The 72,089-nt window shown below is 36.6% G+C and overlaps 1 long non-coding RNA gene across 1 annotated transcript; it reads right to left on the bottom strand.

Moving 5' to 3' along the window:
• Positions 1-42,459: 42,459 nt before the first annotated feature.
• On the bottom strand, positions 42,460-61,516 carry LOC134739755 (uncharacterized). Its single transcript, XR_010126791.1, has 3 exons — positions 61,434-61,516; positions 47,618-47,765; positions 42,460-44,642 (listed from the first exon to the last, which is right to left on the bottom strand). It is a non-coding gene; the product is annotated as an uncharacterized LOC134739755 (long non-coding RNA).
• Between the last annotated feature and the right edge of the window lie 10,573 nt (positions 61,517-72,089).

The raw sequence follows: 72,089 nt of genomic DNA, 5'->3' as shown, positions 1-72,089 counted from the left end.
GCTCTCCAGCAATGGTCCCTAATGAAAATGGAAACTCAGAAATGACAGAAAAAGAATTCGAAGTATCAATTGCAAGGAAGCTCAATGAGATCCAAGATGGACTGAAAGTCAATACAAAGAAACTACTAAAGCAATCCAGGAAATGAAGGGAGAGATAAACATTTTATTTAAAAAATCAATCAAAGCTTCCAGAATTGAACACTTAAGAAATTTCAAAATACAATGGAAACTTTTATCAATAGACTGGAATAAGCAGAAGAAAGAATTTCAGAGACTGAGTACTGGTTTTTCAAAGTAACACAGTCAGACAAAATTTTTTTTAAAAAGAATTTTTAAAATGAACAAAGTTTTCAAGAAATATGGGATTATGCAAATTACCAAACCCATGAATTATTGGTATACCTGAGAGAGAACAAAAAATAAACAATCTGGAAAACATATTTGAGGGAATAATTCAAGAAAAATTTCCTAATCTTGCTGGACAGGTAGACATCCAGACACAAGAAATCCAGAAAATACCTGTGAGATAATATACAAAATGAACATCACCAAGGCATAAAGTCACCAGATTGTCCAAGGTCAATGCTAAAGAAAAAATCTTAAAGGATGCTAGAGAAAAAGATTAGATCACATATGAAGGGAACCCCATCAGGCTAACAGCTGACTTCTCAGCAGAAACCTTACAAGCCAGGAGAGATTGGGGGGCTATCTTCAGCATTCTAAAAGAAAAGAAATTTCAACAAATAATTTCATATCTCACCAGACTAAGCTACATAAGGAGTTTTTCCAGAAAATCAAGAGCTAAGAACTCATTACCACTAGACCGACATTACAAGAAATACTTAAGGGAGTTCTAAACACGGAAATGAAAGAACAATACCTGCTACAACAAAAACACATTTAAGTACATAGCACTCAGACTTTGTAAAGCAACCACACAATAGAAACTCCAAAGCAACCAGCTAACAATGTTATGATAGCATGAAAACCTCACATAACAATATTAACCTTGAATTTAACTGGTTTAAACTCTACAGTTGAAAGGCACACAGAGGCAATTTGGATTAAAATACAAGACCCACCCGTCTGCTGTCTTCAAGAGACCCATCTCGCATGTAATGACACGCATAGGCTCAAAGTAAAGGATTAGAGAAAGATCTATCACGCACATGGGAAACAAAAAAGAGCAGGGGTCACTATTTTTTATATCTGATGAAACAGACTTTAAACCAACAACAGTAAAACAACAACAACAACAACAACAAGAACCAAAGAAGGGCATTACATAATAATAAAGGATTGAATTCAACAAGACTTAACTATACTAAATATATATGTACCCAACATTGGAGCAGTCAGATTCATAAAACAAGTATTTATAGACCTATGAAAAAACTTAGACAGCCACACAATAATAGTGGGAAACTTTAACACCCCACTGACAGCATTAGATCATCAAAGAAGAAAAATAGCAGACAGATTCTGGACTTAAACTTGATGCTTTACCAATTGGACCTAATAGACATCTACATAATACTCCACCTAACAACCACAGAATATATATTCTTCTCATCTGCACACAGAACATATTCCAAGATTGATTACATGCTCAGCCATAATGTACATCTCAATAAATTAAAAGAAAATAGAAATCATACCAATCACACTTTTGGACCACAATGGAATAAAAATAGAAATCAATACTAAGAAGATCTCTAAAAACCACACAATTACATGGAAATTAAACAACTTGCTTCTGAATGACTTCTGGGTAAACAATGATATTAAGGCAGAAGTAAAAAAATTATTTGAAGTAATTGAAAACAGAGATACAACATACCAAAATCTCTGGGATGCAGCAAAAGCAGTGTAAAGAGGAAAGTTTATAGTGCTAAATGCCTAACTTAATAAGCTAGAAAGATCTCAAAATAAAGATCTAACATCACACCTGCAGGAACTAGGAAAACAAGAACAAACTAACTCCAAAGCTAGCATATGAAAAGAAATAACTAAAATTAAATCAGAAATAAATGAATTTGAGACCCAGAAATCCATACAGAAAAGATCAACGAATCCAAAAGCTGGTTCTTTCAAAGGGTAAATAAGATTGATAGACCACTAAATAGATTAACAAAGAAAAAGAAAGAGAGAAAATCCAAATAAGCACAATCAGAAATGACAAAGGTGATATTACAGTTGATCCCCACAGAAACACAAAGATCCTCAGAGACTATCTGAACACCTCTATTACACAAACTAGAAAATCTAGAGGAAATGGGTAAATTCCTAAAAACTCACATTCTCCCAAGATTGAATCAGGAAGAAATTGAAACACTGAAAAGATGAATATCAAGTTCCAAAATTGAATCAGTAATAATACACCTACCAACCAAAAAAAAAGACCCAGACCAGAGAGATTTTACAGCAGAATTCTACCAGACATACAAAGAAGAGTTGGTACCCACTCTATTGAAACTATCCCCCAAAAAATGAGGAGGAAGGACTCCTTTCTAACTCATTTTATAAAGCCAGCATCACCCTGATACCAACACCTGGCAAAGATGCAATGAATAAAGAAACTGCAGGCCAACATCCCTGATAAACATAGATGTAAAAATTCTCAACAAAATACTAGCAAAGTGAATTCAACAACATATCAAAAAGTTAATTCACCATGATCAAGTAGGCTTTATTCCTGGGATGCAAGTTTCATTCAGCATACACAAATCAGTAAATACAATTCACTACATAAATAGAATTAAAAACAAAAACTAAAAGATCATCTCAATAGATGTGGAAAAAGCTTTCAATAAAATGCAACATCCCTTCATGATAAAAATCCCTAAGAAACTAGGTATCAAAGGAACATACCTCAAAATAACAAGAGCCATTTATGAGAAACCCACAGCTGACATCATGCTGAACAGGCAAAAAGTGGAAGCATTCCCTTTGTGAAATGGAACGAGACAAAGATGCCTATTTTCACCACTCCCATTCAATGTAGTACTGGAATGCTAACCAGAGCAATCAGGCAAGAGAAAGAAATAAAAGGCACCCAAATAGGGAAAGAAGTCAAGCTATCTCTCTTCATGGATGACCTGATTCTACAACTAGTAAGCCCTAGGGATTCCACCAAAATGTTCCTGGAACTGATACACAACTTCAGTAAAGTTTCAGGACACAAAATCAATGTATGAAATTCAGTAGCATTTGTACATATCAATAATATGCAAGCTGAAAGCCAAATCAAAAATACAATCCCATTTACAGTAGCCAAAAAAAAAAAAAAATACCTAGGACTACATCTCACCAAGGAGGTGAAATATATTTACACCAAGAAGAACAAAGCACTGCTAAAAGAAATAACTTACGTCAAATAAATGGAAAAATATTCCATGCTCATGAATTGAAAGAATCAACATAATGTAAATGGTTATTCTGCCCAAAGCAATCTATAGATTCAACACTATTCCTATCAACCTACCAAAATTTTTCATAAAACTAGAAAAAAACTATTCTATGTGTCAGTAACAGACACATAGATCAATGGAACAGAAAAGAGAACCTAGAAATAAAGCCACACACCTGCAGCCATCCAATCTTTGACAAAATAAACAAAAACAAAAACAATGTGGAAAGGACTCCCTATCCAATCAATGGTGCTGGGATAACTGACTAGTCATATGCTGAAGAATGAAACTGGACTCCTACCTTTCACCATATACAAAAAGCTGCTCAAAATGAATTAAACATGTCATTGTAAGACCTCAAACTGTAAGAATCCTAGAAGAAAACCTAAGAAACATCAGTCTGGGCATTGGCCTTGGGAAAGAATGTATGATTAAGTCCTCCACAGCAATTACACAAAAATGAAAATTGACAAGTGGAACCTAATTAGGCTAAAGAGCTTCTGCACAGGAAAAGTAACCATCAACAGAGTAAACAAACAACTTACAGAATGGGAGAAAATATTCGCAAACTATGCTTCCTGTGAAGATCTAGTGTCCAGAATCTGTAAGAAACTTGAACAGTTGAATAAGCAAAAAATAAATAACCCCATAAAAATGTTTAAAAGACATAGAGATTTCTCAAAAGAAGACATACAAGCAGCCAAAAAACATATGAAAAACATGTTTCATATCATTAATCATCAGAAAAATACAAATCAAAACCACAATGGATACTATCTCACACCAGTCAAAATGGCTGTTAATAAAAAGCCTAAAAAAACAACAGATGCTGGCAAGGCTGCAGAGAAAGGGAACACTTATACACTGTTGTTGGGAATGTAAATTAGTTCAGCAACTGTGTAAAGCAGTTTAGAGATTTCTCAAAGAAATTAAAACAGAACTACCATATGACCAAGCAATCGCATTACTGGATATATGTGTCCACAAGAAAATAAATCATCCTACCAAAAAGACAGATGCACTCATATGTTGATTGCAACACTATTCACAATAGCAAAGACATGGAATTAATCTGGGATAAAGAAAATGTGGTACATATACACCATAGAATACTATGCAGCCATAAAAAAAGAACAAAATCATGTCCTTTGTGGCAGCATGGATGCAGCTGGAGGTCATTATCCCAAGTGAATTGATGCAGGAACAGAATACCAAATACTGCCTCTTCTCAGTTACAAGTGGGAGCTAAATACTGGGTACTCATGAACATAAAGATAGGAACAATAGAAACTGGGGACTACTGGGGTGGGGGACAAGCAGTGAAAAACTAACTATTGGGTATTATGCTGAGCACCTGGGTGATGGGATCATTTGTACCTCAAACCTCAGCATCACACAATATATCAGGTTGCTAACCCGCACATACCCTCCCTGAATTTAAAATAAAAGTTGAAAAGAAAATTTAATTAAATCTCAATTACAATATTAAGAAAATACATTACCAAAAAATACATACAATATGATACCATTTATGTAAAATATGAAAACATGCCAAGCAGTGTTGGACATTGTGCTATAATAATGTTATAATAATGTAAACATGCATGAGAAAAATAAATAATCAGATTCAGGTTGGTGATTATCTTGTGGAAGTTAGAGAGGGAGGAAGGAAAACATAAGACATGAGAGAGGTAGAGAGGGAACCCCAATCATATTTGTAATAAGTATTGCTTTAAAGAAAACCCTAAAAGTTGAAGCAAGTATGGCAAACTGGTAGAACTTGATAGAGCTGGGTAGCTGGGTCTTGGTTCCAGATACTTAATTGTCACATATTTGAAACATTTCTTTTCTTTTCTTTTCTTTTCTTTTAATTGAGCCCAAGTTTCACTCTTGACGCCCAGGCTGGAGTGCAGTGGCGTGATTTCGGCTCACTGCAACCTCCGCTTCCCAGCTTCAAGTGATTCTCCTGCCTCAGCCTCCTGAGTAGCTGGCATTACAGGCATGCACCACCACAGCCGGCTAATTTTTGTATTTTTAGTAGAGATGGGGTTTCACCACATTGGCCAGCCTGGTCTCAAACTCCTAACCTCAGGTGATCTGCCTACCTCAGCCTCCAGAAGCGCTGGCATGAGGCACTGCACCCAGCCTGAAATATTTCTGATAACCAAAGTAAGGGCATTAAAAACACAAGAAATCAGAAACCATCTTTTTAAAAATGGGTTTGGGAAAGTGTTTTATATAGGGTGGAGTTGGATTAAAAGATACAATTTGCTGCTCCAAACGCTGGGACCCTCATTTAAGGAAATGATGTCCTTTTCTTAACATCAGTCTTCTGGCTAGTTCAGGCCCATTTTCCCTGACCATATGAATTTTTCCAAATGGGATCTTTCAGCAGTATGCTTTTCAGCAATAAGGATACAGGGGTTTTATGGGATCAGAATCTTTAGACAGTATGATCATTAAGAGAACGTTAAACTGAAAAGTCAGAAGAAGAGAAAAAATTCACGGAATTCAAATGTAAGATTAGACATTTGTTAAGGAACAAACATGCCACATATATACATCTTATGTGATTGGGGGGGAATGTTTGTACTGCTTTTTTAGCTGTTTCTGGAAGACTCTTAAAAGTCCTCTTTATAGTCTCATCTGAGCATTTTGTTTTCTTCTTTTCTGGGCATGGTTAACAAATTAAAGAGCCTATTTCCTTTCCACAGCTGTGCGTCATTGCCTTAGGAACTATTATGGGAACGGATTCTAAAGGAGTTACTTCTGCTGTCCAGCAGCAAGAGCTCTTAATATAAACAAGCCTGTAAGCTACCCACATATTGAACAGATGTCTGCGAGCATTCCTGCTGGCTACTCTGTCCTGTGGGACGTCCGCTGTGTATTCCCTGATAGCAGACCCCTGACCTATGAAGTAATGTTGCCCTGAAGACACTGGATGCAAAGACAGGTCTGAAGTAAATTCAGTGAATTTGCTTCCTTATGCAGCCCTTAGAAAGTGATGGCTGCAACATCTGGGAGTTGTGGGAGACTGGATTGTGTTTTATATCTATAGATATTTGTTAATTTTTACTATTTTCATGAAAATGAGAAACTCTAAAACTAAGGCATTTTGGAAAGCTAATATTTTCCAGTAGGGATAAATACATATTTTAAAGTTCCAAATTATTAAATGGCTTAAATGGGTGCATTTTACCAAAGGCCTATTCATAAAATGAGAATTGGATTCAGATTATTTAAAATTAATGCAATAATGAAGCTGATGCTGACTTTCTAATGTACTAAAATAACTAGTCTGACTTCAAATATCTGTATTTATTTTATTTGCTAGACATCCTCACCTTATTAAAATGGAATTTCTTAGCAAGACTAATTTGGAGAATTGAGCAAGTGAGATTTTAGGAAATGGGACAAGAGCTAGAGCAAGATAATGTTCTAGAATATGCAAAGACAAAGGGAACTATGCAGGTGCTTCGATTATCTGAGATGTTTCCAGCCTGCTGAGAATGGACCTGATTGTATATCAAAGTCAGGCTTTCATTCTAACTGACTTTGGGCAATTAAAGTATGTTAGTAAATGGCTTTGGCATATGGTCATCTCAGACTGAGATCACTGATTTCACAGTCCTGAACTTTTAGAGTTGGAGGAGTTTTTAATATTGATAAAGAACTGTGGCCCAGGCAGGACCACACATCATGATGGTATAAGTATCATTTAACCTTATCTTTACCTTTAATTTTTGAGTTCTAAAGGTACTTGTTATAAAAATCTAAAAATATTATTTAAATATATACATACACATATATATATATAAATGTATATATTTAAACAATATATAAATGTATGTATTTATATATTTAAACATATGTATATAAACACTACTCATGAACAGATTTTGACAAAAAAGAAGAAAAAAAATCAAACTCGAATCCGACCAAGACTCTAGATCTTATTAATAATTTATGATAAATTTAAGGGAAAGAAAAATATGTCAGATTACATCATGAGGTTGCAATCAGCAAAATTCAGACAGTGCAAACTCTACTGGATAAGGAGTTGTGTTTCTTCCACACACATAGTTAAGAAAAGAGAAGCTTTAAATGAAAAGAAATGTAACAGACCTACCAATCTAATGTCAATCTTAGTATAAAACTGTGTAGAGGGGTGTGTGTGTATGAAACAAACAGGTAAGTATAAACAATAATTCATTTTTTATACTATTAAGTAACTATTGTTAAAATTATTGTCCTTTTTAAAAAAATTATTTCAGTTTTTTGAGATATAATTGGCAAGTAAATGCTAAATGACGAGTTAACGGGTGCAGCACACCAACATGGCACATGTATACATATGTAACAAACCTGCACGTTGTGCACATGTACCCTAAAACTTAAAGTATAATAATAATAAAATTAAAAAAAGATATACAACATGATGATTTGATATACGTATATATTGTCAAATGATTACCACAATCAACACATCTATCACCTCACTTAGTTACCATTGTGTGTGTGTTTGTGTGTGTGTGTGTGTATGTGTGTGTGGTGAGAACATTGAAAATCTATTTGCTTAGCAAATTTCAAGTATACAATATGGAATTTTCAACTATAGTAATATTAAAAGTTTTTTGGTACAATAATGATATTATAGCTTTTTAAGGGAGTTCTTATCTTTAAGAGATACAAACTATAATATTTACACATAAAATGATAGATGGCTGAGATCTACTTGAAAATAACCTGGCTGGCATGGGGTAGAGTGGATAGGGGTATAGATAAAACAAAACTGTCAACATTCTGATAATTATTGAGAGTGAGTAAGAGACTCGCTGGGCTCCTTAAACTAGTCTTCCAATATGTGTGTTATATTTGAAAATGTCCATAATAAAAAGTTAGAAAAATTTACTGAACACTAAGCTAAAATTTCCATGAAGGCCAGAATTGTGTCTATCTTATTTACCCTTTCATCCCTAGAACATGGCATAGTAGATATATATAATAGCATCTCAATGAGGTCAGAATTTATTAACCAACAATATTTGATATTTTATACTTGAATCTAAAGAGTTTCATTTGCCTTCATGAGGCCTCTGAGAAGTAGGATTCACTATACCTTAAGAAGTAGTGGAAGAACAGGGCTCAAAGAATAAACTCAGTCTATGTGCTGTATGAATTTATTTATGTCCCAACCATTTCTTGATTTAAGTGATCTTTTCAATCTGAGTCTGTCATATACCCTATTACAGAGGTCTTCCAAAAATTCTTCTAGAGTTATTTTAAGGTCTAAGGTCTACTTTATCCTAACTTCCAAAATTCTCAGCAAGTTAATTGATATGTTTTGGCTCTGTGTCCCCACCCAAATCTCATCTCGAATTACAATCCCCACGTGTTGGCGGAGGAGCCTGATGGGAGGCGATTGAATCATGGGAGTGGACACTGCCCCTTGCTGATCTAGTGTTAGTGAGTTCTCACAAGATCTGGTTGTTTGAAAGTGTGTGGCACATGCCCCCTCACTCTCTCTTTCCTGCTCTGCCATGGTAAGACATGCTTGCTTCCCTTTCACCTTCCAACATGATTGTTAACTTTCCTGAGGCCTCCCAGTCATGCGTCCTGTTGAACCTGTGGAACTGAGCCAATTAAACCACTTTCCTTCCTAACTTACCCAGTCTCAGGTAGTTCTTTACAGGAGTGTGAGAACAGACTAATACATTAATTGAATAAATTTTGTTTAGAAATTCAGTATAAAAGATATTCTGCCCTGTGATTGGGGTAAAGTAAAGGAAATATTTAGTCCTCGAGAAGCTAACTTCTATGGTGTGGATTAGGAGCCTACTCTCTGTATAGAAACTGACCCTAACATGTTTAGGAGTTGCTTTGCTCATGAGATATGAGGGACGTCATTTTTTTTCTTCTTCATCTTACTGTCTTGAAACAGTGTCAGAGCAGCTGAACTATAGTGGGGTTATTGGTTATTTGAGTCAGCTGCTGCACTCACATGATATTACTGTAAGCTATGAGCCCTGATATGATTGAAGGAAGAGTTTTTATCACTGATGTCATCCTGGCTTTGGTTGTGGAGCTTTCTTTAAAGTTTCTCTTTGTGTGATAGACATACTTAATCCTATGCAAAGATAAATCTAAATAGTGCTGGACAGTGAACATACATTATCATTTTTTGGTGTCTTTTTGTTGGTGGTGGTTATTGTTTTGTTTTGACCACTGTCTAAGGCAGAAATCTAGTCCAAATTATGACAGACTTCTGACTCATCATTTGGAAAATGGCCTTCCATTTGCCAAAGGTTTATTCAGATGTTTTTATTGTATTATGATTACTATTTCTACTTTTTTCCCTAGAATCTAAAGTTTTTAAGATTAAACTTACAAAATAGAAGGTTATCCTTTAACTATTAAAAAGGGAAAAAACAAAAACCCCAAGATGTGATTATAACTTAGACTAGCCATGAGAATTAATGACTCCAACCCACACTCAACACAAAATTTTATTAGTGTACAGTTTGTACTGTATGCTCTTACATTTCAGTCCGTCATGCCCTAAAAATGTGCTTTTCCACTTGGATAAATAATTGAAAATCACCCAATGTCTAAGGCTAGTTTGCTTCTAATTTCCACTGTGAGGCTATACAACTTTTGGGAACATGTGATCAGTGCCAAACAAGGGCAAAAGTTTACCAACTATAGCTCATTTAGTGTGAGTGTTGGTGTTTGGGCTGTTTCCCACAGAGGATTTTATCCTTAAATGGAGTGTGTCTATTTTTTATTTTACAAGTCCAAGTAACAATTTCATTTTAGTCAACAGCACAATTTTTTATATATATTTTACTGGTTTTGAGTGTTACTTTTGAGCAGACTTTTACATGAATTCACAAAAGTTAATATATTAAAAATAAAACACATATAATAAAAAATAGGCAAAGATGTTCAGAATCATGATATAGGGATGTTCCAGTTGGTTCTATCACTGGGTACCCTAGCTATTTAACAATTCACTACCAGATATCAGTTCTTCTTCTCCTTGTTCCCATACAATTCACCAAAATCAAAGAGTTCTACACACACACAAACACACACACACACACACACACACACGCAGAAAACAAACCTTCTTTTAAAGCCATATCCATTAGAAAGCCCAAATGTGTCATGATCAGCCAATTTCATTGATCAAGTCCAGCCCATTAGGAGGAAACAGGCAATATCTTTGCATGTCTATTTTAAACTTAATAAAAATACAAATTTCATTGAAAGCACTAAAGTGCAATATCTTGGGGTATGTAAAGAACAGGCAGGGCATGGGCCCTATAAACACTACCTGCTCTTCTCCAGAGCTGCTGTGATAAGGGGATCCTAGCTACAGGGTTTCAGTCTGGAAACTTTTTTTCAGTGAACACTTTGGTGTGCCAGTGCCTGGCCAGCAAATGTCAGTTGCTGAGTCAAACCTGAGGCATGCAGAGAAGGCCATCTTCTTAAGTGCCGGTACTGGGCACCTCTGACAAGAATGGCTTGGGCATCTTAGCATCTCAGGGTCTTCCTTCAATTCTACTGATGATGGAAATATATTTTGATCCCTTCGTAGGTTTAGTTTATTTGCTTTTCAAGATCAATATTTTTCCCCCAGCAAACTGATAGACATGATCTTTTAACATAAAAGTAAATTTCACTTTTTAAAGATGCTATTGATAAATTACTAGATTTTTTGAGACAGATGTAAATGGAGATTTTCCAGCTCCAGCAGCAGGCTTAAAGAAAAGTAAAACTATGGTACATACAGGAATATACAATTGTGAACAAAAATTGAAGTATACCTAAGGATGATAAAAAAGTTTACTAGTATATATTACAAAGTTGATAATGTCTCATTAACAAATGCAGTATTCAAAATTCAAAGACAGAAAGTAATAAACTATGACACAAATGAAGCATTGTAGTAAAAACTAGCAAGTTTAAAACTGAGATTAGCTTAGCTGATACAGGACGGTCTTTGACCAATCCTGCTGATACGCAGGAAAGGACATAACCTCAGCAGCCCCATAGCCTGGACTTTCGTTCATTGCCATTAAGAATAACATGAATGTTTTAGTGATCTGTGGCCACTGAAAACCTAACAGTTCCCTCTGGCTCTCAGGGTAGATAATCTGGATCTGCTAATACTTCCACTGATAACTGACTGTATGTCTCTTCCCAAAAGAAAAAAAGTGGATTTGAGTATTTCAATGGGCAGAGTTTCAGTATCTGGCCATCTCTTTAGATGCAGGCTATGATGGGGAAAGATAATAATATTTTTGGGTTATAGACAGGCATTTAACTGTAACCTGTGTAATCTTGCAGGGTGGGGGCTACCTGCAGATAATTACATATAGGCCAAAACCACCTAGAACTGAGTATAAAGGAGAAATAAGTGCAGAATGATGTCCAAGTTTCTCTTTCTGCCTTGAGGGACCAGATGAATGATGGCACTATTCACTGAGGGAAAATAAATCCAGGAGGAAAAGTGAGATTGAGAGGAAGATCAGGCCAGGTGCAGTGGCTGATGTCTACAATCCCAACACTTCAAAGATGAGAGGATCACTTGAGGCCAGGAATTCAAGACCAGCCTGGGAAACATAGCAAGACCTCCCTCTCTCCAAAAAATTTAAAAAACTGAAGAAGGTCCTGCATTCAGTTTTGAAGATGTTCTTGAAGTATTTGAGAAAACTTCAAGTGGATTGGAACAATAGGTAGAGAGAGATACAGTTCTGGATCTGAAGAGATAGATCTATGCTGGAGATAAAGCTGTGGGATTCATCAGCCTATAAAAGATACTTGAAGTCATGGGAGTGAATCAGCTCACCCAGGGATAGTGAGTAGAATCAGAAAAGGCTTAAAAGGCAAAACCCAGGCCGGGTGCGGTGGCTCACACCTGTAATCCCAGCACTTTGGGAGGCCGAGGCGGGCGAATCACGAGGTCAGGAGACCGAGACCATCCTGGCTAACACGGTGAAACCCCGTCTCTACTAAAAATACAAAAAATTAGCCAGGTGTAGTGGTGGGTGCCTGTAGTCCCAGCTACTCGGGAGGCTGAGACAGGAGAATGGCATGAACTTGGGAGGTGGAGCTTGCAGTGAGCCAAGATCGCGCCACTGCACTCCAGCCTGGACGACAGAGCGAGACTCCATCTCAAAAAAAAAAAAAACAAAACAAGGCAAAACCCTGAGAAACATCATTATGTGCAGGTAAATGGAGGAAGGGAAACACAAAGAGACAGAAAAAGATTGGTCAGAGATAAGAAAGGATGGGAAAACCAAGGAGGTAACAAGGGAAGTTGAACAATGGAAGTAGAAGGCATATGACAGTGAATTGAGATTTTATTAGACAATAAGCAAGTGTCAGAATTATGAACTTAATTTTTAAAAAACTATTTGTCTGTCAAAAGGGAGGAAAGAGATAAGGTAATAACTAGAGATTGAGAAAAATCTTAAAAATGGAAGAGGCTTGTACACAATTAAAATGGTAATGGAAAAACTCCCATATAAGGTGAGGAACTTTAGATACAGCACACAGGCAAACAATCAATACAGCAAAATTCCTGAAGGCAGGGAGGAGCTGGAATTCAGACAATAAATGGAGAAATGAGCTTCAGATGGATGAGAAGCATCTCTTTCATTGTAAAGCAGAAAGAATGTTTAAAAAGACAATAGACTGGTTTGTGAATAGCTGCATATGTGATTTTGGTAGTGGGAAGTTCCTATTTTTCTAATGATATGGACAGGAGACAGGGAAATACTGGGTAGAAGAGGGTGATTCCCCAGCAAAGGCCCCACCCTCAAGCCTGGATTCCCATAGCCCTAACGGAGAACAGGCATTCCTGTTTTCATGCCCAAAACGTTGCCTTTTGGCCCACCACACCCCCTATCCTGTAACCATATAAACCCTGAACCCCAGGCTCCAGAATCAGAAGATGAGGAGACAAGCAGACAAATGGCAGCACAGCCTGGCAGAGAAAGAGAGAAGAGAAGGAGCAACTGAGCACTGAGAGGAGTCTGACCACTGGCCAAACTCCAGGGGAAGATCATCTTCCCACTCCATCTCCCTTCCAGCTCCCCATCCATCCCATTGAGAGCCTCTTCAACTATTCACTAAAAGCCCTGCATTCATCCTCCAAGTCTGTGTGACACCTGATTCTTCCAGGATGCTGGACAAGAGCTCAGGATACAGAAAGCTGTCACACTGGCCGTCTGTCCTTGCTGAAAGGCAGAGGGTCCACTGAGCTGGCTAATACTTAAGCCATCCACAGATGGCAAGGCTAAATGGGCACACTGTAACACATGTCCACTTGGGCTCCTGCACCCGTCCAGTTGCATGCTCCCCCTCCTGTAAGAGGTTTGAGCAGCGGCAGCCACCGAACAGAGAAGCGACACCTCCATCTCATACCCTGCAAGTGGGGGGTCAGGGAACTCTCTTGTTTCAGTAACAGTTTTTGTTTTATATCATGATTGTCACTTATAGATCTTACTATACGCTATTGTTTTTATTCAACACAATTCATATAACTAAACGATTTTTCTTTTTCTACATAGTTTTTTTTTTTAGAATTTAGCATATTTAAAACATTGCTTTGAAATATAAAGTACCCAGGTATACAAATATTTTGCATCACATCAACAGTTTCATTTTTATTTCTAACTTGCATAGTTTCTGGCTTCACAGTGAACCATTAATTGGGCACCAGAATTTCCATTTATGTATAGGCCTTTAGGCTAATATCAAATGTATAGAAAATCATTCTAAATTTTAAATATTAGCTCTATTTTTCAGATGTAGTTGGTAATCTATATAAATAGCTTCAGGAATGCAGCTTAAGCTGTATTAGTAGTTTAAGAAATAAGATAACCAGACATACAGGCAAAATGTTTGCAAAAGAATATTTTTGTTTGCATCATTTTTCATACTGACAAAATTTGGATACAAAATAAAATTCAAACAAGGAGAAAATGCATGAATGTATTATGATTAATAAAATACATACAATTTAAAATATTATTCACAAAGGACTTAAACAAATATTTATGACAATCATTGATAAAAACAGTGTAACATTAATAAATACAATGACTTTTGTTATGTTAATGTAAACATGCATTGAAAAAATGGATTATTTGACACATTGTTACTATTGTGGTTTGTATTTTATTGTTCCATTTATCTGTGCTTTCTGTTTTTGTTTGTTTTTGTTTGTTTGTTTGTTTGTTGAGACAGAGTCTTGCTCTGTCACCAGGCTGGAGTGCAGTGGCATGATCTTGGCTCACTGCAACCTCTACCTCCCAGATTCAAGTGATCCTCCTGCCTCAGCCTCCCTAGTAGCTGGGACTACAGGCACCCACCACCACACCCCGCTAATGTTTCTTTTTGTATTTTTAGTAGAGACAGGGTTTCACCATGTTGGCCAGGATTGTCTCAATCTCTTGACCTCATGATCTGCCCGCTTTGGCCCCCAAAGTCCTGGGATTACAGGCGTGAGCCACTACGCCCGGCCTTATCTGTGCTTTCTAAAATGGAAATATAAACATATTAGAAGCAGTAAAAATTAAATTATATTGTGAGAAATATATTCTTGGATTGTTATATTTTGAGGAACATGTGGTTAAATTGTTTCTAATTACTAAACTTTCAGATGATATGCACATCTTGAAATGTCTATTCTTTTATGTATCAGATCTGATATTTACCTACTTTCCATATTAATTCTGTTATAAAAATGCTTCATTATCTAAATTTGCCCTTTTTTGCTGAGAGTTAAAACATTTATATTTAATAAAGAAAGTACAGGTTAAATGCAAAGGCCAAAAAATAGGGCCAATGCTATTTAATTTAGAATTTGTTGTATTTAACGTGGATCATCTCCCTCTTCCTTTCCTCTGGATATTTCCAGCTGAAGCTTCTCACTCGGTCTGTGCTGTAAGTCAGAGCACAGTATGTACTGTACCTGTACTGCAGCATTTTATTATTTGTTAGAATTTTTCCTAGTGCTAGGTCATTTTGGGCAGGAAGTCATTGCCAGTTAGAAAGAAGCAGAAGGAAAAGCAAAAATAATGTACTCTAAAAAGGGTGGTATTTGCAAGTTACACATAACTGTTATTTTAAACCATCAAGAACTGGGTTTGGTGGTGGCAGCCACATCTACCCTGGAAGGTGTCATTGAAGAGAACTAGGTATTACAGGAGCCACAAGCAGACTGTGCAATTAGGGTTGTGTGAAAGGATTGGGTAATCCTGCAATAGTTACTGTTACATAACACATCAGTCGCTGCCCAGGGATATGAGCGGTAACTGAATATTATAGCGGGAACTGTTAGCATTGATGCTGCCAAGGGTCACTAACTGTTTCCATTATAAACCTTATTTTGTAGTTGGCTTATAACCCAGACAGTTGAATTTACATCAGGTGGAAACCTGGCATTTAAATTAGAAGCCTAGAGGCACTATTTTTTTTTTCAGTAATAAAACTTTGAGCTAGGAGGTACTAGAGAGAACATCTAGTCCAACAACTATTTTACAAATAAGATAGAGGTACATATTTAAAATAGAAAGAGAGACATATTTAGTAGCATGCAGTTACCTAGAGGCAGAACCAAACCCAGGACACAGGTTTTTCTGCCCTCCAGATTAAAAAACAAACACAAAAACAAAAAGGCTCTTTCTCCCATCCTGTGCTAATTTAATTTATTTTTAATATATGGAGGTGCCAGAGGAATGTTGGCTATCTTACATTCAAGAGGTGTCCCTCTTAAAGTATGAAGTGACTTGCCCAGGGAAATACAACATGTGGAACAGGGAAATACAACAGAAAAGAATACAGGCCGTCTTCTGTCGCCATTTTGCATTTTTATATCCTTTCCTGCAGTCCTATCAGCTGTCTATTCAGTTTATTCACTGATTATCAGAAAAGAAATGATGGTTAAGCCATTGATACATGGGGCTAGTTTACTCCTTCTCATAACCATAAAATGAATCATAAATTGAATTGGAAAAGAAAGAAGGGCTATGAAGCCAGCATCATGTTTCTGCAAAACCGCAATTCGTTGAAAGGTGAGTTCAATCAGTTAACCACACAGTCTCCATGATATCAGAAGAAAAGTGTACTGGATTATTTTTCTTTGATAAATTCTAACAATTAGTTTGTGAATATTAGATAAAGTCAGAACTTTTGATGTAAATGAAGTGATGACATTTTCTTGAGCTATGTATTACATCAGTTGGTTGGAACTATAAATTATCAATACATCATGACTTCCTGCATAGTTGGCTTTCCTGAAATCTAACCTAGAAGAGCATCCTCTGTCAACTGTACCATAGCTCAGTATTTAAAAGAGACCTGCTCTTCCAGACCTGAAAGAATATTCTATCATGACAGTAGAAAGTTCATACCAAAATCACATTTGAATTTTAAAACCTATTCTGTGACCAGTATACAGCTAGTATTCCTCCTCCTCTCTCTATTTTCACCTGTATTGACACCCAAGATCATGGAACTTTCTTTGAACATGTGTTTTTCCTTTACTGGGTGGTAAGTTCCTTTGAGTATAGGGACTATGCATTGTTTTTCTGATTCACATTCTCTCTTCCATATACCACAGTTGTACTGAGCCATAGTGCTCTATATACACAATCAAAATTTATATTGTTTGTTATATTATTTTCTTAGAGATATACTTCTGCAGAGCCTAGGATTATTGTATTTACACCTCCTATAGAAGAATGTGATGATAAAGTGTACTAAGCCCAGTTTAAAACAGGAGAAATAAACATGCAGAGGAGCCTTAGACCTTGACTTTTGCTTACTATAAGTCAGAAATGAGTTGGAATATACTAATTAGAATTCCCAGTGTATAATTCAATACACCTAACCCAAACAAGAAAATTTGTCTATTGTTTGTATTTTATGCTATTTTTAACCTCTATTTCCCAAATTAAGATGTTGCATTATGTTTGTATTTTGTTTATACTTTGTTTGTGGTCATTATTATTCTGTAGGTTTATGACATTGACAGCTTGAAATTCCTACAAACCATGAAAACCATACTGAGGAAGTGGGTGGTAGTTGGCAAAAGGAAAGCATAATACGGAGAGAGTTAGTCAAAGGCTGTTGTAATAATTTGGCTCTGTTAGAGGTTTCATTTGTTTTGCATTTCTTGTCCAATGTATTATAACGTTATTGAAGATGACTTCATAGGTCAAGTGTCACTTAGGAAACCTCGTATTTTTATTTAGCATGAAGAGATCCAAAGTTGCCAGAAAGTCAGTATTTATCAGGGTCACTTCATCTAATATTTTTATTTTCTCCATAACCTAATCCCCATTTCAGGAGTTGGCAACTTTAGTCAGTGGTTTAGTTATCCTCATTTTGTCAGAAATGGTGTGTGCTACCAACCTAACTTCTTGTTGCTAAGAGTGAGAGTAGGCCAAGGTGCATTTTCCACTGAATCACGTGTCTCTGTGGTTTAAAAGCACAGATATTAGTTGACCTCTTGCCATTTCTGTCAGGTTTCAGTGGTGTTTGGGATTCTATTTTAGGAGTTTGGGACCGAAAAGTGAACATTTAAATCTTTTATGGAGCATTTGTCCTTAAGAAAAATCCATGTGCAGACACTGAAATTACATATTAACAAAAAATGCATTACAAGGATTTTGACATTCAAATGAAATTCTCTGTGCTATTTGATTTTAAAGCCATTAAAAAGGAATACTGTTTTGAGATGAAAACTATGTGGAATCCTTGTAAATCTAAAGTCAACCCTGCAGGAAGTTGGAAAAACTGACTCATCACCCCAAATGACCTTTCTATCTCTTGTGTATACCTACCCAAAAAAGCCTTGCTCTTCTATAATCACAAAAGTGTTAGAGCATGCATGAACTCCATGTTCACCACACTTCCAGCCCACATAAATTTCCATCTGGTGACTTCTAGGAACCAATATGATTTCCACAATGCTGAGAAATAATTGTATAATGAAGTTTGTCTTTTGATAGAGATTTAGTGATATTGCTCAACTTAACTCTTCAATTGGACACGTACATGTGGATATACTAACATATTTATAATGTGTAAGATGAATATATTTGCTGTATTTTTTATTCAAATATTTAGATATTATATTCCACTACCTATTACTGATGCTACCCTACAGCTTATTTATTATTAATACTACCTTAGTAGTTTAACATCCAAAACACTTTCAATACTTCATTTGTTTTCATTTCTTTGTGTTTTGCTCCTCATTCTGGGAGATTTCCCTTGATGTGTCTTTATTTTCCAGATCACTAACGAGGTATAATACCAGGATTATTTTATTCTCAGCCCCTTTATGAATAATTTTATTTTCATAATCATAGTTTTAAAATATTTTATTTATAGAAGCATAGTTTTAAATTCTAAGAAATCTTCTGGTTTTCTGATTGTTCTTTTTTCATAGCAGCATGTTTTTGTTTTATTGATAAAATATTCTCTGGATCATGTTGAGGATGATGATTGTTTTAAATTCTCCTTTCATAAAAATAATCCTTTTCTCCCCTATGGTATTAGTTTCCCCTTTTTTTTTTTGAGACAAAGTCTCACTGTTGCCCAGGCTGGAGTGCAGTGGTGTCATCTTGGCTCACTGCAACCTCTGCCTCCCAGGTTCAAGTGATTCTCCTGCTTCAGCTTCTCAAGTAGCTGAGACTAAAGGCATGTGCCACCATGCCTGACTAATTTTTGTATATATTTTTAGTAGAGACCAGGTTTTACCACGTTCACCAGGCTGGTCTCAAACTTCTGACCTCAAGTGAATCACCTACCTTGGCCTCCCAAAATGTTGCAATTACAGGTGTGAGCCACCATGCCCGGCCAGTTTCCTTCTTTATTTTTGTACATTTTCTCCCAATACTTGATGATAGATGTATACATAAGTTTGTGTATATGAAAGAGGAACATAAAAGAAGGAGGAAAAAACACGAGGGAACAGAATGTTGATTTCTTCATTGAATAGGTTCATTAATCCTCCCAAAATCTGCATTGTGGTATTGAAAACCACAGTATGTGGAAGAGAGGAAGTTGTGACATACTTATGGATGCAGTCTAAAGTGAGGCTCAATTTGACCTCCTAAATCTGTATACTTTGATTCAGCAATTCCATTTCTAGAGGTCTATATTAAGGGACTAGTCAAGGTTATATTTACCAAGGATTAGGTTTGAGAATGTTCATCACAGTCACAACAGTGCAAGAATAATAGAATGCAACATCAAAACTGATATGCTGGATAAATTTAAGTTATGGTGATTCAGATAATAGAAAATAATGTAGCCCTTAGACATTATGTCTTAAGGTACTATTTTAAAAAGGAAAGAAAGGCTCACATGATAGTATTGGCAAAAAGAGAAAATACCTAATAATCTAAACAATGTGATTCTATTTAGAAAAATAAGACAAGGGAAATGTGTGTGTGTGTCCTAAAACGAAATATGCCAAAGTATTAACCATGGTTATCACTGACAATGAGAACATTATAATTTCTGTGTTTTGTCTTAGTGTAATATAATTCCTCTTATTTGTAATACATAACTTCTAAAGTTTCCTTTTTTTTTTTTTTTTTTTTTGAAATGGAGTCTTGCTGTGTCTCCCAGGCTGGAGTGCAGTGGCGTGATCTCCGCTCACGGCAACCTCCATCTCCTGGGTTGAAATGATTCTTCTGCCTCAGCCTCATGAATAGCTGGGATTACAGGCGCCCGCCACCCCACCCAGCTAATTTTTTTTTTTTTTTGTATTTTTAGTAGAGATGGGGTTTCACCAAGTTGGCCAGGCTGATCTCAAACTCCTGACCTCTGGTGATCCAACCGCCTCGGCCTCCCAAAGTGCTGGGATTACAGGCATGAGCCACTGTGCCTAGCCTTAAAGTTTTCTTTGTATATAGTTGACACATATAAACTATATGTGACATATATATAAATTATGAAGCATAATAGTGAAATAAATAAGAACAAAACATTTCCAGATTCATGAACTGGAATACTGCCAACCATTTTGGAACTACTTATATATACTTCTTTAGTTTTTTGTATTTCATTTTCCTGTCCCAAGAGGTAAGCACTCTCCAGAATACTGAGTTTATACTTCCTTTGTTTTGTTTGTCTTCCAAAATATATTCCTTAACAGTATGGTTTAATTGTTTTTGTTTTGGAACCTCATAACATTGAATGATATCATGTGTAACCTTTTGCCACTTTTTCCCCCTCATGTTTTTCAAAGTTTCATCACTTTTACTCCTGTATAATATTACATTATGTGACTATACTTGAACGCAAATGACCATGAACAGAAAATGTAACTATTAAATATACAATTAATATTAACTAATAGTTATATTTTCTGTTCATGGTCATTTGCGTTCAAGTATTTTTTATTATATGAATACCATTACCTAAATCACTGTGCCTGTGTCAAGACACAGGACACATGTGAAAAGATTTCTCTAGCTGATAACCTGCAATGGAACAGCTGGAGCAAGTATTGTGTGCTTATTACTTTTATATTGCAAGGTTAAAGTGTTTTCCAATTACTCTCCTAACACCAGTGGATAAGAATTTCTATAGCTCACACCCTTGTTAATGGCAGTCATTGTCATACTTAAGTTTTGCCCATCTAGTGGATATAAAACTGTTCCATTATACTGCTAAATTGCATTACTGCATTGTTAATGATTAAAACATCTTCCGTATACTTTTGATCATCTAGTCTTTCTCCTCTGGAAAAAAAAATGCCTTTTGATGCTTTTCTGTTAGGTTGTTGGTCTATTCTTATAGCCACTAAGAGTTTTATTAGAAGATATTAGGAGATATTTGGTTTTTTTATCTTTTGTTAATATATGGCTGATATATTTTTCTAATTTGTGGCTTGTATTTTACTTGTTGTGGTTTCTTATAATTAATGGTAATTCTTCATTTTAATGAGTCAAAGTTATTAAATTTGTATTTTTTAGTTGGTACTTTTTGTGTCTTGTTGAAGAAATCTTTTCCTAGCCTCATGACTATAAAGAAACTCTCCTTGTTTTCTTCTAAAATTAGGTAATCTACTTTTTCAAATTTAAGAATTTAATCAATCTGAAATTGATTTGTGGAAATTGTGTATGATAAGGTTCTAGTTTCATATTCTTTAAAATGAATAATCCACTCAACCAGCATCATATATTGAGTGGTCCCAACTTTCCCATTGTTCTGCCTTCTCAATCACAGCATTTCCATATGTGTATGGGTCTATTTCTACTTTCTCATTTCTACTATCAGTATCCTTTTTGTTTGCAAACCAATACCACACTGGCGTTGCCATGGCTTTTTAAAAAGTCTTACTGTCTCCTAGGGAAATCACACACTATTTTTTCCTCAGGGATCGCTTAACTAATCTTGGGGTTTTCTTTTCTTTCATCAATATCAGAATCTGATTCTCAAATTTCTTTAAAAAATTCTATGAAATTCAAATTAAAATTGCATGTATGCAATTTGGCGATATTGACTTCCTTGTAATAGCAAGTCTTCCTTGAAAGTGGCAAAGTTTTAAACTGATTTATGTCTCTTTTAATGTCTCAATAATATTGAAAAGTTTCCTCCATGAACTCTTTATATTTTTGTTACATATGTTTTTACACATCTTATATTTTGTGTTAATATAATAAATGGTGTTTATTTTAAAATTCTATTTCCAACTCTTTATTCCAAGTGTACAGTTTCTGTATATTAATTTTTTTCAGCACTTGGCTATATTGTCTTACTAATTCTATGGATTCCTTTGAGTTTTTCAATCTGTGAATTAAAAAGATTTTAGTTTTTTTCCCAAACCTCAGAATTTTTATTTCTTTTTGTCTTATTTGACTGTCTTAGAATTCCATGCTGAATGGGAGTGCGGTTCTTGTTTCTGATTTTTTTCCCAGTTCTATTTTTTGTGTATTTCAATAGGTTTTTGGGGAATAGGTGGTGTTTGGTTACATGAATAAGTTCTTCAGTGGTGATTACTGAGATTTCGGTGCACCCATCACTGAGGTAGTGTACATTGTATCCAATATGTATTTATCCCTCACTCACTCCCACCCTCTCCCTGAATATATATATACATATATGTGTGTGTGTGTGTGTGTGTGTGTATACATATATATCACAATTTGTTTATCCACTCATTGATTGATGGGGCATTTGGGCTCTTTCCGTATTTTTGCAATTGCAAATTGTGCTGCTGTAAACATGCTTGTGCAAGTATCTTTTTGGTATAATGACTTCTTTTCCTCTAGGTAGATATCCAGTTATGGCATTGCTGGATCAAATGAGTTCTACTTTTAGTTCTTTAAAGAATCTCCACACTGTTTTTCATAGTAGTTGTACTAGTTTACATTTCTACCAGCAGTGTAAAAATGTTCCCTTTTCACCACATCCATGGCAACATCTATTATTTTATATATATATTTTTTATTATGGCCAGTCTTGCAGGAGTAAGGTGGTATTGCATTGTGGATTTGATTTGCATTTCCCTGATCATTAGTGATGTTGATAATTTTTTCTTTTTTTTTTTGACCATTTGTATATCTTCTTTTGAGAATTATCTATTCACGTCCTTAGCCCACTTTTTGATGGGATTGTTTGTTTTTTTCTTGCTGATTTGTTTGAGTTCCTTGTAGGTTCTGGGTATTAATCCTTTGTCAGATGTATAGATTGTGAAGATTTTCTCCCATTCTGTGGGTTGTCTGTTTACTCTACTGATTGTTTTCATTGCTGTGCAGAGCTTTTTAGTTTAATTAAGTCTGATCTATTTATCTTTGTTTTTGTTACATTTGCTTTTGGTTTCTTGGTCATGAAGTCTTTGCCTAAGCCAATGTCTAGAAGGGTTTTTCGGATGTTATCTTCTAGAATTTTTGTGGTTTCAGATCTTAGATTTAAGACTTTGATCCATCTTGAGTTGATTTTTGTATACAGTTATACAACTAGATAAACTAGATAAAAATCCGGTTTCATTTTCCCACATGTAGCTAGCCAATTATCCCAGCACTATTTGTTGAACAGGGTGTTTTTTCCCCACTTCATGTTTTTGTTTGCTTTATCAAGATCAGTTGACTGTAAGTATATGGCTTTATTTCTGGGTTCTCTATTCTGTTCCATTGGTCTATGTGCCTATTTTTATACTGGTACCATGCTGTTTTGGTGACTGTGGCCTTATAGTATAGTTTGAAGTTGGATAATGTAATGCCTCCAGATTTGTTCTTTTTGCTTAGTCTTGCTTTGGCTATGCGGGCTCTTTTTTGGTCCCGTATGAATTTTAGGATTTTTTTTTCTAGTTCTGTGAGGAATGATGGTGATATTTTGATGGAAATTGCATTGAATTTGTAGATTGCTTTTGGCAGTATGATCATTTTCACAATATTGATTCTACCCTTCCGTTAGCATGGGATGTGTTTCCATTCGTTTGTGTCATCTATGATTTCTTTCAGCAGTGTTTTGTAGTTTTACTTGCAGCAGTCTTTCACTCCTTGGTTAGGTATATTCCTAAGTTTTTGTTTTGTTTTGTTTTGTTTTCTGTTTTTTGCAGCTATTGTAAAAAAGTTGAGTTCTGGATTTTATTCTCAGCTTGGTCACTGTTGGTGTATAGCAGAGCTACTGATTTATGTATATTAATTTTATATCCTGAAACTTTGCTGAATTCACTGATCAGTTCTAGGAGCTTTTTGGAGGAGTCTTTAGGGTTTTCTAGCTATATGATCATATCATTAGCAAACAGCAACCGTTTGACTTCCTCTTTACTGATTTGGATGCATTTCTTTCTTTCTTTTGTCTGATTGCTTTGGCTAGGACTTCCAGTACTATGTTGAATAGAAGTGGTGAAAGTGGGCATCCTTGTCTTGTTCCAGTTCTCAGGGGGAATGCTTTCAACTTTTTCCCATTCAGTATAGTGTTGGCTGAGGGTTTGTCATAGATGGCTTTTCTTAGGTTAAGGTATGTCCGTTCTATGCCAATTTTGCTGAAGGTTTTAATCACAGTTGGATGCTGGATTTTGTCAAATGTTTTTCTAAGTCTACTGAGACAATCATGTGATTTTTATTTTTAATTCTGTTTATGTGGTATATCACATTTATTGACTTGCATATGTTAAGCCATCCCTGAATCCCTGGTATGAAACCCTCTTGATCATGGTGGATTATCTGATTTTTTTTTGATATGTTGTTGGATTCGGTTAGCTAGTATTTTGTTAAGGGTTTTTGCATGTATGTTCATCAGGCATATTGATCTGTAGTTTTCTTTTTTTGTTATGACCTTTCCTAGTTTTTGGTATTAGGATGATACTGGCTTCACAGCATGATTTGTGGGGAGGGGGGATGCGGATTCCCTCTTCCTCTGTCTTGTGGAATGGTGTCAGTAGGATTGGTACCAATTCTTCTGGTAGAATTCATCTGTGAATCCATCTGGTCCTGAACTTTTCTTTGTTGACAGTTTTTTTATTACCATCTCAATCTCGCTGCTTGTTTTTCTGTTCAGAATTTCTATTTCTTCCTGGTTGAATCTAAGACAGTTGCATATTTCCAGGAATTTATCCACCTCCTCTAGGTTTTCTAGTTTATGTGCATAAAGGTGTTCACAGCAGCCTTGAATGATCTTTTGCATTTCTGTGGTATTGATTGTAATGTCTCCTGTTTTGTTTCTAACTGAGCTTATTTGGATCTTCTCTCTTCTTTTCTTAGTTCATCTCTCTAATTGTCTATCAATTTTATTTATCCTTCTAAAGAACCAGTTTTTTGTTTCATTTATCTATTTTTTTTTTTTTTGGTTTTGTTTCAATTTCATTTAGTTCTGCTCTGATCTTGGTTATTTCTTTTCCTCTGCTGGGTTGGGGTTTGATTTGTTCTTGTTTCTCCAGTTCCTTGAGGTATGAGCTTAGGTTGTCTATTTGTATTCTCAGATTTTTTCATGTAGGTAATTAAGGCTATCAGCTTTACTCTTAGCACCACCTTTGCTGTAGCCCAGAGGTTTTGATAAGTTGTGTCACTATTATTGTTCAGTTCAAAGAATTTTTTAATTTCCATCTTGATTTCATGGTTGACCCGATGAACATTTTGTGGGCTATCATATGGTCTATCTCAGACCATATGCTGATGAACAGAACGTATATTCTGCAATTGTTGGGTAGAATGTTCTGTAAATATCTGTTAAGTCCATTTGTTCTAAGGTATAGTTTAAATCCATTCTTTGTTGATTTTCTGTCTTGATGACCTGTCTAGTGCTGTTAGTGGAGTGTTAAAGTGCCCCAGTATTATTGTGTTGCTGTCTATCTAATTTCTTAGGTGCACTAGTAATTGTCTTATAAATTTGGGAGCTCCAATGTTAGGTATATATATATTTAGGAATGTGATATATATCACATATCGGACTAGTCATTTTATCATTATATAATGTCCCTCTTTATCTTTTTTAACCACTGTTGCTTTAAAGTTTGTTTTGTCTGATATAAGAGTAGCTACTTCTGCTCACTTTTGGAGTCAATCTGCATGGAATATCTTTTTCCACCCCTTTACCTTAAGTTTATGTGAGTCCTTATGTGTTAGGTGAATCTCCTGAAGACAGCAGATACTTGGTTGGTGAACTCTTATTCCTTCTGCCATTCTGTTTATTTTAAGTGGAGCATTTAGTCCATTCGTATTCAATGTTAGTATTGAGATGGGTGGTACTATTCTATCATCATGCTATTTGTTGCCTGGATACCTTTTTTCCCCATTATGTTTTTGTTTTATAGGTCCTGTGAAATTCATGCCTTAAGGAGGTTCTATTTTTGTGTATTTCAAGGATTTGTTTCAAGATTTAGAGCTCCTTTTAGCAGTTCTTGTAGTGCTGGCTTGGTAGTGGCAAACTCTCTCAGCATTTGTTTGTTTGAAAAAGATAGTATCTTTCCTTCACTTATGAAGCTCAGTTATGTTGGATACAAAATTCTTGGCTGATCATTATTTTGTTTAAGAAGGCTAAAGAGGTGGCCCCAATCCCTTCTAGCTTGTAGGGTTTCTGCTGATAAATCTGCTGTTAAATTGATAGGGTTTCCTTTATAAGTTACCTGATGCTTTTCCCTCACAGCTCCTAAGATTCTTTCCTTCATCTTTACTTTAGATAACCTGATGAGTATGTGCCTAGGTAATGACTTTTTTGCAATAGATTTATCAGTGTTCTTTGAGCTTCCTGTATTTGGTTGACTAGATCGCTAGCAAGGCTGGGGAAGTTTTCTTCAGAATGACTAGATCTTTAGCAAGACTGGGGAAGTTTTTCTTCAATTATTCCTCAAATATGTTTTTCCAAACTGTTATATTTCTCTTCTTCCTCAGAAACACCAATTATTCTTAGGTTTGGTCATTTAACATAATCCCAAACTCCTTGGAGGCTTTGGTCATTTTTTTAATCCTTTTTTATTTGTCTTTGTTAGATTGAGTTAATTTGAAAGCCTAGTCTTCAAACTCTGAAGTTCTTTCTTCTACTTATTCAATTCTATTGCTGAGATTTTCCAGTGTATTTTGCATTTCTCTAAATGTGTCCTTCATTTCCAGGAATTGTGATTGTTTTCTTTTGCTTTTTTTTTTTTTTTTTTTTTTTTTTGAGATGGAGTTTTGCTCTTGTTGCCCAGACTGGAGTGCAATGGCATGATCTTGACTAACTGCAACCTCTGCCTCAAGGATTCAAGCAATTCTCCTGCCTAAGCCTCCCAAATAGCTGGGATTACAGGCATGTGCCACCATGCCCAAATAATTTTGTATTTTTAGTAGATATGAGGTTTGACCATGTTGGCCAGGCTGGTCTCGAACTCCTGACCTCAGGTGATCCAACTGCCTCATTCTTCCAAAGTGCTGAGATTACAGGTGTGAGCCACTGTGCCTGGCCTGTTTTTTATTTATGCTATTTCACTGAAAATTTTTTCCTTCCTATTTTGTATCTTTTTTTTATTTCATTAAGCTGGACTTCACCTTTCTCTGGTGCCTGCTTGATTAGCTTAATAATTGACCTTCTGAATTCTTTTTCTGGCAATTCAGAGATTTCTTCTTGGTTTTGATCCATTGCTGTGAGCTAGTGTGACCTTTGGGGTCACATTAAAAAGGAACATTGTTTTGTCATATTACCAGAATTGTTTTTCTGGCTCCTTCTCTTTTGTGTAGACAAATCTGGGGCTCAAGGGCTGCTGTTCAGATTCTTTTGTCCCACGGGGTGCTCCCTTGATGTGGTGCTCTCCCCCTTTCCCTAGGGATGTGGCTTTCTGAGAGCCAAACTGCAGTGATGGCTATTTCTTTTCTGGACTTAGCCACCCAGAGAAGCTACTGGACTCCAGGCTACAATTGATGAGTGCCTGCTCAGAGTCCTGTGATGTGAACCATCTTCAGGTCTCTCAGCCATAGGTACAAGCATCTGCTCCAGTGGAGGTGGCAGGGGAGTGAAGTGGACTCTCTGAGGGTCCTTGGTTGCAGTTTTGTTTATTTCACTAGTTTTGTATTCACTGGCCTCCAGCCAGGAGGTGGTACTTTCAGGAGAGCATCAGCTGCAGTAGTAGAGATCAGGCAGTGGGTGAGGCCATAGAGCTCCCAAGAGATTATGTCCTTTGTCTTTGGCTACCAGGGTGGGTACAGAAAAACCATCAGGTGAGGGCAAGATTAGGTGTGTCTGAGCTCAGACTCTCCTTGGGCGGGGCTTCCTCTGGCTGCTGTGGGGGATGGGAGTGTGGTTCCCAGGCCAATGGAGTTGTTTTCACAGGGATTATGGCTGCCTCTGCTGCATCATGCAGGTTGCCAGGGAAGTGGGGAAAAGCAGGCAGTCACAGACCTCACCCAGCTCCAACGCAGCCCAAAAGATTGGTCTCCCTCCCACCATGCCCCATCAACAGCACCAAGTTTATTTCCAGGCAGCAGGTGAGCAAGGCTGAGAACTTGCCCCAGGCTACCCTCCTCCTAGCTGAGAAAGTAGGCAGGGTTTCAGGTCTTGCCTCTCTGCCTGCCATGGCCTCTGTGCTGTGTCTGTACTTCCGATTCACCTCTCCCCCAGGTTCTGTCCGGGAAACTTTGCCTTCAGTCAAAATGTTTACAAAGTTCAGCTGGAAATTGTATTCTCCCATGGTCTTTTCCTAGTTCCTCTGGCAGCCCTCCCCAAGGACCCCTGACCGGGAGAGCTCATAGGGCTTTTCTTGCTGCTATTTCTAACCCTGTATTTTGCTCAGCTCTCTAAATTTGTCTCAGCAACATGTACCGTCAAATCCTTCTCCCATGATATGGAGCTTCAGGCTCCCCACTGAGGGTGTGTATTCCGGGGCCAATGATCCCACTTTCACACTTTGGGCACTCATAGTTTTTCAGCTGTCTCCAGGGGCCTGCAGCAGCACTCCGCTTCCTTCAAACGATTTGTGAATTCTCTCAGCTTTCCTGGTATGTTCTTATGGTAGTTCTTGGAGCAAAATTCATGATGTGAGCTCCACATGCTGCTCTGTTAATCCAAGTGGGAGCTGCAAGTTAGTCCTGCCTCTTATCCGCCATTTTTTTTCGCTCCTTGTTTCTGATTTTAAAGGGAGCACTTTTACTATTTTGCCTCAAAGGCTGATGTCTGATGTAGATTTTCCGTTGAGGATTTTTATCAGATTACGGAAATCCTCTTTTACTTCTAGTTTACTAAAAGTGATTTTAAGATTATTAATATTTCTTGAATTTTAGCTATTATTTTTTCTATCTACTGAGATGATTATATGTCTCACTTTTTCTCTAAATAGAGTAATTAGATGTATAGATTTTTCCGAGATATTTAGCAATATTGAATTTCTTGATAATAATATCATTATAGATTAAGATTCCCAAAATATTCTTTTGTCAGAATATTGTTTAGAATAAATTTGTGTGTATGTTCATGTCCTTTGTTTTCCTTTCTCACATTTGCTTGTTAAGTGCCATCAGCAGAATAACGGCCCCACAAAAGTTGGCCACATTCTAATCTTTGGAAACTGGGAACATGCTATGTTACTGGCAAGAGGGGTCTTTATGGATGTGATTAATGAGGTATGTATTTTGAGTTTGGAAGTTTATCCTGGATTATCCAGGTTGGTCCATTCTAATCACACCTGTTCTTAAAAGCAGATAACATTTCTGATATATCATAATAATGTGTGATCCTAATTGCCGAGACCAGCTTAGTTGGGGAGACCTTAACCCAGCGGCGCTAGAGGAGTTAAAGACATACACACAGAAATATAGAGGTGTGAAGTGGGAAATCAGGGGTCTCACAACCTTCAGAGCTGAGAGCCCCAAACAGAGATTTACCCACATATTTATTAACAGCAAGCCAGTCATTAGCATTGTTTCTATAGATATTTGATTAAATAAAAGTGTCCCTTATGGGAAATGAAGTGATGGGCCGAATTAAAGAAATAGGCTGGGCTAGTTAACTGCAGCAGGAGCATGTCCTTAAGGCACAGATCACTCATGGTATTGTTTGTGGCTTAAGAATGCCTTTAAGCGGTTTTCTGCCCTGGGCAGGCCAGTTGTTCCTTGCCCTCATTCCTGTAAACACACAACCTTCCAGCTTGGGCGTTAGGGCCATTATGAACATGTTACAGTGCTGCAGAGATTTTGTTTATGGTCAGTTTCGGGGCCAGTTTATGGCCAGATTTTGGGGGCTTGCTCTCAACACCTAATGTCTCAAAATGTAGTCACTCATATCAAGCAGCATTGAGCCCACAGTAAAGTAGTCTCCCTCTTCTCAAGTGATAAATATATATGTAATGGACTGAGGTGATAATTCCTGCTGTTGCCTGATATCACTGAAATGAACCAGTAGAAAGAGGAAAGTAGTAAGATGTTGAAAATAGACCCATCTCTGAAGGATCATAAAAGCAGCCAGGACAAAGCCTTGTTCAAGATGCCTTTGGAGGCCTGTGAGAACTCTGAGGACTTCTCTCAACTTTAGGTGGCTGCCGCTTGAGGCTTTGCCCTAGAGAGGCACTGACGCCCCACTGACCAGCTTCCGAAGGACTCTGGACCCACTAGAACAGGCTCCCAGGCCATCACTGTGGTTCATTACCTCCCATCTTTTATTACTACCTTTAGGTTGAATATAAATTACATGACTGATGACATGTAAGGCCTCACAATGAATTGTGCACTCAAGCATACATATATATATTTATTTTTTAAAAGATGTAAAATACATATAATTATATGTCAATATATAACTGTATTATAATTAAAATTATGAAATTATATTATTACAATGAGTATATATAATTATAACATACAATTATATACAACTATGAAATGTATATATATATAACTCTTCTGCCTCCGGTGGGAGTTAGCACACTTAATTGACATAGCAGTCTCCCAGTTGTGGAGAACCAAAGAGTATGAAGACTCAGCCCACTGTTGCTAGCTTTGAAGAAGAAAGAAGACTATGAGCTGAGGAATGTGGGCAGTTTCTAAAAAACAATTCTACCCTAAGCTACAGGAAGGAAGATAGCTCTACTGACACCGTAATCTTGGGCTGGTGAGATCAGCAGATTTCTGGCTTCTAGAGGTATATATAAGATGATAAATGTGTATTGTTTTAAACAATTAAGTTTGTGGTAAATTGTTACAGCAGCAATAATATACTTGTTTTTGTTATTAAGATCATACTTGGCTTTTAAAACGAAATGGGATTCTTTACTTCTTACTTCCATTTTCTGGAAGAATCTTTACAAGGCTGGAATGATGTAATACATTAGCAAAAATTAGTAAATCTTTTTCTTTGAATTATTTGGCCTGCTGTTAGCTTTGTAAAATATTTTTTAACAAAAACTCTGGTTAAATTTTAAATTGCTATAAGATTATTCTTAATATTCTAAAGTTAATCTTACTGCTGTAAGATACTTCTTTTCTTACGTTACTTTTGTTCAGGAGCTTCTAATTTTCCTACATCCAAATGTAAAGTTTCATCATATTTTGATCCTCTTTAATTTCTGCCTTATCTTTAGTTATGTTCTCTTTTCTATTCCTAATACTATTTATTTGACTCTATCTCCCTTTTATTTGTTCTGACCAGTTAACCAGTAGTTTGCCTATTTTGAACATAATTTTTTCCAATTTTTTTGCTTTTGTGTATCTGTGTTTTTTTTAGAGTCACTTTATTTTGTGCTGAAGAACATACCTTAGAAGCTACTTTACTGAAGTTGTGCTGGTGATGACAGCTCCAAGTTCTTATTTATGTTCACGTCTTTATTGTGCCCTTATTATTGAAAGAGAATTTGACTAGTTACACAACTCTAGGTCGACAATTTTATCATTTCACTGTGTCCTGGCTTCGGTTGCTGCTGTTGAGACACCTACTGTTAAATTCAATTGCTTCTTTTTGGGTGATTTGTTTGTTTTCTTAATCTACTTTAAAGAGTTTTGCTTTGGAGTTCTAGAGCTTTAGTGGAAGGTACAGGGTTATGGATTCATTTTTATTTATTCAATTTGGTATGTGTTGTGCTTCTTCTATATGTAGATTATCTTTCATCATTTCTGGAAAATTCTTTGTCATTACCTTTCAAAAGCTGGCTCTGCTCCATAACTTTTATTTTCCTCTCAAACTCTGTGATATGGTTTGACTCTGTGTCCCTACCCAAAGATTATGTCTAATTATAATTCTCAATGTTGGGAGAAAGATCTGATGGGAGGTGATTGGATCATGGGGAGTGGATTTCTCCCTTGCTGTTCTTGTGATAGTGAGTGAATTCTCATGAGATCTTGTTGTTTAAAAGTGTGTAGCATGGCTAGGCACAGTGGCTGACACCTGTAATCCCAGCACCTTGGGAGGTCAAGGCAAGTGGATCACAAGGTCAGGAGATCAAGACCATCCTGGCCAACATGATGAAACCCTGTCTCTGCTAAAAATACAAAAATTAGCTGGGTGTGGTGGCATGTGCCTGTAATTCCAGCTACTCAGGAGGCTGAGGCAGGAGAATTGCTTGAACCAGGGAGTCGGAGGTTGCAGTGAGCTGAGATCATGCCATTGCACTCCAGCCTGGCAACAAAGAGAGACTCTGTCTCAAAAAATAAAAATAAAAAAAAGTGTGTAGCACTTTCCCCTTTGCTCTCTCTCTCTGCTCTTCCATGTGACAATTATGCCTGCTTCTCCTTTGCTTTCCACTGTGATTGTGAGTTTCCTGATGCCTCCCCAGCCATGCCTCTTGTACAGCCTGCAGAACTGTGAGTCAATTAAACCTCTTTTCTCCATAAATTACCCATTCTCAGGTATGTCTTTATAGTGGTGTGAGAGCAAACTAATACAGAAAATTGGTACCAGAGAAGTGGGGCATTGCTATAAAGATACCTGAAAATGTGGAAGTGACTTTGGAACTGGGTAATGGGCAGAGGTTCAAACAGTTTGGAGGGATCAGAAGAAGACAGGAAGATGAGGGAAAGCTTGGAACTTCCTAGAGACTTGTTGGTTTTGACCAAAATACTGATAGCTATGTGAATAGAGAAGTCCTGGCTGAAGTGATCTCAGATGAAGATGGGGAACTTATTGGAAACTGGCGAAAATGTCACTCTTGCTATGCTTTAGCAAAGAGATGGTGGCATTTTGCCCCTGCCCTAGAGATCTGTGGAACTTTGAACTTGAGAGAGATGATTTAGGGTATCTGGTGGAAGAAATTTCTAAGCAGTAAAGTATTCAAGATATGACCTGGTGGTTTCTAAAAGAGTACAGTCATATGTGTTCAGACAGAGATGGCCTGAAAGTGGAACTTATGTTTAAAAGGGAAGAAGAGCATGAAAGTTTGGAAAATTTGCAGCCTGACCATGTGTTATTAAAGAAAAACCCATTTTCTGGAGAGGAATTCAAGACTGCAGAAATTTGCATAATTAAAGAGCTGAATGTTCACAGTCCAGAAAATGGGAAAAATGCCTCCAGGGCATTTCAGAGACTTTCACGGTAGTCCCTCTCCTTACAGGCCTGGAGGCCTAGGAGGAAAAAATGGTTTTCTGGGCCAGGCCCAGGGCCCTGCTGCTCTGTGAAGCCTTGGGACCTGGCACCCTGCATACCAGTCACTACAGCTCTAGCTGTGGCTAAACAGGGCCAAGGTACAGCTTAGGCCATTACTTCAGAAGGTGCAAGCCCAAAACCTTGGTGGCTTCCACATGGTGTTGGGCCTGTGGGTATGCAGAGGGCAAGACTTGAGGTTTGGGAGCTTCAGCCTAGATTTCAGAGGGTGTATGGAAATGTCTGAATGTCCAGACAAAAGTCTGCTGCAGGTCCAGAGCCCTCATGGAGAACCTCTGATAGGGCAATGCAAAGGGGAAACGTGGGATTGGAGCCTCCAAACAAAGTCCCCACTGGGGCACTGCCTAGTGGAGCTGTGAGAAGATGGCTACCATCCTCCAGACCTCACAATGGTAGATCTAGCAACAGCTTGCACTGTGCAGCTGGAAAAGCTGCAGACACTCAATGCCAGCCTGTGAAGACAGCTGCAGGGGCTCTACCCTGCACAGCCACAGGGAAGAGTTGCCCAAGGCCTTAGGAGCCCACCCCTTGCATCAGTGTGGCCTGGATGTGAGACACAGAGTTAAAGATTCTTTTGGGGCTTTAAGTTTTAATTACTGCCCCACTGGGTTTCACACTTGCATGGGGCCTGTAGCCCCTTTGTTTTGGAAAATATTCCCTCTTGGAATGAGGGCATTTATTCATGCTTGTAACTCCATTGTATCTTGGAAGTAACTAACTTGTATTTGATTTTACAGGCTCATAGGTGGAAGGGACTTGCCTTGTCTCAGATGAGACTTTGGACTTGTAGTTTTGAGTTAATTCTGGGATGAGTTAAGACTCTGGGGGACTGTTGAGAAGGCATGATTGTGTTTTGAAATGTGAGAAGGACATGAGATTTGGAAGTGGCCAGGGGTGGACTGATATGGTTTGGCTCTGTGTCCTCACCTAAATCTCACGTCAAATTGTAATTCCCTATTTTGAGGGGAGAGACCTGGTGGGAGCTGATTAGATCATGGGGGCAGATTTCCTCCTTGCTGTTCTCATGATAGCGAGTGAGTTCTCATCATGAGATCTGGTTGTTTAAAAGCGTGTAGCACTTCCCCCTTCCGTCTCTGTCTCCTACTCCACCATGTGAAGATGTGCTTGCACCCCCTTTGCATTCTGCCATGATTACAATTTTCCTGAGGCCTCCTCAGCCATGCCTCCTGTACAGCCTGCAGAACTGTGAGTCAATTAAACCAATTAAACCTGAGACATTACCCAGTCTCAGGTATGTCTTTACAGCAGTGTGAGAATCGACAAATACACTCTGATAAGACAAAGTTTAGATTCTCATTTTCCATCTTCCTTATCTATTAACCACTCTTTAGTAATTTTATTTTTTGTGTGTTTGTGCTGCCTTTCTAATTTTCTTTCTGATGAAACTTTTAATTTACTTCCTGACTTCATGTTAATCTAATCACCCACCAAATTTTTAATTTTTAAGAGTATATTTTCATTTTTTAAAGTTGTATGTTTTTTAAATCTGTCCGGTAGTTTAAAATATTTTTACCTTCTGTTTTTAAAATATTTGATACATATGTCCTACATCTAATAATTTCAATATCTATAGTCCTTGAGATTCATATCTATTGCTTGCTGATTTTATTGAATCTCACCAATGATGGCCAATTTCCTTCTGCTGTAATCTTTGATCAGAGTTTATATTCGACTGACATAAATAAATAAAAACACCAAGGACCTGAATTTCCTCCAGAGTGGATTAATACCATAATACTCTTTCTCATTCAGTAGAAATGACTAGAAATTTACAAGCAGTAATGTCCAGTGCTGACACAGTTTGCTAAAGGATAAAAACTTGAATAGTTATTGATTGTTAAAACTGAATATGTTAAATCATGAGGTTTATTGTGATTATATAGTATAAAACAGTATATAATATAAACCAGATTACATAGTAGTAGAATGTTTAATAAAGGTTCTTGTTGTGTTTTTCATGCTTCTAAGTAAATTCAAGCTACTACCATGGAAGTTGCAGAGCAAATCAGTGAAGTACTAGAGTAAGTTAATTATTTCATGACTGGTGAGCCACCTCAATCTCATACCAGAAGCATAATTAAAAACAAGAGTACATAGTGTTTTACAAAAAACATTAACAAGTGTGATTTCTTATTTTTAAAAGTCATAAATTTGGGATTTACAAGCAAAAAGTCCTTGGAGTCTTTTAATAACACAAAAAACTCTGTCCTTTTTGAATAAAATTAGACAAAAACTCAAATTTCATGATGAGAAGATACAGGCTAAATGTAGATTTTTCTTAAATTTTATGGAAACAGGCATTATACTATTTCCCAACTTTTTCTTATCCATCTGATAAGATGTAATGGCTATATGAAGCTTTGTCTTTTCAAAGCAGCTGCATCAACTGTCTTACTATTATATTTAATGTGTTTTATTAAACTTCTAGTTAAGTTCTGTAGTGTCTGCCTTCAGTTACTTTCCTAGGAATGATTAGGTTAAAGAATATAAGGCTTGTCAGTTATTTTTTTTCCACAATAGGAAGTAAGTCACTCTTGGACATACTTCTTTGAAATGTTATTAATAGGTTCTTGGTAGAGAAAACTTGCAAAATATGTTAAAATTAAACATGTCTACTTCTACTTAATAATCCAACCTGATAAATTATCCAATAGAAATAAACATCACATTTGGATTATTCCATCAGCTAGTACAGGTTTTTAATAAAAGAATACCCAGCAATGGTGGGGGTCGTAGTATTTGAATACATGTAAGTACATTCCAACCACAGAATGTGTTCAGAAACACTTCTTCACAAGTCTCTCACATTTTGACACATCTTGAGAAAAGATGCACTGACTGTCTTTTCTTCTAGATTGTCTTTTAAAGGATGTTTGGGTAATGAATAACCTTGAGTGATAGAGATAGTGTCTCTCCCTAGAACAAAGAGCAGGAATGCTTGCTGTCTGGTATAAAAAAATATCATGTCTCCCTCTGGATCAAAGGACAGAGACACTTACTGCTCATTATAAAATATTCATATTCCCTATGTAGAGAGTTCCTCTCCTGGAGTGTAAACCACTACATATGTGGGCTATATCTGGGCCCATCTGGGTCACCTTCACAGGGTTTGGGAGAAAAGAGAACCCACAAACATAAGCTGATGTTCATGCTGCTTACCAGGCCTTAATAAAGTCATTTGTCTTTTATTTAGGAGTTTCATGCCATTTTTTAAATCCATAAAGCTGTGGCAGACTAGCTCGTTATCTTGCAGTTAGAGAACATATCAGGTCCTTCACAGTTCTTAACAGTTTTGGTGTTAAGACTGTTAAGCTGACTTAGGTGTGGCTTTCAGGAAAAGAAAAGACAAGAGTCCTGCAGGCCAGGTTTGGGAATATGACAAGGCTCTCTGGGACCTGATACCAAATGCTGGGCAAGAGAAAGGGAGCATAGTAAGGGTCCCCTACTGTCCTTCCTGATGATGAATCTTTACAGGATAAGCTGTAACAGATAGGACTGAAACAAACTGCCCAAATGGCACCTTGGTTGTTGCTCACTCTCCTCTGGGAGGGTGGATGAGCAAATGTTACTATGACAACGGGGCAGCAAGCCCTCCAGCCCCAGCCAAAAGGCAATGAGGCCGTGGCTGATGAACCAAAGAGTCCCCAAAGCAGAAATAAATGATGTCAGCAGTGGAGACCTTGCCATTCAATACAGAGCTTTGGGCAGATTAAAATCATTAAATGTTCTTTTGGTTGAGCCATAAGCCAGCACCTGCTCAAAACCTGCTCAAACTGATTGAAATGCCTTACTTATTGGCATAGAGCCCCTTTCTCTTTCGATATGCTCTGATTTCTCTCTTCCCTTCCACCCTGACTTCAGCTGCTTTAAAGAGAAGTCTCCCTGCCCTCCAGAAAGACCAAAGGCCATATTCATCAATCTCATTATGCTGGAACTCTGTTGGATAAAACTGCCCAAGTCTCCATCTTACCCAATACTGTGCGGGTAGCAGGCACTAGATTCAAGGAATGGAGTTTGGGCCAGGTTCACAGTGAAGAAGGGAAATTAATGTGACTTTGTACGTTGAGGAATTTTGGACCAGTTCAGCATACTGTTGTAGCTTCTACATCTGAATGTACTTCCTCATCCCAAAAGTGCCAAGGGGATTCTCCTGATCGCAGGAGAGCTGCATGCAAAGTGCTAATGCACAACTTCAATACACCTCTGAGCTCAAGTCTTTGTGACAAGTCTTAGTCAGTTGGGGTCCTGGGCAAATAAAGCCAACCTCTACCTTGAGGGGCCCTTGGGATATGGGGTTAACTTCTCTGACATGGCTACTTAAAAAAAAAAAAAGTAGCTAGTAACTTGCTGGGCTCTTGGCAAAGCTAAATACCTGACCCATGGAAACCTTGTGACTCTCTGGCCTGGTGTTCCCATTTTTTTGGGTGGGCCTCAATGACTAACAAAGTAAGAAAGGCTCAATAAACCTCACTTGTCAAATAAAATGATATATTCAAAAGCAAGGTCCCAGCAGCATCTTAGCATTAAATGAGACATGACAGCTTGACTTCTCAGGGAAACTGTATCCTCCATTCTGCTTCTGAAAGCAATGTCACTGGCTCAGTAGGGACCTCAATGCCTGGTCTGGTTCCCTGAAGGTGAACATCTATGTATATAATGTTTTCATCTAAGTAATTCAATTACTACTAATTTGTAAAACAGCATATTCATATGTGTGCCTAAAGTAATGTTTACAAGAATGTTTACTGCAACATTGTTTTTGACAGCAAATGACAAGGAAATACTTAAAAATCTCTCATTGAGGAACTCTCTAAAGAAATCACTTGTAGTTCTATACAAACTATGGCTAATCGTCCCAATAAAAATAGTGTTAACAATTTCTATCTTTACGAACAGTGACTATTTTCTCTGTGTTTGTAAAGTGTGAATAAAAGCATGTTTCATTACCTTTGCCATTTATTGACCAGCTATATACAACATAACAAATGACAGTTGCTTACTTAGCAAAGGCAACTTGAAGGCAAACCCCTTAGTCTCCTCCCTCAACGTCCCAACTCTCCAGTCCCACAAGACTGTCCCTATACAAATTCTGGGACTTATACTGATTTCAAGATTTATTGTTATATGAAAAAGCAAGGATCTGAAAAATGTAAAATTTATCATTTTCCTGTAAAAATGGCATATATACAGATGTTTGCATGTACTCCTCTGAAAGTAAACACAAGACACTGGTAATAGGGCTGCCTCTACAGAAGAGGATAGGGAAACCCTGGATGGCTTTGGTGAAAGTAAGACTAATTTTCATTGCTATAGATTAAGGCTCACACTTAGATTAAGAACTATTATCTCTGGGTGGTAAAAATCCAAAGGACTATTCATTTATGTATTGCCTGTTACTCATTTTGTATTATTTCTACAATGAACTGAAATTCACTTCAAAGAGAAAAAGTTAAAAATATTTTGAGAGGAGTTGTCCAGCAAGAATATAGCAGAAGAAAGGAAATATCTGTATTTTGGCAGCTAGGAAAGGAACATAAATTGTTGTAATCCCTGGTGATTAAAAAAATGCAATCCTTAATGTGAACCTAGGTGCTGACATTAAAATAGGAAAGAGATAAAAATGACATAAAACTAGAAAGGCAAGTGACTGGCAGAGAAAATAAATCCAGATGCAAAATTACTTACCAGAAAAATTCTCAGATTATATAATCAAACAAAAATTCAAACAATATCTTGTTTTTATTATTTATTTTTATGTCTTCTTATATGCAAGGATATATTCAATCAAAGAAACAGTATTATAACAAGAAATTCTCAGTTCCATTCATTAGATTTCAATAGCTGAGTTTCTCCAAGAATCCTATCTGGAATAACCTCAGTCATTACCATACCATACAGACAGATAGATTTCCCTGGGGCTTTTGGTGGGGATTCTTTTATTCTGACAGCACTTTGAAGGATTTGAGATGGAGAACGCTGTGCCGTTGCCTTTGCACATCTTCCAGACAGTGGAGAATGCATTTAGGGGCAGCAGATTGGAGTTCATCTTTTGGGGGCCTGTGAAAATATTTTTGGCCTTTGTAGATTGGTTGAACTAAAAGGGGAAAAAAATACCTTAAATCATTGGATTGGTATACACTACCAATACTCTACTCATGTTAGAAGTAACACACACACAAATCAGTTTATGTAACTCCAAGAATGCAAGGCAGATGTTTCATCTTTTAGGAAAACAGCACCTCCTAAAACAATTATTTTACTTCATTCTTGGGGTTGTTGCTAATGGCAACAGAAAGAATGCACTGGAGTGTCATAATAATCCTCCATTAAATCCCTACTGTTTAAATTTTAATGCTATAATTCAAGAGCTGACAAAAGCCCATTGAGTTTGTCTATGGGGAGGAAAACAGGCAGGCCCATTTTCTCAGGGGTGATGCTATAGCAACATGGAATGAATTTGGGGTCAGGGAACAAGCAGTCTCCAAGCTTTGTTTGCATTTCCTGACTAAAAGTAGAATCTAACATTATAAATTTTACCCAAATAAGTATTTATTTTGAATAGCAGGAAGATAGCTCACTTTGTACTGCTGTTTACATTGAAAACAGAGAGAAGGTAACAAAATCAGAACTGGAAGAAAGACATGCCGACAAACATGTTATGAAATGACTATTGAAGTGACCACTTTAGAAACCCCTAGAGCCCCTCCTCGTTTGCTTGACACCCAACCCCTCTCCCGTGGACAAGCAATGCTTTAGAACATGGAAAAGTATTAAATTTGCAAAATGCCTTTTTAAAAGAGAGAGACAAAGGAAGTCTGATCAACAATTCCTGAATGTGACCCCTTACAGTCATACAAGACACGGCAAAGACGGGTGTTGTTGATTTTGTCTAGCTCTTTATAATGGCACTTTTGTTTTAGTGGGAGAATTTATTTCTACCAGAATAAACAAATACACCTGAATCACAATTGCCTATTGTGCAGCAGAAGGCCAAGAAAAACCCTACCCAGTTCCCACTAGTTTGTGCTGCCAACTTTTCTTTCCTCAGGCATCTGTGTTTTCACTTTTGGTTTGAGTGTTGAATATTAGCATATTAAGTCAGTGTTCAATAGCAAAAAATATTACATTTTGGGTGGTTATCCAATAAGGTCTGTCTAGTTATAGACTCTATTTATATGGCTTGCAATATACAAAAAAGAAGACTGTTAGGCTTTCAAATGCTAAGTCATAGGTGAAAATATAAATATCTGTAAACCTTGTAGCTCAACAAAACTCAAAGCTGTTTTTTCTTTTTTATTTCCTCTCTCAGACCCTCGCTGTCTCACCTTGACAATGAAAAACTCTCACCCCTCCCAAACCTCTGATGACCTCTAGTATCCATCCTTTACAATTCGTCCTAAATATAATGGCAATATTAATTATCTTCTTAATAACAAAATGCCTCTTCTATTAAAAATCTTTGATGTTTTAAAATAAAATTCACACTTCTACATATTTACTCTGCTATTACAAGTAAGTCAAACTGTATGACTTGCTGTTCCATTTATATATCTTGCTTACACTTTTCTCACAGTATATTTACTTAGATGCTGTGTAGAATTTCCTCATCAATATTCTATTCATCTTTCAAACCCAGTTTATATGTCACCTTTCCCATAAAGTTTTTCTAGATCACTCCTTCTGGAAAAGATTTCTTTCCTTTTCTCACTCTAAGCTCACATGGTCCATGTAGAATTATCTTTGGGAGCTTATTTCATATTTTCTAATGAACTCTCTTAACTATTATCCCACAAGGACAGAGACTATATATTTAGTTATTTTTCTTTCACTCATTTTACTCTTAGAAAGAAAAGTTTTTTAATAGAAGTATTCTCTAAGCTGTATTGATTACCTGGTTTTTCCTCCTAGGAACACAAAGCAGATTACATTCAAGTTATAATTATTATCAACAAAAGGATTTGTAGAATAAAACTTGAAGCTATAGAATAAAAAATATTAAGTGATATGTTATGATCAAGTCCTAATGCCTTAAATAAAAGAATGGTTTAGCATAAAAAGAAAAATAAAGGATGGGTTATTCTGCATAGACAACCCTAATATCTGAGTAGTTTACCATAATAATCAAGTATGTGCTCATGTTATTCATTCAATGAACACTGGCAATAAGACTTTGCTTATTGCAGTCACTAAGGGATCCAGACTGACAGAAGAGACATCTCTATACATATTTACATAGTCACTGTGTCAGAAAAAGGGAAATTGGTGACACATACCATGCTACCTCTGAAAATTTCTGCCCAGAAGTAGCACATTTTTTCTGTTCATACTTTATACATCAAAGCAAGTCACATGGCCAACCTTACTTCCAGGGGACAAAGAAGTGAAATTCCACATGCGTTCAGACACAGAGACAATTTGAAATGCCTGGAGAATAGCACTAGTAATTATTTTTCCACATTTCCCCCCCAGTAGTTAGGGGAAAAAATAAATTTCAAAATCTATATCAAAATGGCAAAATACTCAAAATTAGGAAACTCCCTGAAATCATTTGAACATATATTTCAATAACCTTAACAAACAGCATCCTTAATCATGAAATTTGAGACTTTTTTTCTCTTAAGATACATTAAATACAAGGATAAATTAAATACAAGGATATTATCATTGCTACTGAACCATATAGGCTGCAAGTCATAGCCAGCATAAGACATAAGAAAGAAAATAAGGTAGATGGTTTGGAAAGTAATAGACCAAAATTGCCATTTCTATAGGTATGATGTGAATTGTTGATATGGCTTACCTTTTGAATTTTTAGAATTTTCTATTATAGTTATTAAAAATTATGATCAAATTTTCCATAAAAATTACTTTAAAATTTTAAAGTAGAATATTAACAACCTGTGAAATAATAGCAAAAGAATGAGTTTGTAATTACAGTACTAGAAAGAGAAAAAGAGAGAGTATGAAGCAGAAAAATTACTTAACCAAATAATGGTTAGAAATTTTCAAACTTTATTTAAAAACCCACACATAATTTCAGGAATCTAAGCAAAAAACAAGCAATGGACATTATATTAAACTGCTGAAAATCAGAATTAAACAGAACATTTGAAAAGCAAGAGAAGAAAAGACATATTACACATTAAATGCAGAGGACCAATAATAAGAAACAAAGCTGACCTCTCATCAGAAACAATGAAAATCAGAAGACAATGGAACAACATCTTTAAACTAAATGAAAGACAACTATATAACTTGTCAACGTAGAAAAGTGTTAATCAGCAGGTATGTATTTCAGGAAATGCTACAGGAAGTTCTTTTGGCTTCTGGTTCTTTGGCTCGGAGTAAACGGTACCGGATGGAAATCTGGTTACATAACAAGGAATGAAAGATTAAGTATGTGAACAGTTTCATGAAAATAAATTGAACAAATTAGATGAAAAGGACAAGCTTTTTTGAGAAGCCATAACAAATCAAATTAACAAAAATGAAAGAAAAATATTGAATAATATTATTAAGTAAATAGAATTCATGATTAGGAACTTTTCTCAATGAAAATGATGGTGTACACTGGTGAATTTTATTAAACATTTAAAAAGTTATATGCTTTTTAACTTTCAATACATAATATACTTCTGATATTTTTTATAGGAATTTGCATTTAAGGAAATAGCCTACCTTTACTTGTTGAATGGAGATACATAGATCTCAGGTCTGCCAAAAAAATTCACTAACAATTTCAACCAGGATATTGCATTGTTGAGGTTATCCATTTGTTGCTCAGTTAGTACTTGACATTAGCCTTTAACCTCAGCCAGTTTCTCCCCTGGCATAGGCTGATATATAAGAAAAGAAATGGTCCGGGCACGGTGGCTCACACCTGTAATCTCAGCACTTTGGGAGGCCAAGGCAGGTGGATCGCAAGGTCAGGAGTTTGGGACAAGCCTGACCAACGTGGTGAAACCCAGTCTCTACTGAAAGTACAAATATTAGCCGGGTGTGGTGGCATGCACTTGTAATCCCAGCTTCTCAGGAGGCTGAGGCAGGAGAATCGTTGGAACCCAGGAGGCGGAGGTTGCAGTGAGCTGAGATGACGCCATTGCACTGCAGCCTGGGTGACAGAGTAAGACTCCATCTCAAAAAAATAATAATAAAAAGTAAAATAAGAGAAATGAAAACTTGGCCCAACTATTGGACAAAAAAAGTCAAAGTTATAGCCTTCCTGATGGTTATGTGATTGATGTTAACATTGATATAAATAAAGTCTGTTTCTGAAAAGAGAAGAAAGAAAAGAAATGCTGGTGAATTTGAGCCCAGATCGAGTGAGTTTGTATTTCATACCCAAATACTTCAACCAAATATTTGGTGGACTCAAACTACTTATATTTCCTATCATCCTTTTTATCACAGGGTTATTTGTTGTAGATAGAACATAAGAAAGGACAGACTTTGATGTGTTTTTCTTTCTAGTTCTAAGAACTGCTATTTTGTCTTCTAGCAGAACACCTTCCCAAACATAAGATAATTGGCCAAAGTAGAGAAGAGAACAAATGGTGTATATCTATGAACAGACAAATTTTCAGTGGAAGAAGGGAAGTTCTGGCAAGCTTCAGCAGCATGCTTTCACTAAATCTTTAAGAGCACAGACTATAGTGTATGTAATAATGTTGCAGGTCAGGTGACTCTGAGATCATGCTTAGTTTACAGAAATGTGGAGGGAAATTGCTGTCAGGATCAACAACTGGGGAATGGGAGGAAAGTAGAATTAGGCCAAAGAAGAAGTTGGACTGCAACATAGTAATAAGAACTAAGGAAACCTCAAGGAGAGCCCTGAGGTTACAACAGTCCTTTAGATGGGGAAAGGAGACCAGACCATCATACCCCACATCAATCAGTCTTCAGGTGCAGCTTGCGCTCTGGAGGAGGAAATATCTTGGGCAATGTGCCTCTTTTCAGAAGAGGGCGACTTCCAAAAAGTTCTGATGGCTGAGAGCTCAACCATCAATGCTCCCAGAAGTTGAGTGAATTTGTCCTTCCTTCCTGAAGGGGGAATCTGAGCAGTGTAGCAGAGCATTCTGTACTGTCCATTCTTGCACACCTTGAGTCCTCTTGCTTCACCTAAGTTCCGAAAGCTGTATCTTCAGGACTCTGAGGGATTTCTTTCCTGCAGTAAGCTTCCTAGGGGAAAGTTAATGGAGAAACGCTATGTCTCACTGATGCAGTTGGGCTTGAGGCTACATCTGTGATAATTTATTGTCCTCTTCTTCTACACTCTATCCTAGAATCACTTCTCCCACAGCTAGCACCTGGTCTTGGTGGCTTACCTGGTTGGATGACCCAAACCCATATCTCTGATTGTCTAAACATCTGGTCCTCAAGCCCTTATTAGATTGTGGCTACTGTATTTGTCAATTTATCATTAAACCTGGGCAAAGAATTGCCATGAGATAATCAAGTACCAAATATGTTCCTCCCCTGCCCCAGTGTGTCATAACAGCATTTCTCCTGATGATCAGCTCAATTGTTTCTATCAATATGGTATTCCCCCCTTGCCAACTGGCCCCTTGGCATATGGAGTCTGAAGTGCCCAGGCCAAAATCATAGCTTATGTTTCACTGATAGATATTTCCCATGGTAGGAACCAAGACCACTAAACACATGGAGTTCAGAATTTCAGAAAAAGGAAGCAGAAACTCCCCATGTGTCATTGCTATTTTCTTTTTTTTTTAAAAAATGTTACTTTATTTTAGTTCTGGGATACATGTACAGAACGTGCAGGTTTGTTACATAGGTATACATGTGCCATGGTGGTTTGCTGCACCTATCAACCTGTCATCTAGGTTTTAAGCCCTGCATGCTTCAGGTATTTGTCCTAATGCTCTCCCTCCCCTTATGCCCCACCCCACAACAGGCCCTGGAGTGTGATGTTCCCTTCCCTGTGTTCATGTGTTCTTATTGTTCAATTCCCACTTATGAGTGAGAACATGCAATGGTTGGTTTTCTGTTCCCGTGTTAGTTTGCTGGGAATGATGCTTCCAGCTTCATCAATGTCCCTGCAAAGGACATGAGCTCATCGTTTTTTATGGCTTCATAGTATTCCCTGGGGTGTATGTGCCACATTTTCTTTATCCAGGCTATTCTTGATGGGCATTTGAGTTGGTTCCAAGTTTTTGCTATTGCAAATAGTGCTTCAATAAATATATGTGTGCATGTGTATGTATAGTAGAATGATTTATAATCCTTTGGGTATATACCCAGTAATGGGATCGCTGGGTCAAATGGCACTTCTGGTTCTAGATCCTCCACACTGTCTTCCACAATAGTTGAACTAATTTACATTCCCACCAACAGTATAAAAGCATTCCTATTTCTCCACAGCCTTGCCAGCATCTGTTGTTTCCTGACTTTTTAATAATCGCCATTCTAACTGGCGTGAGATGGTATCTCATTGTGGTTCTGCCCCAAAACTCCTTAAGCTGATAAGCAACTTCAGAAAAGTCTCAGGATACAAAATCAACGTGCAAAAATCACAAGCATTCCTATACACCAACAATAGACAAGCAGAGCCAAATCATGAGTGAATTCCCATTCACAATTGCTACGAAGAGAATAAAATACCTAAGAATACATCTTACAAGAGATGTGAAGGACCTCTTCAAGGACAACTACAAACCACTGCTCAAGGAAATAAGAGATGACACAAACAAATGGAAAAAAATTCCATGCTCATGGATAGGAAAAATCAGTATCGTGAAGATGGCCATATTGCTATTTTCAACTCTTCATTCCTGCCACCATGTGTAACCAATGGAGCACCACATATCTAAATAATGGAGCACAGTGCCATACAATGGTCATGAGACTTGAGTATAGACTGTATCTTGGAATATGATTTCTTATCCTTATATGGTATCATTTTCAAGCTTCTGCCTCACCTATGCCTTCTATGAACTATTTTATTGCTCTTCAATGGCAGCCTCTTTTGGATGGTGTAGTTTCTAATAGGAACAGTTGATCTTATAATCATCCAGCCACTGTTGCACCTCTTTTCCTGTAAAATGAGTCTCTTTTACAACAAAGGAAACGATGAACAGAATGAAGAGACAACCTATGGAATAGAAGTAAATATTTGTAAAGTACATATCTGATAAGGAGTTAATATCAAAAGTATATACGGGATCCAACTCAACAGCAAGAAAAAAATCTGATTAAAAAATGGGCAAAGAACCTTAGTAGACATTCCTCAAAAGAGAGATACGAATGTTTGACAAGTAATACTGAACATTACTAATTACCAGGGACATGCAAATGAAAACCACAATGACTTACCAGCTCACACCTTTTAGGATGTGTATCAAAAAAACCAGGAGACAAGTATTAGTGAGGATGAGGCGAAAAGCGAATACTTTTACACTGTTTACAGGAATGTACATCAATACAGCCATTATGGAAAACAGAATAGAGGTTTCTCTTAGTCCAGAATTTCAGAACAGTGGCATATTGACATTTTGGGGTGGATTATTTATTGAGGGAGGCTGTCCTGTCCACTATAGGATGTTTAGCAGCAACTCTCTAGCCACTAGATGTCAGTAATATCCTCCCTTTTCTGACATTCACAACTGTCTCCAGACGTCGCCAAATGTCTTGGGGGTGGGATGTGGGAGATAAGGAATTGCCCATGGTTAAGAACTACTGTGTTAGTGTGATGCAATGCTATATGAGATCTCCTGTTGATGGACTAAACTCTCTGCAATCCCATGGCTAATGGTGCTGTTTGAGGTTCTTTGACAGGAAACACAGAACCATACCTGTAATACGTATAAATTCAAAAAGCATTAATTCGAAATGAATTAATGTTTCCATCCTTCGAGGATGGAAGAAGTCCAATGTATTTAACTTGCCACCAGGTTGGTTGATCCCCTGAAGAGATAGTGCTGTATTGGGGGCTTAGTATTGGTCTCTGTTGCTACTTCTGGGACATTTGGCAGTGACAGAAGTTATAACAGCTTCAGTAAATTGGTGGGGCCCATGCAAAACCTGCATCCCTTACACCATGTTTACTCTGTTCATGTGCTTATTGTCCAAACACTGAAGTCTCTGATGACAGAGTATGGCTGATATTGACTGGCTGACACTTTGTCTACTCCACTTACCTGGTTGTTTAATGTCTCTTCTAGGGTAGGTATATTCTCCCTTAGACATTAGCTGCACCACAAAGATCTTCAGACTTTGTGCCCACTCTCACTAGTTCATTCATATACCATGACTCCAGACTGCTCCTGATCTTCCCATCTTTCAAGACTGAATGCAAAAAAAAAAAAAAAGTAAAACATCTCATCAATATTTTCATGCTGATTACATGTTGAATGACAATATTTAGATATATTGGATCAAAAAATATGCTACTAAAATTTATTTCACCTGTGTTTTTTACTTTTTTATTTTATACTGTTTTATTTTCTTTTTAAAAAAATTTTATGGATACATAATAGTTGTACATATTTGTAGGGAACATGTAATATTTTAGTACAAGCAAATAATGTGTAATGATCCAATCAGGGTCATTGGGATATCTATCACCTCAAATATATATCATTTTTTTGTGTGTAAGGAACATCCCAGTTCCACTCATTTTGTTATTTTGAAATATACAATAAATTATTAACTATAATTACCCTGTTGTGCAAGTGAACACTAGATCTTATTCCTTCTATCTAACTGTATGTTTGTACCTATTGCCCATTCCCTCTTTATCTCCTGTTCCCAACTATCCTTCCAAACCTCTAATAATCATTATTCTTATTCTCTAGTTCCATTAACTTTTTTTTCAGCTCCCACATATGAATGAGAACATGTGATATTTGTCTTTCTGTTTCTGGCTTATCTCATTTACCATAATGTCCACAAGTTTATTCCATGTTGTTGTAAGTGACAGGATTTCATTCTTTTTTTATTGCTGAATAATATCCCATTGTGTATATGTACCACATTTTATCTATTCATCTGTTGATAGACATTAAGTTGATTCCATATCTTGGCTACTGTGAATAGTCCTGCAATAAACAGGAGATTGTCGATATCTCTTCCACATACTGATTTCCTTTCTTTTGAATATATACCTAGCAGTGCAATTTCTGGATCATATGATAGTTCTATTTTTAGTTTTTTGAAGAACCTCCATACTGCACTCCATAGTGGCTGTACTAATTTACATCCCCACCATCGGTGTTCAAGTGTTCCCCTTTCTCCACATCCTCACCAGCATCTAGATACACACACATACACAAAATGGAAAGATATTCCATGTTCATGGATTGGAAGAATCAATATTGTTAAAATGTCCACACTACTCAAAGCAATCTACAGATTTAATGCAATCCTTATTAAAATACCAATGACATTCTTCACAGACACAGAAAAAATAATCTTTACATTTATATGGAACCAGAAAAAAAAAACAGAATAGCCAGAGTAGAGAACTCAGAAATAAATCCATGCACTTACAGTCAACTAATTTTTTGCAAAGCTGCCAATAACATACACTGGGAAAAAGACAGTCTCTTCAATAAATGGTGCTGGGAAAACTGGATATGCATATGCAAAAGAATGAAACTAGACTGCTGTCTGTCACCATATACAAAAATCAAATCAAAATAGATTAAAGAATTAAATCTAAGACCTGAAACTATGAAACTACTAGAAGAAAACATTGGGTAAATTCTCCAGGACACTGGTCTGGGCAAAGATTTCTTGAGTAAGATCTCAAAAGCACAAGCAATCAAAGCAAAAATGGACAAATGAGATCATATTAAGCTAAAAAGCTTCTGCACAGCAAAGGAAACAATCAAAGTGAAGAGACAGCCTACAGAATGGAAAAAAAAAAACATTTGCAAACTACCCATCTGCAAGTAATTAATAACCAGAATATATAAGGAACTCAACTCAATAGCAGAAAAACTAATAACCTAATTAAAAAATAGTCAAATGATCTGAATAGATATTTCTCAAAAGAAGACATACAAATGCTAGCAGGTATATGGAAAAAGGCTCAACATCACTAATAATCAGAGAAACGCAAATTAAAGCTACAATAAGATACCATCTCACCCTAGTTAAAATAGTTTTTGAGTTTCTTATATATTTTAGATACTCATTCTTTTTGAATATGTGGTTTGAAATTTTTTTCCCAGTCAGTAGCCTAATATTAGAGCATCTTATTAGGGTCTTCTTCAAAGCAAAAGTTTTTAAAATTTTGATAAAGTCAAATTTATTACTTTTTTTTTCTTTTTGAATCATACTTTTGGTATCAAGTCTGACAGCTCTCTGCTTAGGCCTAGATTCCTAAGATTTTCTCTTTTCTCTTATGTCTTTTTTCTAAAGCTTTTATAGTTTTACATTTTACAATAAGTCTGTTACCCATTTTGACTTACATTTTATATAATGTGTGAAGGTTAGATTGAGGTTTATATAATGTTAGTTGTAGATGCTCTTTATCAAGTTGAGGAAGTTTCCCTCTATTCCTCATTTTCTGAAAGTTTTTATTATGAATGGGTGGTAAATTTTTGTCAAATGCCTTTTCTGTATCAGTTGATATAATCGTGTGATTTTTCTTCTTTACCCTATTAATATGGTGGACTACTTTGATTAATATCAAAATATTGTAACAATATTGTGTCTCTGAAATAAACTCTGTGTGGTCATGGTGTGTAATTATTTTATATATTGCTGAACTCTATTTGCTAATATTTTGTTAATAATTTTTATATTTACATTCATGGAAGATATAGTTCTAGATTTTTTATTTTTATACTGTTTCATCTTGTTTTAGTATCAGGATAATATTAGCTTCACAAAACTAATTGGGAGTTATTTCCTCCTCTTCTACTTGCTAGAAAAGATTGTGTAGAATTAGCATTACTTTTTGTTTAAACATTTGTATAATTGATTTTTAAACTATAAATTCAATTTCCTTACTAGTTTTAGGACTAGTTAAATTATCTGTTTAATATTTGGTGAGTTGTAGTAACCTGTGCTTTTTGAAGACTGGTACACTTCTAAGTTATCCAATTTATGTGTGTAGGTCATTTGTAATATTCCCTTATAAGCCTTTTGAGGTTGTTAAGGTCTTTATTCCTGATATTAGTAATTTGTGTTGCCTTTCTTTTTCTCTGCCAGTCTTATTTTGTCAATCTCTCTTATCAGTCAAACTGCTGTCAATTTTATGGACCATTTCAAAGGACCAGCTTTATGTTTCATTGGTTTTTCTTTTAAACTTTATTTCTGCTATCATCATTATTATTGCCTTTCTTCTGCTGGCTTTAAGTTCATTTTGCTCTTCTTTTTTTGAGATTCTTGAAGTAGGTGCTTAGATGACTAATATAACACATTCCCTCCTTTCTAATGGGAATATTTAGTATTACAAATTTCCCCCTCAGAACTGTTTTAACTATGCCCCAAATAGTTAAATATGTTGTATTTTTAATTTCATTCTATTCCATTTATTTTTTATTTTCCTTGAGAATTCCTCTTTGATCCCTGGACTATTTAGAAATGTGTAGTTTATTTTGCAAGTGGTTAGAAATGTTTCTGATATCTTTTTGCTGCTGGTATCCAGGTTGATTCCATTGTGATCAGAAAATACACTTTATGTAATTTCAATTATTATAAATTTGTTGCCTTTTGTTTTATTGCCTAGGATATAGTCTATATTGATATATATTCCCTGAGTGCTTGAAAAGAATGTGTAATCTGCTGTTGTTGGGTGCAGTATTCTACAAATGTTCATTTGAGTCTGTGGATTGATGGTGTTGTTGATTCTTCTATATCCTTGCTGAATTTTTGTTCAGTTCTGTCAGTTGCTGAGAAAGGGATGTTGAAACCTTCAAGTATAATTGTAGTCTTGTCTATTTCTCTTTTAAGGTCTATCCATTTTGCAGATGTATGTCTACTCCATCTTCTCAGAAGTAGAAGTCTTCTCTTATTGACAATTTTGATTGAACTTTCCTAACTCCTTCTATGAGCATTTTCATTTTAAAGATATTATTTGAAATCAGATTCATTAACTTGATTACTTGAGTATAAAATGGTCTCCTTATACATCTGCCTGAATAGAAAGAAAATCATCTTAATTACAATCACGTTTAACCTGTTATCCTTGAAGGATTCTACTGGATGAGTGACGCATAGTCATGGACAAGTCCCCCAGCCCATGTATATATAGCATCTTCTGAGCTAAAGATAATGGCAAATGATAATCAGCCAATATATAAGACATGTACATTACCAGCTGGCTTTTCAGCCAATGTTTTTCACAAGAGGATAAAAAGAAAAACAGAAAATATTTCTCTTGTGAAATTTGTAAAGGACTGAATGGTGGGCAAAGAGAACATGACTCCTAACACCAACCATATCAGTATCTTTTGGGAAAGGGTTTGTGCCATGTCACAAAAATTCTCTAGTATGTTCACCTGAGAAACACAAAAGTCCTAGTGCTCTGGGGAGAACCACCTTAAAAGACATATCTTTAATGCAATGACATAATTTTTGACTAATTTTAATAGCAAGAAATATGTCTTTATTCAGTATAAAAGAGCAATCCTGAGCACAGTAAACAAACCAAAAGTTGTAGACCAGCTCCACAAGATTTTCTGTTAAAAGTCCTTTCCTAATTCTATAATTGTTTTATTACTGCAGAATACAGAGTTTTAAGAAATTATGAGAGAATACCCGTAATTGGAGAAAATCTGTTTATTTTTAAATTTTGAAGGCACTTATTATTTTATTATATAAAACAGAATAACATGATTCTGCACAGATATCTAAGTTACCTTACAGCAAGCTACAAGACTGAAAAGCTCTGATAAGTGATTTGTTTTGGGATTCTGAGTCTCAGTTGCTAACTTGAACCTGCGCTGTATATTCAGTATTGTGCTTTAGAATGACACTGTGGCCCTGATAGAAGGAAGGGAGGAAGGGAAATAAAGAAGGTAGTAAGGAAGAAAGAAAGAAGGGTAGAAGGGCAGAAATAAAGTAGAAGGAAGAAAGGAAGGAAGGAAGGAAGGTAGGAAGGAAAGAAGAGTTCAAATATTTTAAATAACCAGCGTTTGTAGGGAAAGGCCATTGTTTTTTATAAATATGTCTCACTGGCTCTGATTTAAGGAACATGCAAAATAAATAAAATAAAAAGGACTGGACAATTTTATCTTTTTCAGCCTTTCTAATCTTCCTTCCCTTTCATTTGGTAATAACACCTCAGTTTTGCTTTGGAGATTTATGCTTCCTAGTGGATCAAGTGGGAGAGCCCATTACCCAAGCTGGGCCAATCAGTTACTTGCAACACAGACTGTTAAAAACTTTAATAATATACAACAATATTTGTTTCCCCTAAAATATTGTTCATCAGCCACATTTGACTAGAATATAAAAAGTCCATAATCATTTTGAATAGCTCATCTGAACCCCCAGATTGACTGATGCTTCAGGCCTTTCAAGTATCCAAGTTCCCATATGATTATGGGAGCTATGATTATGATTCCATATTAATTTCAATGCCCACAAGGATGTTTACTGCTTCAAAAATGACTTTCTCCTTAAAAATGCAACGAGAGTGGTCAAGACAAATGTCCTCTCAGAGCAGTTAATGCAATTGGTTTGCCTTAAATGGCACAGGTTGAAACTTCATAGACAAACCACTGTCAAATCTCTTCACTGGATACTTTAAACAGGTAGGCTGTTCATGAGGCTTTGGTATAACATAATTTGCACTATGTTGGAGGAGAATGTTTGTGGTTTTCAGTACATGGCTTTATAACATCTTTCAAAAAAACTTCTAAGAAATCACATCCACAGAAGATGTTATTTGAAGGTACCAGAAGGCATCAACCTTTGACTAGAGGGAAAATATTTCTCTTGAAGAAGAATAATAAATAGAAAAATATGCAAATTCTAATAGATTGAAGGTGATTTCTACAGTTTGTACTGAAAACTGGATTGTGGCAATTGAAAAATCAGATGGGTGTAGATACGAGATGAAAATTCTAGAAATGTTCATGTTTTTAAAAAAGTTTTAGAACTAAGTTGACTGTGATGATGTGAAAAGTTGGGTTCAGAGAAAATATACTCAGTTACTTGGTGAATAATCTCACATGAGGCTTTACCATGATGAATTAATGCCTACCACAAGCTGGGAATTTAAAGCAACATCTGAAAGTTAGAGAAATGTGCCTTTGCCTGGGAGAACCTAATGCAGAGAAACCTGTGAAAGAGATGATCTCTACCCTAACTTTGCTTTCATTCTTCTGTCAATACCACAAATTGGCCCTTATTCTCCACATCAGACAGAATAATCACCTTGCCCCCGGCTGGATCCTGCCTTTTTTGGATCACCAAGGCAAGCACTTCTGTCTGAAATGAAACGTCAAAGTGAAACACCTGATTTGTGACATCTACCAATGCAAATACATTTTTAAATAGCTATCTAGTTCTCTCTCTCTATATATATATATATATATATATAGTTTTTGTACGTAAAAGATACTTTTCAATGAGTCACCAGAAGAAGAGATGAACTGACATACAGTCTTAGGATGATGTATTATTTAAACCATATAGATAAAAATATGAAGCTTTCATTAGTAAATGGTAAAAAATATAATTAAAACACAGATCTTTGGAAACTTGTTCTGCCTTAACACACTGCTACCTCAAAATAAATACATAAATCAATAATACAGAAATAAAAATCATGAAAATATTAATACTCATTGAGTTTCAAACATGGATGAAGATTTTAAATCACATATTCTCCAAACAAAAAGATAATGACTAATTAACAGGGTTTTTTAATGGTATGTTTTTGCTTGATTTATTTTCATATTCCTGTTTAGTTGTACTAATAGTTGTACATAGTTGTACTAATGTAGCATCATATAATTTTAGATTCTAAACTTTTCCATTTAACTTTATAATAAACACATACCATAGTTTTAAAATTTTGTAAATATGCATGGGTGGTATTTCATTGAATTGGATGTTCCATAATTTTAAAAATGTTTTCTATTTTTGGTATAATTTTGGAGCACAGTCCTCCAGGTTCAAATATCTTGCACAGATGCCTGAAAATAAAATAATTTTGACTAGCACCTCTTGTGACTTTAGGAATACAGTGTTCGTTATAGTTAAACTCTATCTTTCTCGAGAAGAATCTTGAGAAGAAAACCTCAATGGCAAAGTGTGAACAAGCAAACGAACTGCCAATAGTGGGAAAAAGCCATCCCTATGATGTTGCAGTTCTCGGAGCCAAGGAATAAGTCTTGGATATTTTGGGATTGGTTTGCTCAAATATCGGATTTGAGGAACACTTCAGGCTCACATTTTTCCTGGATTAGCCTGACTTTGACTCTTTATCCTTATATAGAAAGGGCTGAACTGGTCATATTTTAGAAAGAAATGAAGAAAAGATTTTTCAGGTTAAATCAAATTTTATGTTTCTGTTTCTCCCAAATTATTTTCAGATGCAAGAAAAAGCAAACCACACAGACGAACTGCACACTGCAATGAAGTTGGAATGCAAGACTTCATTAGAAGGGAGGGAACAAACTGGATAATTGAACCGCAAAATATGTGAACCACAAACAAGAGTAAATACACAAGTAGACACAACACACACACGCACACACACACACACACATACACACGTCTGCTCTTTACCCAGGAATTTTGATCAATGGAGTTTTAAAAAAGCATATTTATCCCCCAGCAAAAGCATATGGAAAATTTCACATTTCTATGTTTAAATGCTTGGCTTTACAAGTATCGTGAATATTCTTTTAGAAAAGCACAGAAAAATGGAAACAAGTTTTTTTTCATCAGGCCATAAACAGCAGATTAAAGTTGAAAATAAATCACTATGCCTCAAGTCTTCCTTTAAGACCCAGGGCTAAAATGTTTCCCTAAAATATATGAGTTTCTTGCATGAGTCATTTTTGTTATCCTCTATTATACGTGCTCATTTGTGTACAGGGCAAAACATTTTTACCAAATAAATCAATGTTAGGGATAAAGAAACCCATAGGTTGTCTTTTCCTTGGGTCCCACAATTAAGTAAAAGAGCAAGGTGACTAAAACATAATATTCTAATATCAAACGTAATCTTTTTGCCAATTGTCATAAATTTTTTAAAAAATATATTTGGTTATGTATAAATTATAGACTTTTAGCCAAATTTTGACAGTTTAATTCTCATATAATTAAAATGTTCACTGGGCTCTGAAATCTCATTTAGGAACCTTTATGGTAAAATAAAAACTTAGTATGACTTCTAAATCCCTTGGGGAAGTACTAATGTCCTGTATTTCTAAAATGGTTTATAGTTTTCAAAGACCTTATGCTCTCAGATTATATAATTGATTCCATTAATTTCTTCCTTATTCTTTTTTTTTTTTTTTTTTTTTGAGATGGAGTCCTGCTCTGTCACCCAGGCTGAAGTGCAGTGGTGCAATCTCAGCTCACTGCAAGCTCTGCCTCCCGGGTTCACGCCATTCTCCTGCCTCAGCCTCCGAGTAGCTGGGAGTACAGGCGCCTGCCACCACACCCGGCTAATTTTTTGTATTTTTAGTAGAGACGGGGTTTCACCACTTCCTTATTCTTTATATGTGTCTGGTACTATAGTAGGTGTCAGGGATTTCTACATCCACAACACAAAGCATTTCTATGAAAGGTGTTCATTCATATAGAGGAAGAAGATAATTTAAAAGATGATTAGGCACGTTTACTTCTGAAAATAGAGTAGGATCATTGTTTAGAAAAAACCCTTCCAGTAAACAATGCCTAAATATACTGAATGAAGTTTTGTAAAATAATATATTTTTGTTTTATTGTCTGATAAACAAGTCAAAAAAATCTTGATGGGCAGAAATGAAAAAAGGTGTGACTCCAGAAAGTAGACAAGTTCAAAAGCCATTGTTTGCCCTGAGGACATCTGCCATTCCTGGTAGCCCAGAACTGCATGGACAGAGTAGAAACAAAGCCTGGTCTGTGCAAGGGAAAATGCAAAAGCAAAGAAACAGCCTCAAATCAAAAGTCTCCAAAAGGTGACATCCCTAGTTGATGAACTAAGAAAGGATGTTCTCAGGAGATTGAGACAATGCAAGCAAATGTGAATGAGAATCACCAGAAAAGAAAAGTCAACCTGATGATTCCAGCTCAAAATGTTGCAGATTTTGGAAAGGCACATATATACTTTGAAGTAAATATCAGCCTCATCTTTCAAAAATGTAAGAACATAGTAAGATGATGAAGAATAAGAGATTTTTCAGAAATCATTAGGTAGATTTGAAAAAAGAACCAAATGATCAGTCTGGAAATAAAGGCATTCCTGAGAATATAATATAGGGAGAGAGAGATTGAAAATAGGAAAGACAGTTAAGCAAAACAGAAGGTAGAGAAGGTAATCGAAGTTTCAGAAGTAGAAAGAGAGAGAGAGAATGGGAACAAGGAAATACTCAAAGAGTTAGTGATGTGGGATTTTCTAGTATTGTTATGGACTGCAATCTTTAGTTTCAGGAAATCCAACAAATGCTAACATAAAGTAGAATAAAACACACACAGATACACACACACACACACACACTTTTAGACATATTGCAATGAAACAGCAGAACACCAAAGACAAAAAGATCTTAAAAAGAGACACAAGATAAAATAACTTCAAACAAATGAAAATTAAACTGAAGTAGACTTCCCATTAACGACAATGGATGCCAGAATAATATCTTCAAAGCTCTGAAAGAAAATTAATGTCAAGCTAGAATCTTATACACAGTAAAATTATCTTTTGAGAATGAGGATGAGATAAAGACATATTTCATGCTCCCAGGAAACACTTAAAATATAGAATGCTGGAATTCGAGACATAAATTAAATTTTTTTTTAAATCCCTTATATTTGCTTTATGCTTTATAATCACAACATACTTTCACTTTTTTTCTCATCTGAGCCATATTAATGTGGTGATGCTATTGCCTCAAATAAGAGTTTATGTTTTTTTAAAGTTGGAAGAACATTTTATTAATTAACTATTTAAAATAACAAAAACAATATGTAATCAGTTCAGCTGACTTGGAAAACATTGAAAAGCGTGTAGAGGGGAAATAATCAAAATCATCCAATATCTCATTGCTCAAAGGTAACCACTGGTAATATTTCATTCCAAATCCTTTCAATAATTTTCTGTGTATGTATCTTTTGATAGCTTACTTTTTTCCTTGAAAGTAGATCATAAGAATACTACTCTGCCAGTCATTTTTTTCTAATTACATTTTTAATGGATAAGTAGCCTTTAGTCATATGAATTTACTTAATCATTAAATCAGTTACTACTTAGCCATTGTGACATTAGGATAATTGTGCAGCACATATTTACTTCCCTCCCCTCTGACTATAGAAGATTTTCTGTTTATATTGAGCTTGGCTGTGGAACTTAATTTGACCAATGGAAGTTAATGGATTTTGTGCAGAGATCTTAATTGTACTTACCCTAATTAGTTTGTCTCTGGTGCTTTGATGATTCACCATAGGTAGTTGCCATCCTTTAAGCTTGGGTCCCCAAATAAGCATACATGGAACAAACCTGAACCCAAATTGGGCCTTGGTGCCAAGCCCCACCACTGCAGAGTTACCCATTTGTGCCTCATCGAGGTAGGCTAATCTTAGTTGATCTGCAGACCCACAAGCATTGGAATAAATGCTTGCTGTTGCAAACCATGGTGTTTGGAGATGGGTTTTTTTGTTTGTTTGTTTTTCGAGATGGAGTCTCACTCTGTTGCCCAGGCTGGAGGGCAGTGGTGCGATCTCGTCTCACTGCAACCTTCACCTCCCAGGTTCAACGGATTCTCCTGCCTCAGCAGAACTACAGGCACTACACCCAGCTAATTTTTGTATTTTCAGTAGAGACGAGGTTTCACCATGTTGGCCAGGATGGTCTCAATCTCCTGACCTCGTGATCCACCTGCTTTGGCCTCCCAAAATGCTGAGATTACAGGCGTGAGCCACCATGCCTGGCCTGGAGATGGTTTTTTACATGAATTGACAATAACTGATGAATACAACTGGAATTGAACACTGAGGTTGTATTCTAGTTTTGCTATTATGAATAGTGCTTCATTGAACATGTCACTATAGCTTTTTTAAAAATTATCTTTAGTCCCTTTCCACAGAGGAAGAATCTGAGGTTGGGTTGAAGTTTTGTCATCCAATGGCACAAACCTATTAAATGACAACACTGTAATTTGAATCTGAGTTTGTCTAAAGCCAAAGGCCATGTTCTTTTAATATGCTACATTACTTGTCACTAAAACATGTACACTTTTTAAATGATAAAATATGTCTGGCAATTTATAATGGCATAAAAATGGCTTTGACTGTCACTGTAAGTATTAACTGCTTTTTGTCTCATTTTCATGATCTTTTAAAATTAAATATTGTATTGCAGTCATCCTACAAGAGACACTAAACTTTTCACATATTGTTTAAAGCAACCTTAGTTTGGTACAATATTTTTTCTTAAAGCAGGCATTAAATTAGACTGTAATTTGTAATAGAAATTTTGGATTCAATATGAGAATGAGCACCTTGCTAAAACTTGGATTTCTTGGTTTGCTTTTGAAAATAGGCATCTTTTTTATAACATTACTATAGGTTTATTTATATTTTACAAATATAACAGTAAGTTAATACTTGAAAGAGTGTGCAGTATTTTAAAACTGAGTGCTTCTTATTAGGAATAAGTAATATTCACATTATTTATGTGGGACAGAGTCATAAGATAATAATATACATCTTGTGAAGAAGCAGACAGGCAAATTAGTAGCTGCCAAAAGAACCACAGTTTCTGCTTAAGTTTGATAAATTAAACATGTTGATATAGAACTAATGATATGTATATAAGTAAAGAATACCATTCATTTATTTATGTTCAGCTAATATCTAACTTGACATCATGTAACCACCCCCAAAAACTGATTAGATTTAGTTAGAACAATTCCAATAGACAAAAAAGCATTATACTCATGAGTCCTCTAGTAAATCATATCTCTGACTTTGACATCCATGGATATTATAGCCAAAGCAAGGGACTATAGTAGTATGATCAATTTGCAAATACAGTAGTTTCTCTATATGGTCTTTATATTACCTGACTCTACATATATGCATATAATATTTTGATTAGCTGTGTTCAGTCACACAAAGACAAGCCAAGTTAATTGAAATAAAAAATACAGATCAGCTTTGTCTTTCACAAGCAAAGCTGCCTATGATAACAGCTAATAAATCACTTCCAAATTTTAACATACATTTAAGTGTGTACCCCATATCTTTGCATATGTACTCAGATGATAACACAAGATGGAATGGAATGTAGAATGAGAGAGGCAAAAGCAAGTTTCTAGAAGCTAGGAGACAGAGTCCTTGTCTAGTTGGATATGAAATATCCAACTTTTCAATTGTCTTGAAGGAGGCTTTTCATGTCTTTTCAGTTGTCTTGAAGATGAGCGTGGTGATACTAGGCTGGGGCAGTAGTGGAAATGTGGAATAAAGGTATGATGGACAGAAGTAAGCCTATTTTAGATAACATGCAAAATTCTGAGAGTTATGAGAGGTCAATACAGGAAAGTAGATAGGATGTCCAGGATGGGTGATTGTGTGTGTGTTTGTGTGTATGTGTGTGTGTGTGTGTGTGTGAAGAAAGAGCTGAAGGGCATCTTTCCATATAATACTTAAAATAGTGCAACATATGAAGGCTTATATATACAGGAAGAAAATTCTTGAATTTATTTCTCTTCCTAGAGTAAAACTGCTTGTGTCTCATGCATGCCAACATTATGACACGGTGTTAATTGGCATCAGTGAAACAAGGCAAAAGGGTCTTAATCTTTAGGCTCCTCACATCAGCATATTCCATTAAAGAGTTCAGTTCAATATGGCAACATCTCCTGTCATATTAGTCTTCTTTGCTCTAATGTATTAGGGACATGTGGGGCCAGTATGGGATGTGTAGATGTATCCAACTCCTCCCTGAAACAGCTCAGGCAAAAGGGTGTAGGCCTGGGTTCTGACCAACTATTTCTCAAGCCCTAGGAACTGCTTAAAAATCCCAGTTTACTCATTGAGCATCCAAGACCATGGATGTCTGAGGCATTTCCCTTCACCCCAGGGAGTTTCAGGTCTTTTTGGCCTGCAAATTGCTCAGCCATAAAATGATGTCATAATGAATGCACCAATGAAACACTGCCAGCTGAGGCTCACAAGGACCAAAATGACAGCACTGTCGAATGCTTCCATGCATTCCCAGACTCATTTTTGGATAGTCTCATTAGCCAGATGTGAACTTAATCCACTCTAGTCAGCTAACTTTGGGATCACTCTCCTCCCACATTGCTGACCATAATTATTTCCTGCTGTAGGAATACTACTCTCACTGAATGTGACTCTTACTTTGCTTTCTGCGTCTTGGCTGCCATGTCAGGTTATATAAAATTGTATTTTTCAAAGTATAAAATGGATATGCTCTATAAAAATGTAAGGTATTAATTAGCATCTCAAAAATCCTTGCTCTGCTAAATGTTTATCTAAAGAGAGACTTCTTTTTCAGTGTTTATGAAATGGTATTTAGTGTCTCTCACACAGCCCAAAGAAGCTACTTTAATGTAGCTAAAAACCACATACCCAATCACATCCTTCTCCATTTAACACATAGAGGGTGAGAAAGAATCCACTCCAAGCAGCAATAAGCACATGGTGCTCACCCCAAAAGTCCTCTCCTCCCCACCTTATTCAACAATCAAAGACCTACCCTTCCTCCTTTCTCAACAATAAAACGGCAAGGGAGTGTTATGTCTCAGTACATTCAGGCTGCTAGAACAAAGTACCTTAGACTGAGTGGATTATAAAGAAAAGAAATTTATTTCTCACAGTTCTGCAGGCTAGGAAATCCAAGATCACAGTGTTGGCAGATTCAGTGTCTGGCGAGGGCCCACGACCTGCTTCATAGCTGGCCGTCTTCCTGCTCATGTGTCTTCTCATGATTGAAGAAATGAGGGATCTTTCTGGTTTTTCTTTATAAGGCAATGAATCTTATTCTTGAGGGCTTCATCCTCATGACCTTATCATGTCCCGAAGGCCCCACCTCCTAATACTATCTCCTTGGGGGTTAGAATTTCAACATATGAGTATTGGGGGAACAAACATTTAGAACAGAGCAGTGTAGAACAAACAATGGTTCCCTCTTGAGCAGTCTTGTGACTCAAGAAGAATAAAAACTTTATCTCCACAAGAAATTTACATTAGTAAATGTAAACACCTTTTGTCACTCTAGAGTACTACTTAAAGATTTGCTAAGGTTTCACTTCAGTGAAGGAATTCAATGCATCCTGCTATTACAAATCTAGGTTAAGGTAAAAAGTAATTGTTTCTGATGGTCAGTGGCTAAATAAGCCATTTCAGGCTGAAACTGTTTTCTTCTGTGTTGTTTCTTACTCCAAAATAGTTTGTCATAAACTTCTCTGTGACACACTAAGCAACAACACTTATAAACTCAATATACTCTCATGGGCATATGTGGATTTTCACATCACCCACGACATTTCTTTTATCAAGTGCTTCAGTGATTCAGAATCTCCACCATTGTTAATGGCTCATCAGTATCAGTCTCCCACACTTAGCTGAGACAGAAGCTACTGGTGATGTACAATTCCTGAGCAGTCTGCTGCAACTCCATTCTCTCCTGCAAAGCACATCAGAATGCAAGCGACAGTCTCAGTCCATTTGTGCTGCCATAACAAAATACCTTAGACTTGGTAATTTATACACAAGAGAAATTTACTGCTCACAGTTTTGGAGGCTGGGAAGTCCATGATCAACGCACCACAGATTCAGTGTCTGATGAGGGCCTCCTCTCTGTTTCAAAGATGCACTCTCTAACTGCATCTTTACATTGTGGGAAAGGTGAACAAGCTCCCCCAGGCCTCTTTTATAATGGCAACAATATTCTCACCCATGAGGGCTCTGCCCTCATAACCTAATGACATTCCAAAGGTCCCACCTTTTACTACACTCACCTTGGAGGTTAGATTTTAGCATATGAATTTTGGAAGGACACATTCAGACCACAGCACTGAGAGAAATACTACCACTAGAATAAACTTTAAATCATTTTAATTGATATTATAAAAACTAACTCATTCACAACTCAGTACTCTAAGAATTATTAGAACCAATACGCTTTATGGTCATTGATTTAAACAACTCGATGCCAGGACAGGAAGTTGAAAAGCGCTACTCTAAAAGGGGACAACAACGTGCTAAAAAGCATGTGGACTTTTAAAGGATTGTCATGTTCAGTTTGCGATTGGAATTCTGGTTGCTAAGAGGTTCAGGCATTGTTGTGAATGTCTCAGTCTCATTCCACACTCCACTTAATCTTTACAGGGAAGTCTCTGTGTGGGACGAAGAAGTCAAGAGATACAGGAGCGATAACAGAATTACACTCAAGTCTGATAATGCCATACAATTTCATTGGAAACAGCAAAGATTGAGGGAAGTTGAAGTATTCATTCTGCGTTGTTGTGTTCATTCAGCCAGATGCTATTAAGCTTGAGCATCACAAATGCTCATGGGAAATTGAGAAAACTATAGGTTATAGAAGTAAACGGATCATTAACCAGAAATATAAGAAATAGCTGATGGTCCCTGTGGACACATGGTCTTTGGGGATCTGTGATTCTTTTTTGCTGAAACATTATTTTGGCTTGTGATATTTTGCTTGTGAGCATTTTGGGCTTGAGCATAAGGAGTGGTGATGGTAGAAGAGGGAAATTAGTGTAGGTAAAGAGAGAGAAGGAAAAGACTGAAGGAGAGAAAGGGGAGAGAGAAAAGAAACTTGGAGGTAGTGTGGGAGAAAGAGGAGTTACCATTTATTATACACATTTCCTAAGAACTTGAACTGTACAATCTTTGTTTAGTATTCACATTTTCTGAAATAGATGGGGTTTTTTTATAGAGGAAAAAAACTTAGAAGAACTATCTTGTCCAAAGCCACCAAGCTACTAAGCTGGGACACAAACCCTGATCTCTCTGTTGCTGGAGCCCTGTGCTCTAACTGCTGCATTGCTCAGGTTCCTGGGCCTTTCGGAGGGTCTTCCTCTCTTTGAGGATGGAGTTGGATGTTGGCAAGTTGTTTAAGAAGGACTCCTTGGGTCTGGAGAGCTCAGGGGAACCAGAAGTTAGAAAGTTGGGAACTGACTCCAGGCTGATCTTTTTGGGGAGGGAGTGAGAAGAACTGGGAGATAACATGGTGGTTTCCATTTCCTTCCAGGGTGTTCTGAAGGTTCACCAAGATAAGGAAGAAGGCAGGGACTCAGGAGAGCACTATGTAGGAATGAAGATTTGCATTTGGCTGTAGCTTTCCTTGTGTCATGGATCTTAGGAGGAAAGTGTTTTAATGTTGAAACAGAAGGATACAGAACTTTCAGGCTTTGAGAATTCTTGATTTAACTGATCAGACTCATTTTTTTCAGACACTCAGAGTAGTTTTGGTATATAGTTTTGTGTTTATTTCTATTCAGACTGCAATTGGCTGTAATGAAGTCCAATAAGTAGGAACAAGTGTTTGAAGAATTGGAAACAGGAGAGGCTTTTGAAATCACATTCTTCTTCATCATCATCATCATCATCATCATCATCATCATTCTTAGGTAGTGGATTTTTCTTCTCTCTCTCCTCTCTCTTCCTACTCCAATTTTTCTCTCTCTGTCTCCCAACTCACTTTCTTTCTTCCTCTCTCTCTCTCCTTCTATCCCCATCCTCTCTCTCAGTAACTTCAGATCTAAAGATTAATCAGATTTGTGAATTTTTAGTGAATTAGCACCATTATGGTTTAAGTCATGCAGAATGGACCTTGCTAGCTACTTCTTTCTCTGATGCAGACTCCTGTATAAAAGCTGATCAGTGTATATGCGCACTGGAACCAGTTCCAGTGATTGAACCATGTTAAGTATTAACAAACTTTTCCACACCGCTTTGTGACACCACAATAGATTCTCAGAGAAGTAATTACTCTGAGCAGCCACAACACAACTTCTGACTACAACTGCAGAGTCATTGCAGTCTTTTAGTGCATACAACAGGTTTAATAATCTTGGCAATGCAACTTTTGAAAAGATGGATGGATGGTGTTTTTACTAATTGCTGAAACACCGCAGAGTATCTTATACTTAAAGCTAATGATAAATACTCCAGCAAATACTATAGTTTCTATAAGATTCTTGATATTGACACGGAGTAGATATACCTATTTGCTTTCACTTCTAAACAAATAGTCAAAATAATTTAGGCTTGTGCTTCTCCAATATTATCATATCAGGAGATTTTGTTATACTGCAGATTTTGATCCAGGTGGTCTGAATGGGGCCTGAGATTCTGCCTTTTTAGCAGGCTCTCAGAGAGTGCTGCTGCTGCTGTTCCAGGGCTCAACCTCTGCAAAGCTGGGGCTCTAGAGGACAGATGATGTGTGCTGTAGAGGTCAGCCTTGGAACACATTCTCATGGATATTTAATGGTGTGCTCCTTCACAGTGGTCCTGTCCCAACATAAGAAACAGATGCAACAGGATTTGATGTCAGTTTAAACTTCATAATTTCAATATTGTGCCAAACAATCCAAATTCAAAAAGGATACCAGTCTAGGGTAAAAAAACCAATTGGTTGCCAGAGTCACATATTTTTTTTGTGTGTGTGCATTTTCTAGAGTCCATGTGTAGAACCTGACTACAAATAGTCTTTTTAAACTAATGTGCACAGTAGCTCTTTATCCCACTTGTATGAAAACACATCAAAATGGCAATCTGAGGGTGTAATCATCTGTTTTTAATACCAATGTTTTCAAGACCCATTTAATTAAAACAAACAAAAAAGATTTCCTTTCTTTGAACCCACAAGTCTGATAAGCAGCCGGTGCCATTTCTTGGTGTAATCTTAGTAAAACACATCCCACATCCCAAGAAGTTTTTATGAAACCATTCAAATAATTTCAAACATTCTCCTCATTCTATTGTCCTGTTATTTAATATGCACACAGACACACACAGTCAAAGCACATGCCCAGTTGTGCACACACAAATGGGCACATACAAATGGGCACACACAACTGCACATTGTCTAAAGGTATTTGTTATACAAACATCACAATATCATTACTTTTCTTTATTTTGGATTCAGGCACACTACATTTTTGAGACTTTTGAATAATATGCTGATAGTGAATTCAGCTTTTATATAATCTATGGATTGAGTTTTTCCAGGAACTTCCAATTTTACTCCAATATGATTCCAGTATGCTGAGAGAAGGTTATTCCAACTAGAATGTGCTGAAGGGATGGATGTGGCTTCCATGCAGGGCATATTTCAGCTTTTTCCAAATAACATTCTTGTAGAGATTACAGGATAATCTGGCAGCCAGACCCAGCCAATTAAAACAGTAATTGAAATGGCTGAAAATGTTTTCCTTGGCATTTTTTTGTTATTTTGCTTCATTTTGGGTTTCCTTGAATAACAAAAAAATAGGGTCAATCATAAGACTCCTAATTTATTTTCTTGGTTATCTTTTCTCATCAAACAGAAAAGGGCTGCTGTGGAGCTTAAATTAAAACCTGAAAACTGTGGTATGGGGTGGTATGAAGGCAGGCATGAGAAAACATAAAATGATTCTTAAGCTAACACAAGTAAATCTCCTCTGAGCATAGAAGATGTAGGAGTTTCTGTTTTAGGTGGTAAGAGTGAAATGAGGAGGGGGATTCAAAAGGAAATACAATAAAAAATACAGAAGAGGCTTTCTTGTAAAATATAGGTTTAATTTTTTTGAGATTAATAGATACTTGAAAGTTGAGACTTATAATTTTAAGACATCTAACATAAAGAACTAAAAATCTTTATGTACCATAACTCTCTTCCACTGAAATCAGTTGTGTACTATTGAATGATTGATCATGTCTGGGGTGAGAGAGTATGTGATGATTTTTAGTATTTGCCAATTTCCATAGTGTAAACACTTTTATCACGGCTGATTTCAATCTACCAACCTGGCATTGATGAACATAGAGCTGGAAATAGATAAGCACCATCAATTTTGCAAGGCTCTGCAAACTGCTCCAGCACACTTCTGACTAAAGTCATCATTTTACAAAAGAAGACAGATATGAAAAAGCAATCCCAATTGATAGCAAGTAAAAATATCAATAGAGGAAATTAATAGGCAAAGATAAGCATCTCACAAATTAATTAATCTAAATTCTGCTGATTAAAATGGCAAAACTTGAGAAAACCCAAATTATGTAACTGATTTAAAAAGAAAAATACTTTTCCACGTCATTCCATGATGTAGCTTCTTTCCTTCAAGGCTCTACTTTTAAGTCAATTCTTCTATGAACCCCCTTTGAAGAAACCTGAAAGTAGTCATTGTAACCATGTTAGCATCCTCTTGGAATTATGATGATTTCAAAATATCTTAATACTACTGTATCTAACTCCACACATTGGAATCCCTTGGGAGCTTCCATAAAGTACCAATTCCTTGGTCCCACACAGGACCAACTAAATTAGAAATCTCGGGTGGAGCTCAGCATCAATAATTTTGGAAAGCTCTCCACGTACTTAATTTGCAACCCGGGTCGAGAACAACTACACTATACATTTATTTGTCTATATTTTCATTAAGAGTGCTCTGAAACAGGGTTATGTTCCATTCTCTTAAAGTGTGGCCCTGTAGCTGGGACACATATATAATTTTTTTTCTTCCTTTATTCATTTTCCCATCTGCATTGTACTGGCAAATGTGGTAAATAAATAAAGACTTTTGGTTGAGTTTTAAAAGGACTAGAAATACAATGTCTTTTCTATGGATTGTAGATTGAACTTATGTTTATTCTTATTTTCTTATTTTTAGGTTTCAAACCAAGCTCAGAAATTTTTGAGAGGGATCTCAGTCACCAGCAGCATGTACTAATTAATAATGATTTTCAATTATTCCACACAACACATGCGGAACAACTCAACCTTTTACTTAGAAATGGAAACTAATTTTAAATTTGATTTAGTGAATAATTAATTCATGAGATTTATCTACATTATGCTAATATGAATATATTTATGCAAAACCAACAAAGGAAGCAAAAATTCACTCATTTAAATAATGTAAAAAATATATATATTAACAATATAGGTGAGGTTTTAGCTTTTTCCTGGAAGGACAAACCATACAATGATATAGCATGCATGTTTATAGGATTAATTAATTTACATTCTTCTTACTCTAAAACAATCTTAGGCTATTTAGAAATGATTTTACCCTATTTTCCCACGGACAGTCATCATCATTAGTAGCTGTATTGATCAAAGTTCTATCTATGAATCTTGGAAAGCCATGCTTCGTGTGTAGAAATCTATGCCACCCTTAGGCAATGCAACAGAGCCAAGAATAGCAAGAAACGCAACAAATAGCAGCTGTGGCTCTTTGCATGTGTGGTACCATTTAGGCTAATGCCCAGGATAGCATATCATTTGTCCAAAAGGTGCAGCTGCACCAGCTGGCAGACTGTTGAAGGCGGCAAAAACACAGAAGGCAGAAACTGGCACCGATCCTTGCCTCTCTCCAAACCCACTCAAGTTCTTGCAGCACTACTCTGTGCAATGTTCACAGAGTCATGGCCAGCATTTGGGCAAAACATGCAATATGACTTGGCTGAAGAGCAGGTGTCATCATTTGACTCAGTCACTGGTAGGTGCATCTGAAATAAAGTGTATTAGTTCACCACTGCTGCATAACAAACCACCCCAAAGCTCAGGGGCTTTAAACAGCAATTACTTATTGCTTACCCCTATGTGGGAAGGATGGGGTTCAGATGATTTAGGTTGGACTTGGCTAGTGGCTTTTTTTTCTCACTGTGATTCTGTGAATTGACCAATGCATCTCTAGCCTATGTGTATTCATTCTGGGACCCAGGCTGAAGGGGCAGGAGCGACCTAAAAGGAATCTTCTCATGTCAGTGACACAAATGCAAAGGTGCAAGTGAAAATACACTTACACAGCTTTTAAGGCCTAGGCTTAGAACCGGCAAATTGTCACTTCTGCTCGTATGCTATTGACCAAAACATGTCACATGGCCAAGTTCATATTTAAGCAGGGAAGAACCACACTTTTCACATGAAGAGACCATGGAAAAGGCATAGATAGGTTCGGGGACACATAAAGAGAATTAAGTTCAACATATTTATCTGACACATAAACCCATTACTTTTTACAGAAAAGAGGGATGATTATGATGACAATGGCAATAGTAATAATAGTAGCTATCTTGTACTATGCATTTACAATGGTCCAGGCACTCTTCCAAACTCTAGATAGATAGATATATACATACATACATACATCATACATACATACATACATAGCTAGGTAGATAGATAGGCAGATGAAGTTCCATGTAATTCTCACAATAATCTTATGAAAGAAGTACAATGATATCCTCCTCTTATAGACAAGGCAACTGAGGTAGAGAGGGGACTTATAAGAAATATAATGGATTATTATTATTATTATTATTTTGTGACAGGATCTCTCTGTCACCCAGACTGGAGTGCAGTGGTTCAATCATGGCTCACTACAGTCTTGACTTCCCAGGCTCAAGCAACCCTCCCACTTCATCCCACTTCATCCTCCTGAGTAGCTGGGACCACAGGCGTGCACCAGCATGCCTGGCAATTTTTTGTGTGTGATTTTTGGGTAGACAGGGTTTTGCCATGTTACCCAGGCTGGTCTTGAACTCCTGGGCTCAAGTGATTTGCCCACCTTGGGCTCCCAAAATGCCGAGATCACAGGCATGAGCCACCATGCCTGGCCAATATGGGACAACTATTAAATTAAAAGAAAAATATGTGCTCATTTTCTTAACCTATGGTACAGGAATATTATGTGAATTATGTTCTGTAACTTTAGGATTGCCTCCCATGATATTTACTGTGTTGGGAGTAGAAATAGACAATCTGGATGAGCATGCCATGGTCATCAAGGAAGAGAGACATGAACATGATGTGCTCATCTCTGGGGTTTACCTACAGAATGTGCACATCAGTAGAACTTAGTAGCAGTGACCACCGAAACAAACTGGTAGACTTTTGAGGAGGAATTCAATTTGCTTTCTATTTCTTTCAGGTTTGAGGTTTATGGAAATCTGTACATGGAGGAACCTGTGGGGTTTGAAAATGGAAATCCTTTGCTCATTTATAATTTACAGCACGTGGGGAAAGACAAATTCTACAGAAAGGGGAGAAGTAGAAGCTGCTATTTCCTTTTTAGCAGTAGTGGGCAATGTGGGGAATGGAACAGACAACAGATATGGGGTTTTACAGCAGCTTCTGGGAAATCTGCTGAAAACCTGCCCCAGTGCCACAGCTGTTGCTGAGATCAAGAGTCATGGGGTGGTTTCCTATGATTCTTGCAACTTTCTGAATTCCTCAAAGGTTACAGCGGCTTTGTCTAGCCCTCACTCCTCAAATGGACTTTTTTGGTGCCTAATTCCCTATGTTTAGGTTTCCTCCTGGTTGAAGTCACTAGTTGACTACTCTGGTTGATGAAACGAAACCTGTTTCAGGTGATGAGTGTTGAAAGCTTGTAAACATGGATACATTCAAACAATGATGATACATTTGCTCAAAAGAGAATGATTATCTTAAAGATATCCTCCAAAGTTAAAAATTGATCAACAGAAAATGATATCTTAAAAACAATAATCTAGATGTTAAGGATCTGTTAACAAAAGATTAGGATATGGGCTAGGCAGATGAGTTGCCAAGTGGAAGAAGGTGTACTTCACAACTAGAGAAGGTCACTTAAAAACCCCACTTTTTAAAGGTATAACTGACAAAAAATAACAGCACATACTGAATGTATACTACTTGAGTTTGGAGATAAGTACACATCTGTGAAATCATCACCACAATCTATGCAATAAACCTATCCATTGTCTCTGAAAGTTTTCTCTCACCCTCTTTATTATTTGTGATAGGAACACCTAACATAAGATCTATCCTCTTACCAAATTTTTAAGTATGTAATACAGTACTCGTAACTATAGACACTACACTATACAGCAGTTCTCTAGGGCTTATTCATTGTGTATAACAGAAACTTTGTGCACTTGGAGCAATAACTTCCCATTTCTCTCATCACCCCCTCCAACTCCTGGTAACCATCATTCTATTCTCCATTACTATGAGTTTGACTATTTTAGATTCCACATATAACTTAAATCATACAATATTTGTCTTTCTGTGCCTGGCTTGTTTCACTAGCATGATGTCTTCCAGGTTCATCCATGTTGTCACCAATGGCAGGATTACTTCTTTTCCAAGGTTAAATAATATTCCATTGTATGTATGTACCACATTTCTTTATCCATTCATAGTCGATGGACATTTAGATTGATTACATGCCTTGGCAATTGTGAATAATGCCACAGTGAACGTGAGAGTTCAATTACCGTTTTGAGATCTTGCTTTCAATTCTTTTGGATCAATAACAGAAGTGGGATTGCTGAATCATATGATAGTTCTATTTTTAATTTATTGAGGAGCCTCCATGCTGTTTTGCATAGCAGCCGAAGCAGCTGCACCCATTTACATGCCCACTAACAGTGTACAAGAGTTCTCTTTTCTCCAGATCCTCGCCAACACTTTTTATCTTTTGCTTTTTGGATAACAGCCATTCTAATGGGTGTGAGGTTCATTGTGGTTTTCATTTGCATTTCTCTGATGACTAGTGATGTTGAACATCTTTTCATATATCTCTTGGCCATTTGTAGAAAATGCTATTCTTGAATTTATTTTCAAAATAAACATTGAAGTCTGTTTTCGAAAAACTTAACAATAATCATCAAATTAAAAACTAGATGTGTCAGTCTCAAATCATTTAATAATATTCAATCAAGAATAAAAAATTTAGAAAGCAAAACTCATTAGTTCTTTTATTTACTCAGCAATTATTTCTTGAAAAGCTGTAAGTGCTAAGCAGTACTTAGGTGCTGGGGGAAGTAACAGAGAGCAAAAGATTTGAAGATAAATCCTTGCCTTCATGGAGCTTGGTTCTAGAGTTTGATATAGACGAAAAGATGTTAAGTACTAAGATGCCTATATAGTACTTTAAAAAGAAGATCATTATGGCCAGGCGCGGTGGCTTGCCCGTAATCCCAGCACTTTGGGAGGCCGAGGCGGGTGGATCACCTGAGGTCGGGAGTTTGAGACCAGCCTGACCAACATGGAGAAACCCCATCTCACCTAAAAATACAAAATTAGCCAGGCCTGGTGGCACATGCCTGTAATCCCAACTACTCAGGAGGCTGAGGTAGGAGAATCGCTTGAACCTGGGGGCAGAGGTTGCGGTGAGCCGAGATCATGCCATTGCACTCCAGACTGGGTGACAAGAGCAAAACTCCATCACAAAAAAAAAAAAAACAAAAAAAACAAATAAGATCATTACTATGAAAGATAAAATGGATTAGGAATTCTGGGGTGTTAAGTTTGCA

This window comes from Pongo pygmaeus, chromosome 5 (assembly GCF_028885625.2).
Source record: "Pongo pygmaeus isolate AG05252 chromosome 5, NHGRI_mPonPyg2-v2.0_pri, whole genome shotgun sequence".
Lineage (NCBI taxonomy): Eukaryota > Metazoa > Chordata > Mammalia > Primates > Hominidae > Pongo > Pongo pygmaeus.
This window is presented reverse-complemented; position numbering and strand designations above follow the sequence as displayed.